The sequence below is a fragment of the Schistocerca gregaria genome, chromosome X, assembly GCF_023897955.1.
Source record: "Schistocerca gregaria isolate iqSchGreg1 chromosome X, iqSchGreg1.2, whole genome shotgun sequence".
Lineage (NCBI taxonomy): Eukaryota > Metazoa > Arthropoda > Insecta > Orthoptera > Acrididae > Schistocerca > Schistocerca gregaria.
Window position 1 is genome coordinate 261,222,155 of NC_064931.1, and position 72,089 is coordinate 261,294,243.

The following is a 72,089-nucleotide window of genomic DNA, read 5'->3' on the forward strand; positions in this document are numbered from 1 at the left end:
GAAAGAGTTTGCAGTGGCAGGTTAACCAGCAAGGAAGGTCGACCGAACATCTCAAGTAAGTCATGTCATTAAAGAAATGGAAGTTTGCATACATACTTCAACACTTTAAGTCGTCCAAAGCGTTAGAAATATTTTGCAATACAGGAGATGTGTTTGGCAGCAGTGAAGATTAACGAGTGCTTATAGCTTGTAAAGCATGTATTTTAGATCCCATGTATATTGGACATTTTTTCTTTTTTGGTCCATACTACCATCTCTGCAAATTTGTCAGTGGAGTTCTGGTTCACCCTGTTCATCTTATGGGACATGGATTTTAAATTATCATATATAGTAGGTCTCTGTACAGAAATGGAAATGAGCATGTGGCATTGTGGGCCGGAAGTCCCCACTTCGGAGAAGTTAGGCTGCCAAGTGCAAGTACTTATTGCATTCAACACCACACTGGGCGATTTATGCGTCGGAGATGGGGATGAAATGATGATGAGGACAACACAACACCTAGTCCCTGAGCGGAGAAAATCTTCTGCCCCAGCTGGGAATTAAACCTGGGCCTCCTGGCAGGCCATACGTAGTGGCCGAGTGGTTCTAGGCGCTACAGTCTGGAACCGCCTGATCGCTAAGGTCGCAGGTTTGAATCGTGCCTCAGGCACAGATGTTTGTGACATCCTTAGGTTAGTTAGGTTTAAATATTTCTAAGTTCTAGGGGACTGATGACCTCAGAATTTAAGTCCCATAGTGCTCAGAGCCATTTGAATCATTTGAACCCCTTGGCAGGGCATTCTGCTACAGTGACCACTCAGCTAACAGTGGCAAACTCTGTACAGAATATAATATGTGCTCTACCTTATTACAACAAAATCACATTTGCAAAAGCTATTATTTAATGACTATCTGCAAAAGGTATATAAATGAAAAATGTCATTTTTATCTGTGACATCTTTTTTACAGTGTGTGGTAAACGTAAACTGCCTTGCTTTTTTTTATGTCCAACCTTAACTTGACCGTCGATTTTATACCAAAAGTGATAAATAGTTTTAATTTACCTGCTCTGCATCTAAAATGATACCAACACATACGTACCTTCTTGAAGTTCACTTTCAAACTGCAGATATGTTCGTAAATGTGGGCCGAAAATCAGCTGTGTCAGAATGGAAGTTATTCTACTTTATTCTTTGTTTTGGTGAATTAATTTGACCCAAAGAGGCCTGAACTTTTCTAATTCAGACTGAAATACAGCTACACAGTAGAGTGAAATATATACGTAGGGAAAATGTTTCATTTGGAGCCCCTAACCTTCTCCCAATACCACAGCTTCTGCTTCAATTTCGTACCAAATTGATTTTACCCCAATTTGTAAGTACTGGCAAAACTGAGTATGTAAACATGAGTTTGAAACTCAAGTCTCATATGTCCACTTTCAGATGAATGAAGAGGTTCCCACATATTTTATACCAAACACAGTAAGAAATATTCACTTGAATTTGTCTTGGGAACTGGTTGTAACATAGCTTTTATTGTAGTACTTCAGTTAATGTTCATGTTACCACACATAGATATTATTTATAGAAATCGTGGTATTTGCTGTTGTAATCTTACAAGTGTGGCATGTTTTTCACTGATGTAAATTGATATACAAGTGAACAAATATATTCCTCACTTCTTGAAAAGTTTTTGCTTAATTTCTAGCAAATTATGTTAATTTTCTTGAATTGCATAGAAACCAGCACAAGCTTTTGCTTAATTTTTATTGTCTGTGTTAGAAATAAGTAGTAGGTAGCCTGTGTGGACCAGAATTATTAGTAAAAATAACTCACTGAAAATGAAGAAATACTTTGTTGGCAATAAACTTGGCTTGCTCAGAATTTTCTGCCAAAACAATATACAGTTGTATGGAAGAATAATAATTCCTAAGATTATATGAAATTTCATAATGAAATGCATACTTTATGCTGCAGTCACCTCAGATGCCTACACCTGTGGCAACATCACAGACAGAGCAATGATGTGGGTTGCCAATTCCGCTGCAAACTCTGGCTGATGCAAAGGTGTTTACCAGCAGCTACCACAGTTGACAACAAACACGTATGTGTGGCTACCGTTCATCAGAGAGCATCAACCAACAGCAGAGGAAAGTGATCAATGGACTATTTTCTGGTGATCACATATGTGCAACTAGTCCCGGAAATATCCATCCGCCTGGGCTAGATTGCTGGTGCCCAGCCAGTTCTTGACTTGCAGAGTGCGGAGAAGAATGCCTGGTTCTGCAGTGTGCCACCTCAACCATCCTCTCTTACGCAATAACTATGATACATCGCTTCTGTTGTGTTATGCTATCTATCAGCTGCTAACAGCCAACTTCGACATGGAACAGTTGTACAGGTACAGAGTCGAAGGGAACTGTGTAGGAATTAGTTGTTATTTGCTTCATCTGCAGAAGGGATCCTTATTGTTTTGTTGGTTTTGAAGAGTGTGTTACTGTTGGTGATTCATTGTGGTTTCCTTAATAAATAAGTTGGCAAAACGAGTTGGTTCTTGCTCTGTAGATTTAGCACTTTACAACACAAATTGATTGTATCCCTGAAATGATGATATGTTCCAGAAAATCTAGATTTATATATTTCCATTCTATGTCTATAAGCTTGGTAGTCATATAATTTAGAGTTCTTGCTTGTTCAGCATTAAATGATAATACTGTTAATTGATATAGGTTCCTTTCATTTTAGGTAACAAAGGTCACAGAACATACTCAACCACAGTATCAAATATTTAATATTATAATAAAAATGGAAAGTGAGAGCAAATTATTTTGTTAGGTCACTAGTTTGTATGTTTTACAGCATACTTATTCATGGCATTTGAACTGCTCTTGCATTGTGCATTTTGTCTACACTTCTGTTGATGCTGACAAGGTTTCCACTTTTATTTTCACACCAGGTAAATTCTTTCATCCTGAGGGCCATAATCCTGTGAAATAATATTTTTGAAAATGAATGTAACACATGAAATTATTGGCACTTGTGCAGTGCATCTTATTATTCACTTCGTGAATGATATCATGCTAAAGAATTTTCAAAATGATAGTATAGTAGGTGAGATTTTTCTACCCTTATTAGTGTGTTAAATGGCACAGTATTTCCTCTGTGCCGTGAGTGTCCTTTCTTAATGTTTTTCAGGTGTGACAAAGTAGAATATATTTTTACTCATCTGTGTATCACTGAGTGATTTCTTTTCAATATATGACATAGGAATGGAGCACCATTTTGGAAACTCTGAGATGAACACACTGATTGGGTGAAACACTGGGATCACAACTCCACAGCCAATCCTCAACTTAAAAAAGAAAACAGCAGAAAGAATCATTTCCAGAAAACTAAACAAAAAACCCTCACCAAGGCACACAAAGAAAATACTGGTACCCTAGTACTTGTGAGTGAAAGAGAGTGCTTCAACGAAACAGAAGAATTCATAGAAGAGAAGAAAGATATTTAATTAATCAGGTATCAGAGCTCGCTAATTTCTCTTTGAAGTTCCTTTCCACATTATCTAGTCTTGTATTGACACCTGTAATTTGCGATTGGATAATTGGCATTAAGTTATCTTGCTTGTCAATACTCTCTTTCAAAGAACTCAACCCTCTATTTACAGCATTGAATTTATCATTGCACACATTTTCAAAGGATCCTAACTTTTCATTAATCTCTGAGTCTACACTATTACATTTGTCTTCAACATTCAATTCTAGCCTTTTTGTTAAATCCTGAAATTGAACATTCTGTTTCTGACTAATGTCCATGAATAGATGATTTACATGAATGTTTAAGGAATTAGTTAATTCATTCTTTAAGTCTAATTTCAAATCCTTTACCTTACTATTTAAGGTGTCAAATTCAGTCTTTAAAGCCTCCATGCCTTTGCATATATTACTAAATTCTTTGCTCTGTGAGTCAACTTTGGGACTTAACAAACCTGTATTGGTTGCTTGATTGTTTAAGGTTTCACTCTGGTTATTTAGAACTTCACTCTAAGCTTTTAAACTAGAATGAACTAAACTTAGCACTTTACTTAGAGTTGCATTTTGAGCATTTGAAGCTTCACTTTGTGCATATAACTTAGAATTTAAAGTTCTGGTCAGATTTACTAACACAGACCAGTCAGGTCCTTCTTTGCTAACTGCATAGCCATGGGTGGTTCTGAAGTTTCCTCAATTTGCTGTATGTTATCCATACTCCTATAGGCTTTAGACCTTGTAAGCATTGAATACTAATTGTAACTATACTAAATACACAGTAAAGGTTCACTCCACAGTATTCTGTTGCACTTTTTACTACAGTAATTAAGTATTGTTTCATGCTCACCTAGCATAGAGTTCTCGCTGTGTAGGTGAGCGGATGTGGAAGCAGGTCAGCACCAGTCAACAGCAACTGGTGCCGGCAATGCAAGTGAGAGCTGTATACTCCTCGAACTGAATCTTCTTAGTCAGACTGTTATAGGCATATTTCTTCTTGGTATCATAAATTGAGATTTTGTCCTTGTTATGCTCAGTTGCTATGGCAACACATGATAGCTTTTCCTCTCGTTTTCATCTCAAAATTCCTGTTTTCTTCTGTCCTTTCACACAGGTCACCATGTTCTAACAGTTTGGATGCCTTAAAGTGTTGAAGTATGTATACAAACTTCCAATTTTTTAACAAGATGACTTACTTGAGATGTTCAACTGACCTTCCTAGCTGGTTAGCCTGCTGCTGCAAACTCTCATTCTCTTCTTCTCTGAAACATATTGCTACTTACAGGAATTTCTCAAGACTTTTGCTACTTATAAAAATAAGTAGATGAACAAAGTTTCATTTGGTTCAACCACTGACATATATTTGAACTTAAGACTATTACAAAATCCCACTCTTCACATAAATAAATACAGGTTAGTATGTCTCTCATGTGTCCAAATGTCATACACGAAGTTAATTTACATACACTCCTGGAAATGGAAAAAAGAACACATTGACACCGGTGTGTCAGACCCACCATACTTGCTCCGGACACTGCGAGAGGGCTGTACAAGCAATGATCACACGCACGGCACAGCGGACACACCAGGAACCGCGGTGTTGGCAGTCGAATGGCGCTAACTGCGCAGCATTGTGCACCGCCGCCGTCAGTGTCAGCCAGTTTGCCGTGGCATACGGAGCTCCATCGCAGTCTTTAACACTGGTAGCATGCCGCGACAGCGTGGACGTGAACCGTATGTGCAGTTGACGGACTTTGAGCGAGGGCTTATAGTGGGCATGCGGGAGGCCGGGTGGACGTACCGCTGAATTGCTCAACACGTGGTGTGTGAGGTCTCCACAGTACATCGATGTAGTCGCCAGTGGTTGGCGGAAGGTGCACGTGCCCGTCGACCTGGGACCGGACCGCAGCGACGCACGGATGCACGCCAAGACCGTAGGATCCTACGCAGTTGTTGTAGGGGACCGCACCGCCACTTCCCAGCAAATTAGGGACACTGTTGCTCCTGGGGTATCGGCAAGGACCATTCGCAACCGTCTCCATGAAGCTGGGCTATGGTCCCGCACACTGTTAGGCCGTCTTCCACTCACGCCCAAACATCGTGCAGCCCCCCTTCAGTGGTGTCGCGACAGGTGTGAATGGAGGGAAGAATGGAGACGTGTCGTCTTCAGCGATGAGAGTCGCTTCTGCCTTGGTGCCAATGATGGTCGTATGCGTGTTTGGCGCCATGCAGGTGAGCGCCACAATCAGGACTGCATACGACCGAGGCACACAGGGCCAACACCCGGCATCATGGTGTGGGGAGCGATCTCCTACACTGGCCGTGCACCACTGGTGATCGTCGAGGGGACACTGAATAGTGCACGGTACATCCAAACCGTCATCGAACCCATCGTTCTACCATTCCTAGACCGGCAAGGGAACTTGCTGTTCCAACAGGACAATGCACGTCCGCATGTATCCCGTGCCACCCAACGTGCTCTAGTAGGTGTAAGTGAACTACCCTGGCCAGCAAGATCTCCGGATCTGTCCCCCATTGAGCATGTTTGGGACTGGATGAAGCGTCGTCTCACGCGGTCTGCACGTCCAGCACGAACGCTGGTCCAACTGAGGCGCCAGGTGGAAATGGCATGGCAAGCCGTTCCACAGGACTACATCCAGCATCTCTACGATCGTCTCCATGGGAGAATAGCAGCCTGGATTGCTGCGAAAGGTGGATATACACTGTACTGGTGCCAACATTGTGCATGCTCTGTTGCCTGTGTCTATGTGCCTGTGGTTCTGTCAGTGTGATCATGTGATGTATCTGACCCCAGGAATGTGTCAATAAAGTTTCCCCTTCCTGGGACAATGAATTCACGGTGTTCTTATTTCAATTTCCAGGAGTGTAGATAGATAGAATGGGTAAGACACACAAATAATAACAAACTCAACAAAAAATAAAAATGTTAAATAAGAACAAATCATGAATAGATTACCAGTGACAACAATAAACCATGAATGCCAATACATGACAAACACAGGGAAGCAGGAACAACTTACAAAGAATATGGCATGATACATAGTCACACACAGCAACAAAAATGTTCACAAGTTGGGGTATATTCTAAGGAACAAAGACTACAAATATCATTACTCACCAACAACACAGTACAGAAAACTATGAACTCTAAGAACACGTCCACAGACAAATTTTCCAAAGCTGGAATCTACAGTTAATGTGTAGTTCATGCTAATCTGTCTCAATAGGATAAACATGAAGAAATTTTAAAATTAGATACTCTGAACACTTCTGAACTTTAAAAAGTGACAGTACATGCTCCACTTTTGGAGACCACCTCATACAAGAAACCCATGAATCAACCTGCATTCCAACTGATCTCAAGATCCTCAAAGTGAGAAACAGTCTGTCAAAAAATCACAAGAGAGGAGAACTCCACAAAAAGCAGTTACATGAGGAAAGAAAGTCCGGAATTAATATAGAACACTGTGAAACAAACCACTGTTTGCAGCACTCAGTCAACTATACAAAGACACTTCCCCATATAAAATGCAGTATTCAAATATCCAAAAACATTTGCTTCTAAATCCCCTCTCCCCTTCTCTCCATTTCTCCATCTTACCCCTCCCCCCCCCCAACCCCCATTCCCCAATATATATTTTTTTCTCCCCCAGCAGGCACACGACAATAGTTTTCACCAAACATTCAAAATTAGCACCATGCTGAACAGAAACAAGACCAAGAACAAGTGAGTGGCAACAATAATATAGCAGCTCTTTATGAGTATGGTGATACAAATGTTTGCTCAGATCCCATTTTGCATAAAACACATGTGGATGCCTCTCCATGAACCATGGACCTTGCTGTTGGTGGGGAGGCTTGCGTGCCTCAGCGATACAGATAGCCGTACCGTAGGTGCAACCACAACGGAGGGCTATCTGTTGAGAGGCCAGACAAACGTGTGGTTCCTGAAGAGGGGCAGCAGCCTTTTCAGTAGTTGCAGGGGCAACAGTCTGGATGATTGACTGATCTGGCCTTGTAACAATAACCAAAACAGCTTTGCTGTGCTGGTACTGCGAACGGCTGAAAGCAAGAGGAAACTACAGCCGTAATTTTTCCCGAGGGCATGCAGCTTTACTGTATGATTAAATGATGATGGCATCCTCTTGGGTAAAATATTCCAGAGGTAAAATAGTCCCCCATTTGGATCTCCGGGCGGGGACTACTCAAGAGGATGTCATTATCAGGAGAAAGAAAACTGGCGTTCTACGGATCGGAGCGTGGAATGTCAGATCCCTTAATCGGGCAGGTAGGTTAGAAAATTTGAAAAGGGAAATGGATAGGTTAAAGTTAGATATAGTGGGAATTAGTGAAGTTCGGTGGCAGGAGGAACAAGACTTCTGGTCAGGTGACTACAGGGTTATTAACACAAAATCAAATAGGGGTAATGCAGGAGTAGGTTTAATAATGAATAGGAAAATAGGAATGCGGGTAAGCTACTACAAACAACATAGTGAACGCACTATTGTGGCCAAGATAGATACGAAGCCCACACCTACTACAGTAGTACAAGTTTATATGGAAACTAGCTCTGCAGATGACGAAGAAATTGAAGAAATGTATGATCAAATAAAAGAAATTATTCAGATAGTGAAGGGTGACGAAAATTTAATAGTCATGGGTGACTGGAATTCGGTAGGAGGAAAAGGGAGAGAAGGAAACGTAGTAGGTGAATATGGACTGGGGCAAAGAAATGAAAGAGGAAGCCGCCTGGTAGAATTTTGCACAGAGCACAACTTAATCATAGGTAACACTTGGTTCAAGAATCATAAAAGAAGGCTGTATACATGGAAGAAGCCTGGAGATACTGACAGGTTTCAGATAGATTATATAATGGTACGACAGAGATTTAGGAACCAGGTTTTAAATTGTAAGACATTTCCAGGGGCAGATGTGGACTCTGACCACAATCTGTTGGTTATGACCTGTAGATTAAAACTGAAGAAACTGCAAAAAGGTGGGAATTTAAGGAGATGGGACCTGGATAAACTAAAAGAACCAGAGGTTGTACGGAGTTTCAAGGAGAGCATAAGGGAGCAATTAACAGGAATGGGGGAAAGAAATACAATAGAAGAAGAATGGGTAGCTTTGAGGGATGAAGAAGCGAAGGCAGCAGAGGATCAAGTGGGTAAAAAGACGAGGGCTAGTAGAAATCCTTGGGTAACAGAAGAAATACTGAATTTAATTGATGAAAGGAGAAAATATAAAAATTCAGTAAATGAAGCAGGCAATAAGGAATACAAACGTCTCAAAAATGAGATCGTCAGGAAGTGCAAAATGGCTAAGCAGGGATGGATAGAGGACAAATGTAAGGATGTAGAGACTTCTCTCACTAGGGGTAAGATAGATACTGCCTACAGGAAAATTAAAGGGACGTTTGGAGATAAGAGAACCACTTGTATGAACAAGAGCTCAGATGGAAACCCAGTTCTAAGCAAAGAAGGGAAAGCAGAAAGGTGGAAGGAATATATAGAGGGTTTATACAAGGGTGATGTATTTGAGGAAAATATTATGGAAATGGAAGAGGATGTAGATGAAGATGAAATGGGAGATACGATATTGCGTGAAGAGTTTGACAGAGCACTGAAAGACCTAAGTCGGAACAAGGCCCCGGGAGTAGACAACATTCCATTAGAACTACTGACAGCCTTGGGAGAGCCAGTCCTGACAAAACTCTACCATCTGGTGAGCAAGATGTATGAGACAGGCGAAATACCCTCAGACTTCAAGAGGAATATAATAATTCCAATCCCAAAGAAAGCAGGTGTTGACAGATGTGAAAATTACAGAACTATCAGTTTAATAAGTCACAGCTGCAAAATACTAACACGAGTTCTTTACAGACGAATGGAAAAACTAGTAGAAGCCAGCCTCGGGGAAGATCAGTTTGGATTTCGTAGAAATGTTGGAACACGTGAGGCAATACTGACCCTACAACTTATCTTAGAAGCTAGATTAAGGAAAGGCAAACCTACGTTTCTAGTATTTGTAGACTTAGAGAAAGCTTTTGACAATGTTGACTGGAATACTCTCTTTCAAATTCTGAAGGTGGAAGGGGTAAAATACAGGGAGCGAAACGCTATTTACAATTTGTACAGAAACCAGATGGCAGTTATAAGAGTCGAGGGACATGAAAGGGAAGCAGTGGTTGGGAAGGGAGTGATACAGGGCTGTAGTCTATCCCCGATGTTATTCAATTTGTATATTGAGCAAGCAGTGAAGGAAACAAAAGAAAAATTTGGAGTAGGTATTAAAATCCATGGAGAAGAAATAAAAACTTTGAGGTTCGCCGATCACATCGTAATTCTGTGAGAGACAGCAAAGGACTTGGAAGAGCAGTTGAATGGAATGGATAGTGTTTTGAAAGGAGGATATAAGATGACCATCAACAAAAGCAAAACGAAGATAATTGAATGTAGTCGAATTAAGTCGGGTGATGCTGAGGGAATTAGATTAGGAAGTGAGACACTTAAAGTAGTATAGGAGTTTTGCTATTTGGGGAGCAAAATAACTGATGATGGTCGAAGTAGAGAGGATATAAAATGTAGACTGGCAATGGCAAGGAAAGCGTTTCTGAAGAAGAGAAGTTTGTTAACATCGAGTATAGATTTAAGTGTCAGGAAGTCATTTCTGAAAGTATTTGTATGGAGTGTAGCCATGTATGGTAGTGAATCATGGACGATAAATATTTTGGACAAGAAGAGAATAGAAGCTTTCGAAATGTGGTGCTACAGAAGAATGCTGAAGATTAGATGGGTAGATCACATAACTAATGAGGAAGTATTGAATCGGATTGGGGAGAAGAGAAGTTTGTGGCACAACTTGACCAGAAGAAGGGATCGGTTGGTAGGACATGTTCTGAGGCATCAAGGGATCACCAATTTAGTATTGGATGGCACCGTGGAGGGTAAAAATCGTAGAGGGAGACCAAGAGATGATTACACTAAGCAGATTCAGAAGGATGTAGGTTGCAGTAGGTACTGGGAGATGAAGAAGCTTGCACAGGATAGAGTTGCATGGAGAGCTGCATCAAACCAGTTTCATGACTGAAGACCACAACAACAACAACAACATGTGAATGAATAAAAGGTGTATGTGAAATATAAAAAAAAGGTGAGGAAAATAGTATATACAACAGCAACAGAAAAACAATGTCCACCAACGATGTACAACTGGATGGAAAGTGTAACTACACTGACATATACACTGAAGTGCCAAAGAAACTGGTATAGGCATGTGTATTTAAATACAGAGAAATGGAAACAGGCAGAATATGGTGTTGCGGTCAGCAACACCCATATAAGACAAGTGTCTGTGCAGTCATTACATCAGTCACTGCTGCTACAAATGCAGATTATCAAGATATAAGAGAGTTTGAACATGTGTTGCAGTCAGCATACAAGCAATGGGGCAAAGCATTTCTGTAGTGGGGATTTTCCCATATAACCATTTTATGAGTGTACCGTGAATATCAGGAACCTGGTTAAACATCAAATCTCCAACATCCCAGCAGCCAGAAAAAGATCGTGTAGGTATGGAACCAACAACGACTGAAGGGAATTGTTCAATGTGACAGAAGTGCAACCCTTCCGCAAATCACTGCAGATTTCAATTCTGGGTCATCAACAAGTGCGCAAACCAGTCAACAAAACATCATCTATATGGGTTTTTGGAGCCAGAGGCCCACTCTTGTACCCTTGAGGACTGCACTACACAAAGCTTGATGCCTTGCCTGGGCCCTTCAACACTGACAATGGCTGTTGATGTCTGGAAACATTGTTTCAAATTGTATCAAGCAGATGGACGCATAGGGATATCGAGACAACTTCATGAATGAATGGAAATTCCAGATGACATGCTGTCAAAACATTAAAAAGGCATAAAAGCAAGCTGACCTGTAAAACATCCATTTCCACATGGAATGTGATTCCAGATGAGCAATCGAAATAAATTCAACAGAATGTACATGTTATAGTTTTTAGGCCTAAAATGTAAAAAAAAAAAAAAACAACCATGAGTTTTGTATGATATTGTAGCATTGCAAGTTGTTTCAAGTGAATGTTTGTTTTAGGATAGCTTGCTGTATGTAACTTTGGGGGCTGACATCTAGTGGCCTACCCAGGAGACACACGTGCATCTGCCACTGCCTGCTGTAGGAAAACTATTCAATGTCTCTTACTGAACACGTACGTTCACCACCTATAACAATCTAAATAAAGGATAGTAGTTTTTGTGCAACTGCTTTCAAAATATATTAATATGAAGGTGGCGAGAAAATCCCAGCTTTCTAGCAGGCATATTTTTGGAGATACAAAAATTTACTTTAAAGTTAGAAAAGCTACCCTTAAGAAAGGAAATTCACCTGGGAACAGTTATGACGTGTTATTGGTTGTCAATTGAAATACCCACCAGAAGTATTAGGGTATAGAATTATTTAATTGAAATTTAATTAGAAAATTTCAAGTACCTTACAAGTTTTGTAGTACAAAATCTAGAATAACTTCAGAAAGAACTATTAAAATCAATATTTATTTTATTATGTGTAATGTGAGCCTCTGAGTAAATGAGAGTGTGTATGTGGGACATTTGCCAAATTTCAGTGTTACATTATATACTGTCTTAAGTAATGTGCAAGAATTACACAAGCCTGCCGTGAGAAAATGATCCTTGGGGATTTACCCACTTTGCTGATGACGTATGTCTAGGTGTGACTGCTATTGTAACAGAGCCAGAAAGTCATCTGGAGTAAAATCTGTATCTAAAGAATGTTTCCAGAATTATTGTCTTTTAGTTTTTGTTTATTAAACATTACTAAAATATTTGTATGTCAGATTGGCGGAAATGCATCTGTGTATAAGGATTGGTGCAGACCAGTTTTAGCACAAGTATAATCATGAGCGAGTATTCTGATTGGCAGTCAGTATGGCCAGCCAATCAGAATAATGACGGTTCCTGCTCATTACCTGATAGATGTACTGGGAGTGAGGCTGGAAGGAGGAGGTCACTCGCTAACTTTGAATGCGGATGGTCATTTTACTAGTGCCAGTAAAACTAATGTGTAAGATAAAGAATTACTTAGTGTTTGAGTTATTGGTGGGCTAAGATGATAGCAGCTGTTGTTGAGGACTGCTTCGCAAAATTTCAGAGGTTTTTACTAAATATGTTGGACAGATATTTGTGTGTGAAACATTGGCCTTCATAGAATCCATGTGGCATGTTTCAGTATTCAACTACTGAGAATTTTTGGTAAGCAGTTTCTTTTTAGAAATCCACAAGGAGGACATATTAGTGGTGAAATTAATAACTGGAAACTGGAAGGAAATAGCCAATAGTTTAAATGTGGACTGAAAGTACCTTTTCTTTGGTTATAAAGGACAAAATAAACATTACTGTGTGAAAATTTCAGACATTATTTTTCAGAAGCCAATCCATTTTATTATTGCCTGATAAAATTGGAAGACCATATTTCTACAGAAAGTTCTTTCATAACTAGAGTTGTGCAGCCTCAGTAATTGCAGATGTTAGGAGGTGATTTTTATCAATGCTGCTTTTACATCATCTTGTAAGTATCTACGTTGCTGAGTGAAGGGACATTGAGCAGACACTGTTCTGAAGTAGGTGAATTTTAATTTGCAGCTTGCACAGTGACGATGATAGATAGACACAAGAAATTGAACCATGACCCACTGCAACTGGTGCTTTATCCGCTGTGAAAGACATTAATAAAGTTTGAATGTGTAGGGACTTTGAAAAAGCAACAGTGTTTAGGTGGACTCATAAAGTGTTCACATGTGATTGATCCACTGTAAGACCATAGACATGTGTGCTAATGAATTGAAGATTAAGAGTAGCAGCAAAGAACTCGAGTGCAAAGTTACTAGGGAAGTGTACCTTGCAGTGAGAACAACAGATGGTGCACTGTAGCAGATAACGTGCCAACAACTGCTCATCGACAGGCACCACACTTCTGCAGTAAAGAAACCAAATGAATGGAAGCAGTAGGTAGCCATGGCAGAAGCAGTAACCTGTATTCTGGGCCAATGTGGGCAGAGCATGGTGTACGGACACGCGGTACCATCATGCCATGTCAACAACACGAAGAAAAAGATAAGTAGCGTTCTACTTAGAGTTTTGTGCGTGTGTGCCAAGAAACTTTTGTAAAATGGCTGAAAATAATCAGCTGATAGTAAAGAAGAGACTGGGTGTAGATTTGGGGAATGTAAAAGATGAAAATGATTCCATGATTGGTAATTTCAGTTTTGATATGTCACAACCAAATGTTAGTAATAGTTTGCCAGATTCACTGTATGTTAATTGTGGAACCAACAGTGAACAAAACATGATGGGAGATGAAGTTGAAAATAAAGCTGCAACTGTAAAAGAAATAAAGCAGAAACCAATGTCAGTGGCTTGTGAATCAAAAGATAGTGTTTCAGATATGTTTGCAGACATTCTCAAACACATGAAAGAGATGGGTTTACATATAAAATCTTCAATAAGTTCTGATATTGACACCAAAATTAATACAATTTCGACATTGAAATGAATAAAATGGGTAGTGACATGAAAACTTCCTTAAGTTCTGAAATAAATGAGTTACATACTGGAGTTGATCAGGGGTTTACTAACTTCTCAATGGAAATGAAAGCTAGGGTGGAAGACAAAATTAGAGGGATACTTGGAAAAATGATTTGACCTGGTTTAGTAATACCAGGTGTACCGGTACGAAATGAACATTAAGATACAAATGTGTCGATAGGGAACATTTGTTGTGAACAAGCAATATTTTATCTTTTTTCTTTCATTAGTATGACATCTGTCAAAGATATTTAGTATACATCAAGTCATGGAACAAACATCATAAGTTTTCATCATGTAAATAATGTTGAATTTTGTACCAAAAGTGATGATTTGGGGAAAGCATTAATTTTTTGTTTTCATTTGAAAAAAAAAGGGCTGCAGAGTCAGATCGAATGCTTGTTGAGGCATATGGTGATCATGCTCTATCAGAAGCAACATGCAAAAGATGGTTTCAATGGTTCAGAAATAATGATTTTGATGTAAGAAATGAAGAACGTGGAAGACCACCAAAAAAGTTCGAAGACACCGAATTGCAAGCAATATTGGATGAAGATGACACTTTGAGTCAGAAGCAAATGACAGCAATGCTAAATGTTCCACAACAAACAATTTCTGACCGTTTGAAAGATATGGGAAAGATCCAAAAGTGTGGAAAATGAGTGCCACATGGATTGAATGAAAGGCAGATTGAAAACCAAAATGCCATTTGTCAAATTTTGGTTCAAAGACATGAAAGAAACTCAATTTTGCATCGAATTGTTACTGGAAATGAAAAATGGATTTATTTTAAGAATCCTACACGAGAAAAATCATGGGTTAATCTGGGACAACCATCAATATCGACTGCAAAACCAGATTGATTCGGCAATTGTTTGGTGGGATCAGAAAGGTGTGGCGTATCATGAGCCTCTAAAACCAGGTGAAACTGTGAATACTAATCACTATAGACAACAAATGATCAATTTGAACTATGCATGATTTAAAAAATACCAGAATGGGCAAAGCAATTTTTTTTACATGACAATGCACCTGCACAAAAAGCAAAACTGGTTCAGAATACAATCAAAACACTTGGCTGGGTGCTGCTACCCCACCTGCCATATTCACGAGACTTGGTCCCTTCCGACTACCATTTGTTTTCATCAATGGGACACACATTGGCTGAGGAACACTTTGATTCCTACGAAGAAGTCGAAAATTGGGTGTCTGATTGGTTTGCTTCAAAAGACGAACATTTCTATTGGCGTGGTGTCCACAAATTGCCAGAAAGGTGGTCAAAATGTATAGAAAGCAATGGTCAGTACTTTGAATAAAATGTTTTTACTTTTCAATTCAAAATTAGTGTTTCACAAAAAAACTCTCATTTAATACCAGTACATCCGGTAATGTGAAATGTGAACTTAATCAGATGAAACTAGAACATAACCAGGCTCTTGTAACAGTAAAAGATAAATTGACTGTTCAGATTAAGCAAGTTGCTGAGGGAAGCAAACAATTGGAAGAGCAAGTAAATTCAGAACTACATAAGGTTCATGTACAGGTTCAGAATATAGAGAAACACCATAAGGATAGCCATGTTGCATTAGAAAGTCAAGTTAAACATGGAAAAGACGTGTGTGCAAGTTGGGTATGCAGGTGGCTGGTAAAATTACTAACATAAAAAACTAATATCCAGTAATTCAGTACCAGTGTGAATGAGCAATTATGTGAGCAAGAGGGTAGACTAACCCAAGTAGAGCAGAATGTTAACAACCATAGTGGCTGTGTAGTAACTAATGGTGTAGTAGACTCATCTGAAATTGCCTATGTAACACATCGCCAATTTTTAAGATTTGATCCTAGTAAAAATGTTCATCCAAATGAATTTTTGAGCGATTTTGAGGATGTTTTGCCTAAATCTTGGAATGATAAACAAAAAGATAGGATTCATTACTTCAAAATTTATGGGAGAGTCAAGAATTTGTGGCAACTTGGCCTCATATAAATATGACCAATTATTGGAGTTCAAACATGCTTTTTTAGATGAGTATTGGGGAAAAAGAAAACAAATGGAGGTTTTAAATAAAGTTTGGTCAAGGGAAAAGTAGGGTCCAAAGAGAGAGGGCATTAAAAGATTTGTACAGAAATGTGTAACTACTTTGTCATATTTAAATGCAAAAGTAGAAACTGAGCAAATAATTATGGGGTTAGAAAATAAAATGTCATTGTACTGGAGAAACAAAATAACTTCAGCTCCTAGAGATAATCTTAATAGATTTATGCACTATCTGGAAAGGGTAGAAAGTATTTTCAAGGAAGAAGAAAATACCAGGAGAGAATTAGAGCATATATGCCTCCTGTCAGACAGAATGATAATAGAGCTGAAGTTAATGTAAATAGATGGGGATAGAAAATAAAATGTCATTGTACTGGAGAAACAAAATAACTTGAGCTCCTAGAGATAATCTTGATAGATTTATGCACTATCTGGAAAGGGTAGAAAGTATTTTCAAGGAAGAAGAAAACGCCAGGAGAGAATTAGAGAATATAGGCCTCCTGTCAGACAGAATGATAATAAAGCTGAAGTTAATGTAAACAGAATCAGCGTCCAAAGAGGTAATGGATACAGAGATAGATTTAGAGGAAGAGGAGGTACCAGTGGGAATAGGTTCAACGAACATGCTCAGTATTACGACTGCCATCAGCTGTTGGCTGATGACGTAACAGAGAGGCGATGCCTGCCCAATGATAGGCATCTTAGACCCAGCAGAAAAACTGTTAGTGGTCTGTGATGAAGCTGGCACCCGCAGACGAAATCATTACAGGTTAAACTAGTGACACCCTTTGTAAGGAAGGAGCCTACGAAACAACATTCTGGTAATAATAATTTAGCCACTAAGAGAGCAGAGGAGAGTGACATGGGGAAACTAAAGGTATGTCCAGTAAATAACGAACCGTTATATGACAGAGACAGTGCAAATAAAGATCATAAGGACCATAATGTTAAGAAACAAGTAAATTTAAGTGAAGATTCAGATCAGGAAATGGGGGTGAATCAGCACTGCAAAACAGATGAGAGGCTACCAATGAATTTTGGTACTAATGTGGGAGTAAGGGTCGAGGAAGAATTGAGTAAATTAACTGAAGTAATTTCAGAAAGTGAGAATGGAGAATCAGAAGAAGGGGAAGAAGAAAATGGTGTAGAAATTTCTGACAATACCTTGGAAGGGGTTGCAGAACCAGAGGAAAATTATGGTGAGAAGTTACAGGAGTATTTTAAGTTGTCAATAGAGGACATACTTGTAGAAGCTACCACTACTAATAATAAGCAAAAGGAGGACCTAGTAAATGTACGCATGATTTTCACAAGGAAGGTAGGATCCGACAGACGAGAAGTGGTGCAAGATTTGTTATAGTAGCCTGAGACTGTAATAAGGAGAGAGTATGCAGAACAACCGATTATTGAAGTAATTATGTTTGAAGAGAAAGTTCCTTGTCTAATTGATACTGGTTCGGAAGTGTGTGCTGTATCACAGAATTTTGTAAATGCTCACCCAAAAAATAAACAAATAGTTGTAACGCCAGTGAGTGGTCTAAATATTACTGTAGCTACTGGAAAAACTAAGAAATTGGTTAAACAAGATGTCCTAGTACCCATACCTGTAAGTGGGGTAGCCATAAAACAGAATTTTCTAGTTATAACTAGACTCAGGGTGGAAATGTTGGTATGTGCTGGCTTCTTGAATAAATATGAAGAATGGGAAAATTTTGGGTCCAATGATGTAATTATAAGAATAAGTGGAAAACCTCTAGTTGTTCCATTCATTGGAAGAAGACAGAGTGTAAACGAAAAACAAAGTGACACTTCGATACGTTATTGCTGGGCGGCTACATTGATCGAAGGCTATAATGAATGTGGTTTAAGAAAAGAAGTGGATCCTTCTGAGCTAGAGAGTGTCAGAACTAGGATAGAGGAAAAATTGGAGGAACTTACAGAATTAACTGTCATACAGAAGGATGACAGAGACAGCAGTAACTAGGAAGCTTCAGAGGGCATTGCACTTTATGCAATGCTAAGTGTTTGACAAACACCAGGTGCTCGAGTTATTGACTATACTATTTCCCTTTCTTTTCATATTGTCAATCTTTCTCTTCTTCATTCAAAACTTTGACTATCATCTTTTCTTCTTCCCTATCAGTAAATAGTGTACTAGAATAATAAGAAGTATACAGAGAGCTAGTGTCCCAGTATAAACTAAGAAGTGATTAATCAGATGAGAGAGAATTGCCTATTAATGACAGAAAAGATTACTTTAAGGTGACAATGCGGTAATATGAAGTGTAACACAAAAGTTTTTGTAACCTGTAAAGATGTTGTAGTGCAAGAAATGTGTTTAAGACAAGAGAGGGCCTATTCAAGGACGTAAAGTCTAAAATGTGATGTGTTTTGAAAGTCACAGAAGTGAGCTTAAGATGTCTAATTTTCCCAAAGTTTTATGTAACTGGTAGAAAAGTTATCGTAAATGTAATGTGTTCAGAGCCAAAGAGGATTGTATGCCTAAAGGGTAAAAAGAAGTGTTGTATTTGAGATGGCTTGAAAGTCACAGAGAGGTTGACTTAAGTGTATTTAATATTGTTAGTAATGTACGTTTTCTTGAATATAGGGTAACATATGGGTTTGAGAGCCACACAAGTTGGCATGAGACATGCTTAATGTTTAGCTATAATAACCTTTTTTGTATGTACTGTATATATATTGTAATTTGATCATGAGAAAAATGAACCACAGTAACTGACTGTTGTTAGAGGTGTTTTGAGAGACACAGAAGTTGACAGGAATTTTTTTCAGTAATGTGTAATGAAGAGCCACAGTAATTGGCTAGTGGTTTCAGTACTTTACTATATTGTTCTGGAATACTGTATACGAGAGGTACAGAGCCACAGAGGTGGTATGAGTTATGTTCAAGTTTTCTACATGGACTTTTAGTATTATTTGCCAATAATAATGTCCTCCTTATGTAATATGTGTCTAATGTGAGGATTTTGCTAAAGTCACAGGAGCTGGTGAGAATAATTTTCAGTAATTTATAAGGACTATTCATTTGTTTGGTATTGCCTATGTATAATATGTGGATTAGATGTTGTTTCAGAACTACTGAAGCAAGCATGAGTAATTTTCAGTAATTTTCTAAAATTGTTCTCTCTTTTATTATCATGTATGTAGGAGGTGTTGCAGAACTGCAGAAGGTGGCCATATTCAATAATTTTTATTCTTTATGTAATGTATAATTATGTTTTTCAGAGCCACAGATGGTGGCAGAAATAATTCTCAGTATATTTAATGATGTTGTATTTTTCTTGAGGTATAATAGTTCATTTTATACAATGTTATGGAGCTTAATTAATAAAAAAATCTGCTAAAGGAAAAATTCCTAGAGAAATATATTTGCAGAATTTTGAATCAGCAGTATTTGTAACAGCAACTTGCTTAACGATTAAAACACATTTTCATAAAAGAGTTCAGTGGTGGTGCCAAATTTGGGTACTGTAGTTTTTTTTTAGGGATCAGTTAATTTATTCTTACTAAGAGGATTAGTATTAAATTTAACTACTGTATATAAGATGATGGATTTTATTGGAAAATGAATTTGTGTGAGAAAAAAGCTTTTAGTAAATGAGGAAGGAAAATGAAAAAAAAAGAACAGTAAAGTTTTGGAAAAATCTTTCATGGAGTTCTTTTCTTTTGAATTGAGAGCAGCAATTCCTGACTAAAGTATACATGTGTGTTAGGGTAGGATGTAGATACTAAGTATGGCCACTTAGATGTACTGTGTTTTGCAGGTAAGAAAAAACAGGACATAACCCGATACAAGACTGAGAGAGAACCCCAATGTGTGACTGAGAGCTGGACTATGTACCCCAGTGATGAGAGCATAATGCTACCTGTATGTTGAACTGAAGTTATCTGAACTTCAAAGTTTGGTGAAAAAAGTGTTAAGAGTTTATAAACGCCATTTATAGTGAGTATTATATATTTGAACACCCCCCACAGTGTAGAAACCACAGTGTAGAAACCACAGCGTATTGAACTTTTGTGCACCCTCCCCACAGTCCATAAATTGATGTCTCCTAAAAAAGTGTTTTTAACTAATTTGTAAAGTCATTAATTTGTTGTTTCTATTTTTGTGAGAAATATTCAATTGAAAAAAATTTGTGTGATTTTGGAAAAAGATGGAAATTTTTTATATAATAATGCTGTATTCTATTCAGTCCTAGCCTTTGATATTCGATGTAATTGTATATAATGCTGCCATGTAGCTTAGATATTTGGTTAATTGGGAAAAAACAAAGTTTGATTAACATTATTTTTCAGAATCCAATCCATTTTCTTACTGCCCAATAAAATTGGATGACAATATTTCTACAGAACTTTTTTTCATAACTAGAAATGCATAGCCTCAGTAATTGTGGATATTAGGTGGTGTTTTTTTTATCAATACTGCTTTTACATCATCTTGTATGTATCTATGTTGTCGAGTGAAAGTACATTGAGCAGAGGGTCATTGTTCAGTCTGCACAGTGGTAACGATTGGATAGCCATGAGAAATTAAACCCCAACCCACCGCAGTATTTTACAGAAATAAATTAAGACCCACAGAAGATGAAACATAGCTGTTGAAACATGTCTGGGTAAATAAAGATAGAAATATATTGGGTTATGGATGTTGTTGTTGTTGTTGTTGTTATTGTTGTTGTGGTCTTCACTCCAAAGATTGGTTTGATGCAGCTCTCCGTGTTACTCTATCCTGTGCAACACTCTTCATCTCTGAATTATGATTTCAACCTACATCCTTCTGAATCTGCTTACTGTATTCATCTCTTGGTCTCCCTCTACAGTTTTGATCTCTTACTCTTTCCTTCAATATTAAATTGGTGATCCTTTGATGTCTCAGAACATGTGATATTAACTGATCACTCCTGACATGTCCAAAACTTTTGAAAAGATGATGTATTCTGGTATAGTATCACACCTTAGCAACAATAATATCTTTAGCAAGTCACTGTTTGTGTTTCAGTAGGGTTGCTCTATTGAGAATACCATTCAAATGTTCACACACCAGATTTTATGAGTATTAAATAATAAAATAGTGCCAGCTGGTATTTTCTCTGACCTCTCTAATGCATTTGACTATGTGAATCACAGTATTCTCCCACATAAACTGATATGTTATGGGTTCGTACAGTCAATAAATACATAATGTCACTCTAACCAAAAGAATTCAGATAGTTGTACTTAGTAATTAAAGCAATATAGTCCACGGACATATTCTGAGTGGGAAGAAATTATGTTTGGGGCTCCCAAGGTTAAGTTTTAGGTCCACTGTTGCTCTGCACATATGGACACCATCCATTTAATGTACAACAAGCAGAATAAGTTCTTTTTGCAGATGACACTAGCATTGTAGTCTATCCATGCATACTCACAGAAACGGAAGAAATGGTAAACAAAATTCATTGACTGGTTTTCTATGAATGGTCTCACCCTCAATTTTAAGAAAACAACATATTCAATTTGCACATTTAGGCATACTATGCTAATGATAAGTTTAACAAATGGTGATAAAATAATAATTCGGTGGGATACTCCAAATTCTATGTTGATGAGAATTTAAACTAAAAAAAAAAGGAAAACAAAACACGTTTTGGGTCTCCTAAAACAACGTGGTTGAGCAACATTTGTGTTTAGAATCATTGCAAATCTTCGAGAGAGACAAGTCAGAAAGCTGTCATATTTTGCATGTTTTCATTCAGTGATGGAATAATGTTGTGGGGTTACTCATCTTGAATGAAGAAAGTCTTCATTGTGCAAAAATATGCTGTACGAATAATACGTGGTGCTCACCCATGATCATCTTGTAGACCTCTATTTAAGGAGTTGGGCATTCTGACTATTGTTCCACACTATATTAATTCCCTCATGAAGTTTATTGTAAATAATCCACTACATTTCAAAAGAGACAATGATGTACATAATTACAATACCAGAAGAAAAAAATGACATTCATTTAATCACATTAAGGTTGTCTTTGGCGCAATAATGGATGCACAGTGGTGCAAATGGGTCAAATGGCTCTGAGCACTATGGGAATTAATATCTGAGGTCATCAGTCCCCCATAACTTAGAACTACTTAAACCTAAGGACATCACACACATCCATGCCCAAGGCAGGATTCAAACCTGCGACCGTAGCAGTCGCGCGGTTCCAGACTGAAGCGCCTAGAACCACTTGGCCACACTGGCAGGCTGCACAGCGCTGAAACAAAAATTATTCATCACTTATCTAGTGACAGAAAATGTCTGACTGACAGCAAAGTGAAATTTGACAACAAACTGCGGATATTTCTGGTCAATAACTATTACTATTCTGTAGAAGAAATTCTATTACTGCACTCTGTAAACTGTGATGTGGAGAAACTACTAACTCATATCTGTATAGCTACTTTCTTTTTGTAAATAAATAAGTACATACATAAATAAGTAAAAATCACCTTCATTTCTGGGATAAAAAAGATGACCTGGAGATGTTCAGAATGTAACCACATCTACACAGCAATTTTTGATGTGAATGTAACATGACTTGCTCCAATCATTACAATCAATCATGCAAAATGATCCATGGAACATCGAACCAACCAATTAACTGACTGTCTTTAGTTAAGTTGTGCCACAAATTTCTTTCTCAATACCTCCTTATAAGTTACTTGATCTATCTATCTAATCTTCAGCATTCTTCTGTAGCACCACATTTTAAATCTTCTATTCTCTTCTTGTCTAAACTGTTAATCATCCATGTTCACATCCATACATGGCTACAGCTCATACAAATACGTTTAGGAAAGACTTTCTAGAACTTAAATCTATATTCGTTGTTTGTAAATTTCTCTTCTCCAAAAACACTTTTCCTTCCATTGGCAGTTTACATTTTATATCCTTTCTACTTTGGCCAGCAACAGTTATTTCACAGCCTGAATAACGAAACACAGATACTACATTAAGTGGCTCATTTCCTGATGTATTTCCCTCAGTATCACTTCATTTAATTCTGCTACATTCCATTAGCCTAGTTTTGTTTTGGTTGATATTCATCTTTCATCCTCTTTTCAATACTCTGTCCACTCTGTTCAACTTCTCTTCCAAGGCCTTTGCTGTCTCTGATACAATTACAATGTCACTGGCAAACCTCAAGTTTTTATTTCTTCCTTCTGACTTTAATTCCTACTCCAAATTTTTGTTTGGTTTCCTTTACTGCTAGCTGAATGTACCAGTTGAATAACATCTGGGATAGGCTACAACACTGTCTCACTCCTTTCTCAGCCACTGCTTTCCTTTCATTCCAGTTGATGCTTATACTGCCATCAGGTTTATGTACAATTTGTGAATAGCTTTTCGCTCCCTGTATTTTATCCCTGCTATCTTCAACATTTCATACAGAGTGTTCCAGTCAACACTGCCAAAAGATCTCTCTAAGTCTTAAAATGCTAAAAAATGTAGGTTTGCCTTTCCTTACCCTATCTTCCAAGGTAAGTCATAGGGTCAGTATTGCTTCACATGTTGCTACATTTCTTCAGAAGACAAACTGATTGTCTGGGAGGTCAGCTTCCACCATTTTTTCCAATCTTCTGTAAGGGATCAAAACTAGTTACTTAGTATTTTGCAGCCATGACTTATTAAACAGATAGTTCAGTAATAGTCACACCTGTCAGCACCTGCTTTCTTTGAAATTGTGATTATTACACTCTTCTTGAAGTCTGAGATTATTTTCCTGTCTCATACCTCTTGAATACCAAATGGAATAGTTTCATCATGGCTCACTCTACCAAAGTTATCAGTAATTCTGACAGAATATTGTCTGCTCCAGGAGCCTTGTTTTGCATAAGGTCTTTCAGTGCTCTCACAAATTCTTCTCGCATTATTATATCTTCCATCTTGTCTTCATCTATGTCCTCTTCCCATTCTACGAGGTTGCCTTCAACTTGATCTCCCTTGTACAGACCCTCCATGTATACCTTCCACCCTTCAGTTTTCCTTTTTCTGCTTAGCGCTGGTTTTCCATCTGTTCTCTCTTTGTTCATTCAGCTGCTTTTATTTCTCGAAAGGTTGATTTAGTATATGGTTCTAAATCCTTACGTCTGTCCTCTAGCCATTCCTACTTAGCCATTTTGCACTTTCTGTCACTAATTTTTTAAACGTTTGTATTTCTTTTTGACAGATTCATTTCCTGCATTTTTATGTTTTCTCCTTTCAGCAGTTAAAAGCATTCTGTCCTGTGACAATGATTTGCACCAGACGATATCTTTTATCTATATGATTCTCTGCTGCCTTCACTACTTGGTCTCTGAAAGCTATCCATTCATCTTCTACTATATTCCTTTCTCCTGTTCTAGTCAGTCATTGCCTAATGCTCTGTGCTGCAGTTTTAATCTACATTTTGTAATCAATAGATTGCGGTCAGAACTCACATCTGCACCTGGGAATGTCTCACAAATTAAAATCTGTCAGATCTAAAGCCTGCCTGATATTTTCATATTGCTTTTTCTGCAAAAGGTGTTACATGGGGACAAAGCAGGGAGGTGAATATTTTATACGCGGTGTTCAATAATGTAATTCCCCTATAGTTTGTACATTCCAGGATGTCCTCTTTCTAATGCATAGCATATATTACTCCAGTATTCCAATCATCTGTGATGACTTTTTGCATCTATATATCTGAGATCAGGGTGTGCATACATCTAACTAAATGTTCTCCAGCACACTTAATAAACTCATCTGGCAGATTGTGATTACCAGGTGACTTATTATTGGCAAGTTTCTTCATTGCTAGCTGAATCTCTTGCACTGAGGGCATCCCACTTTCCTCTTCTTCCACTTGTTGCTTTTCAGTTAGTTCCCACACTTCAGCATTCTCCAAGAATAATAATTTCTTAAAGTAATCTGCCCAGTGATGGAACTCTTCTTCCTATGATGCTATCAGTTTTTTCTCTTCTATGTTGTGTTCCTTTTGGTTAAAATTCTTTTCTAAGGTTATTGACCTTTATGTAGAATTTCTTGCCTTCATTAACAATATTCAGTGTCTTGCAACTACCTTTTGAAAGAGCTTCTCTTCTTTGATTTCAGAATCCACTTTCCTGCACACCTTTTTTCCCCATAGTTATCCACTAGCATTCTTGTTCTTCTGTCCTGCTCGTTATGTATCCTTCATTCTTCGTTCTTGTTACTGTCTCTCATTCTTCATCATGCCATTAATTCCTTCTTGTCTATTGTTCCATACCAGTCAATTCCTTTGCAGCAGCCTGTATTTCATTTATGATTTAATTCCATTGCTCATTTTTGTTACAGTATAGTTCTGCATGATTGCTGCAATCTATTTTCCAAATTAAGAATCAGCCTTCAGTGGGTCCTTAAATTCTGAAGTATTATACCTCGTTTTGTCTTTCTCCTTTAACTTCATGTACGTTTGAAATTCTACCTCTATTTTTTGCTGTTAGGAGGTAATAATCAGAGTCCATATTAGCACCTTTGAAACTACAACAGTCTAGTACATCATAGCTATACCTGGAACCTATTAATATATGTTAAATTTGGTTCCTAGTATTGTTGTCTGGTGACATCCGGGGCATTTTATGTATATTCTTATGCTGGAACCATGTGCTAGGTCCTGTCATATTAAATGATGCTGCAAAATTTATCAGGCAGTGTCCACTGTTATTACTCTCTTTATAGAGGCTGTTTTTACTAATGGTAAAAGACCTGCTTCTGCTCCTGCTCTGCCATAGCATTCATGTCTTCAGTCACCAGCTTCACTAACTTTATATGTTTTTTTTTATGCTGTTGATAAGCTTGTTACAGTTCCTCATAGAAGGTCTCCCTCTCTTCTGCTGTCTTCTCCTCAGTAGGGCAATGTGCATTTAAGAGACTGTAGTTAAAGAATTTCCCCTTTATTCACGTGTAACATGTCCTTGGCCTTACTGCTTTAAGTTCTATCACTAGTTGTTCAGTGCTTTGATTGACTATAAATCACACACCAGATTCATGTTCACTGTTGTGGCTACTGTACTACATAGTATACAGCTGTTTCTGGAAAGTACCCTGTCCAGTCTATCTTATTTCTTGCAAGGTTATGATAACCACCTTGTACATTTTCACTATTGCAGTCAGGCTACCAATGGCTCCAATTCTGTTTCATGTCTGTACACTCCATGATCCAATTCTCATATCCCTTGTTACTTTGCTGTCTCTTTGCCTTAGGGTACATCCAGCTGTACTTCCTTGAGGTTTTGTAATAAGACTTTTTTCTGGGTATGGGTTATCAACCCATAGCCCAACTGCCTATTCTTCAGTAGATCATTACTTCTTCTCTCATCTGCCTTAACCCTCTTTCCCACTGGAGCTGGGTACCCAATCTTTCACACGGTTGCTCAGGTTCCTGAGGTTCACCATCTTGGAGGTGAGAGACGGAATTTTGTATGAACGGCTAAATGACCTTCTTGTGTTTAAAGTCATATGTTATGAATCACTGCCTAATTTGAAATTCATAATCCTGTATTAACCTGACCAAAATCCCTTTGCCACTAAACTTCACAAATTCCCACTATATCTAACTTCAGCCTATCCATTTTCGTTTTTAAATTCTCTAATCTCCCTGCCCAATTAAGGAACCTAACATTCTACACTCCAAGCCATAAAATACCAGTTTTGTTTCTCCTGATGACGACATCCTCCTCAGTAGTCCCCACCGGGAGAGCCAAATAGGGGATAATTTTACCTCCAAAATGTTTCATCCAAGAGGATGCCATAATTATTTAACTGTACAGTAGGCTTGTATGCTATCAGGAAAAATTACAGCTGTAGTTTCACCCTTGCTTTTAGCACCAGCACAGCAAGGTAATTTTGGTTGGTGTTACAAGACCAGATCAGTCAATCATGCAGACTGCTGCCCCTGCAACTACTGAAAAGGCAGCTGCGCTTCTTTAGGAAACATTCATTTGGCCTGTCAATAGATACCCCTCTGTTGTGGTTTCACCGATGGTATGGCATAAGGTAGAGCTGAAAGAAAAAAAATGAAATATTATATCCATGGTCTATGCAACAACCCTGTTGCTTATCACTAACAGATAGCAACACAGCATTCAGGCCCACATGCAACCATCTTTAGCAGTAGCTGATTTCATCTCATAGTTCGAAGTTTTGAAGAACAGCAGTTGAAGTAAAACTTTTCTTCTAAAACTATGAATTTCTAATTTGTTTACTGTAATGACAATGCATAAGCAAATGTTGGTTTCTAACTATTTATGATGAGTGTGTTTAATACTCATTCTCATAGTCCACAGTTAATGCCATTGATGATGATGATGATGATGATATTTATTCAACATCGAATAATCAAATACAATTCCTAGAAATAATACAGTTTCAGGACATCATACAGAATATTCTTCTGAATATGTCAGTTTATAAATTACAAACTAAAGATTTGTTTGTATTAATAAATTTTACATTTGGTAGTATACAATTGCAATATTACAAATATTGTTTTCATCAACATTATATTAGTTGTAGGTTACTTAAAACTATAAGCTTGACTTACTTATGAAGCACTTTTCATACAGACATAATACTCATCTAGGGAATAAAAAGGGTTTTCAATTAGAATTCTTTTTAGCTGATCTTTCAATTTGTTAGTAGGAAGGGTTGTGAGACTTTTTGGTAGGGCATTGGCTAGCTTCAGCCCATCATGAAGTGCATTTTTTTGCATATAACACTGTTCTATGGCTATTTACATGGTATCAGAACATTTTCCTTGTATCGCACTGGTGCAGGTCACAGTTGAAATTTGGATCTATTCTTTTCACAAGCAATATAACTTTCAATATGTATACACCTATAATGGTAAGCTCACCTAATTTTGGGAACAGATTCCAACATGATTCTCGAGGTTTGGCACAACAAGTAATTCTGATAACATTTTTCTGTAGTATTAATAATGTACTTAGGTTGGCTTGAGTAGTTGCACCACATATTTCTACAGCATAGTTTAAGTTTGATGAGAATAGTGCATGATAAGCAGTTTTTAGTACACACATGTCCTTACAATATTTGCTAATCATATTTATAGCAAACACATTCTTCGGCAGCTTACATGCTAAGGAATCAATATGCATGTCCCATTTGAGGCTGTTCTGGATTGTAATTCCCAAGAACTTTGTCCATTTTTACAATGTCATTTCCTATGGATAATTGCATGTCAAATTCTTTTTGTTTCCTTGTGTTAAATTCCATCAGTGCAGTCTTTGAAGCACTTACATTTAGATGGCTTTCATTAAAATACTTGACTATATCATTAGTTACACTGTTGCACAGTACCTCCAGACTCATATAGTCTTTGTGTTTACACACTATTGATGTGTCATCTGCATACAATATTTTTGTATAGTTAGGAGAACAATACTGTATATCATTAACATAAATCAAGAAAAGAAGGGGTCCCAAGAGAGAACCTTGAGGCCCTCCATATTTGATATCAATAATTTTAGATTTATAAGACCCACTGTTTGTTTTAAGCAAGACAAATGGTTTTCTACCGCTCATATACAATTTTATTAGCTCATAGCCAGTTCCTCTGATACCCAGGTTCCACAGCTTGTCAAGTGATATGGTGATGTTGACACAATCAAAAGCTTTTTCTAGATCAAGGAACACTCCAGTTACATACTCCTTGTTCTCTATGGCTGCTATTATTTTGTCTATTAATTGTGCTGCTGCTACTGATGTTGAATTGTTTTTCATAAAGCCATTCTGATTCTCAAATATTATATTGTTTTGACTCTGGAATGGCATTAGTCTAGTATAAATGAGTTTCTCAACTACCTTAGAAAATGCTGGTAATATTGAAATGGGGCAGTAGTTTTCAATTTTAGATTTATCACCTTTCTTGTAAATTGAGGTTACTTGTGCTGTCTTTAGACTATCTGGGAACCAACCTGATGTAATTACATCATTTACTGCTGTGGCCATGGCATCATATATGTTGTCTATGAATATTTTCAGTGTACTGATAGACAATCCATCATAGCATCCTGATTTTGTATTTTTTAATGACATTACTATGTTTTTGACTTCCTTGTTATTGGTTGGGGCCAAGTACATGCTTTGTTTGATTGGAATGCCCCTATATCTGTGCTGAAGATTCTTAAAATGGTCATTGACAGATTTTCCAGCAGAAGAAAAGTACTAATTAAAAACATTTGCAATCTGACATTGACATTTCATGATATGCCCTTTATGGTTTATAGTAAAATCACTTGTTGATCTGTCCTTACAATCTCTAAAGTTATTTATTACTTTCCAATCAGCTAAACCAGTGTTAGTAGAGTTTCTTAACATTGTGGCTACATATTTACTTTTAGTTTCTAGCAGAAGATCTTTATAGTAATCCTGATAGATCTTAAATTCTACCTTTAGTCTGTTATCATTGTTATTATTTATCATTGCATAAGTTTCTCTCTTGCTGTTTTTACTTCATGATTTATTCAATTATTTTTCTGTATCTTTTTGCAGTCATTTACTGTAAAGGTCATTTCTGGACATGAGACATTGAAGCAATGCCAGTGAGTGTTGCCCCATTATTGGCAGTGCAAGGTGCTTCCACACCGACTGAAAGAGGTGACATCAGCATGTGTGAATAACCATGCTCATCCTACTGCCCCCCCCCCCTCCCCCCGCCCAATTAGCAATTGTAGTGCACAAGAAATGGTTGCACAAGCAGTATAAACATGAAAGCATCACTTATCCATCTGTGGATGAGTCAGAGGACTCACATACATCAGAAGTAGTACAAGTGCGTCCTTTGGACGGCAGTTGCCAAAACATTGGACATTGGTGCTCGGCAGCATCCACATGCATTAAACTCTAATGTTCAACAAGAATAGAGGTTTGGAAATGCTGCAGGAGTATCTGCATGTGCCAGTACTCCACAGGTGGAGGAATATGCTTCACTATATTGAGACACATGAATGTGTGACTGTTTATGTAAACATCAAGTGCATGAACAAATCTGTTGTTGGTGTGTAAGTGAAAGTGGGTTGGGTGACAAGTAGTACCGAGGTAGTTCTTCCAGGGTGTGGACCACAGAGAAAATGCCCTTGGCCTACCATAGCTCCTTGTAGGAGGAGACCGCATATGGATCACCCTGTGGTTGCCACTGTTGACACTTAGTGCACAAATAGTTTACAAAACCCTTTCCACCACTGCTACAAATGTATCAGCCTTCTGAGCCTCCACAACACTAAAAACGAGCCAAAAATACCAGTGGAACATCTTCCAGAAGAACTGTCAGTGAAAACACAAGCACAAGCAATACCGATGAGCTGAAAACACTGATCTTTTCAGTAAAACAGCTCACTCTGAAGCTTCCGCAGGCCATAATGTCTTCTGTTAAAGTGGCCATCCTGATTGCCTCTCACATCAGAAATGAATAAAATGCCAATAAGAGTGCTAAATGCGTCTAGAATGCCAATGGCATCAGAATGTTAGGCAGCCATTTTCATCAAATTCTCAGAAATGTGCCAATAGACATTTGCCCAGTGAGATGCACCTTAAGCTGCTGCTATCACACTAATTGTCAACATGGTAGATGGCACTGCCATCTATGTAAAAACGTCTCTGCAAACTCCTCTTGAGACAACTTCCTGCACTTGAAAATATGGAAGCAAATGGTGTAGCAATCAGCACTTTCAAGTAACATTCATTGAGGCCTGTTGTCTACTTCAAGGTAATCTGATACAAGGTGACACCAAAAAACTGCTCTGCATTTGAGGTAGAGTTTTAATTGGTAGTGACTTTAATGATAAGCATTCAAAACAGAATTTGTGAGTAACAAATCCTAGTGGTCACCACCTAATGAGAGCAGCACTAAAACATCATGCAATATTCATTGGGCCTTATGACCCAACGACCTTTGCATCAACCAGATGCTCACTTTCTTCTCATCATTTATCTGTAGTGTTGGATTTAGATGGAATAGGACCTGTAAACAACTTCAGACAACTGAGAGATGTTGATTGGGAACAGTTTCGATTGGACTAGTCACTAACAATATTTGTGCACCTTACACTGCAAGCTGTTGCTGCAGACAATCTTAGGTGACAACAAAAAGACAGATTTCCACTGGCAATTCCTTCCAAACATAACAAAGACCAAGACACAAAGGAATTAAAGGCATTAGCTGTCAGTGGGCACTGATTTCTGTCAACTGGGCAAGTTGAAAATTTGTGCCATACCAGGATTTGAACTCAGGTCTCCTGCTTACCAGGCAAATGTGCTGGCCATTATGCCATCCATACACAACGGTCCTCGGAACTGCATTGACTACCTTAGCATGCCTCCTGTAAGACAAAAATTCTCAACTTGTACCATACGCTGCAGATGTAGTTCCCTGTCCATTAGCCTAATTACTTGCAGCATCTCACTGACTCCTATGAGAATTCAAGCTTGGTGTAGATCCACACTGGAGGGATAATTGGCCATCCCGCTATAATTAAGTACATATGTCGTGTCTGTTCCTTTGGGCATGTGCCACGCACTTTTAAGTCACCTTCTACTTCATTCCAATAAGGTAAGTAATAGAGTATACCTCTGTTTTGCGGGACAAGCTAAAACTAAACTAAATTCTACCTGAACAGGACATGAAGGCCCAACAGTACTGACTCACTGCTGTGCCATCCTCAGCCCACAGGTGTCACTAGATACTGATATGGAGGGGCATATGTACAGCACACTGCTCTCTCAACCATATGTCACTTTATGAGGCTGGAGCCGCCACCACCCAAATCGAAAAACTACAGAAAATATTGGACAGAGCATCTCAACTTGCACTGTATTTATCCAGCTGCTACTCTACATGAGAACTCCACAAGGTATCAGGCATCCCAATGCTCAGGGATCACTTTCAATAGACTGCCCATCAATTTTATGCATCAGCACAGCAGCCTGAGACTGGATTAATTGCCAATCTGGACAATCGGATTCATGGGTGATGGATGACTCAATGGCCAGATCTGTTACACTTTTAAATGCATGCAGGAAGAGAAATTGTGTAAAAATAGCTTGATGAAGAGATGAAAAATCCATCCAAGAGTGATAAATAACCAGCAAACAGAGCAGTAAGCAGGCAAGACTCTGGGTTCCCATTCTACAAACAAACAAGACTAAACTACTCTTGAGAAGTTAAGTGAATGAGTCTATGATATTGAACTGTTCCAAAAGAAGATCCTGGATGTATCTAATTTTTGGAGAATGCAGAACCCAAAACTAGTGATCTGGGCCTTTACACATAACAAAACATATCTGTGAGAGTGAAGACTGTTAAGCAGTTGTCCAGTATCAACACAAAGTATTTACCACTTTCTGACTATGTAGACAAGAGATGAGAACAGGAAATTTGCTCTGCTCTGAAAGGAAAAAAAAATGTAGCAAGAAAAAGAGTAATTTATTCTTTGTGGATGCATTCTTTTTTAATTAAGCCAACTGCTTATGAAACATTTGCTTGTGAACTGATACTGGATACATGTATTTTCCAGAATGTTGAAACACTATTTTGAATATGTTGTTTAAAAACAGTTTTTTCCAGGATTAGTAACGAATATCCAAGACTGTATACCAGTTACAACCAGACTGGTGATCTTGCTTCTATTTTTGGCTCCTAGTGATTCATACAGAAGATTGATGTACATGTGCAAAGTTCATTTCTCATCGATATGACTCTTGCTATGAGGAGTTTGTAACACCTTTTTAGAAAGACAAAAGAAATTCCTTAAGGTACTCACCTCCATAGTCAAGGCAGCTAATGCAAGCATGTGCAGTAGTACTCAACTCTGAGGCAAGCCAGTTCAAATCCTGTTGATGAATGAAATTGTCACTGCCCATATTTGGCTGGGAAAGGAAAGAGATGTTTCTGATCACTAGTCTTTGCACCAATATCATTGAATCAGTTCCAAATCTCTCTGCAGTGTCTCATGTAGTGTCTACCTCTCCCTTTCCCTCTCCCTCCAGTGCCCTCATTATTAAAGATGCCTGTGGACATGGAGTATCAGAAAAACTTTTCCCATTGGGTGGATGAACATGTCCTTCAAGGTCCCCCAGCCATTCATGACTTGTGTTACAATTAGAACAGTGAGAGAACTACAAATTTTATGAACATGCTATAAATAAAACAACAATTATGGGATGTGAAAAGTAATGTTTATATAGTCCATAATCAAAAAATCACTGTGTCATGTTGATGTTTATGAACATAGAAAAAAGTGATGAAGCTTAAACAAGGTTTAGGTGCCATCACAGTCAATGTAGCATACAATTACAGTTCACTGCTGCAAATCTTTTTGTACTGCAATGTTCCATTTTCAGAGTGTGGTCCTCGTATATAGAATATTGTGTTCCATAGCTATAGCTGTCGATGTACGAATCACATTTATGAAATTCATGGTCATTTCTTTTGCCCACTTCTACATACCCATAGATGAGAAAAAAATTGAGTGCCTCTAAATACATGTACCATTTTCCCTACAGAAGCAAAATCACATACTTCCAGATTACATGACTTGGCATTGAAGTGTTTTCGGCATGAGAAAGAGGAAGACGGATTGAGACAGAGTGAGTGGAAGTGAAACATACATATTATACACTCAAGGATAGAGGTGGATTTGGCTAGGCCTTATGAAATATTCTCCACCCCTGATGGGCAACACCAGCTACAGGAATCAGCAACTATTTGAAACACGCTATTCCATCAGCAATATTTCCCTGCAGTATTGCAGTACTGTGGTGTATTGCAGCCATATTGTAGCATTGTTGATGACAACAGTAGTGGCCATGCAGTACCACAAAATATGGCTTGTGTACATGCACTTTTAGAGTGGTTGTAGGTGATGCCATCATTTGCCACCAAATTCAGAATGTTTCATTTGCCTAAAAGCAACTGCGGGAGACATTGTCATATGTATTTTTTGTTTCCTTCTTTTTCTTTTTATGTTTTCCTTTTAATTCTGCCCCTTAGAACATTTTTATTTTTAAGGCCATGTAGCCTCTCATTTAAGGGTTGGGACAAATAGTATTTTAAAAAAATTACATTGCAGATGATAGGAGCCTGGGTACAAAATTCTCGATGCAGGTTAATGATGTACAGCATGCACTAGATTACATTTTAATGATTACTTTTTGCTTGTAGTACAGGGTGTTAAAAAAATTATTCCATATTTTTAAAGGGGATAGTATGGATCAAAACAAGGAAAAAAATCCAGTGGACTCTACAATGCATACAATATGAGCTATAAGGTATCAGAAGCATGATTGTGTTGGGTATCAAGTGAAAGTTGTGAATGGACTGAAGATTTATTGCTAGGGAGGGCGCAGCATGTTATCTTGTACAGAGAGTCATCAACAGATGCAGAAATAACTTCAGGCAGCCCCAGGAAATACAAATGCTAATCTCTGATTTTTTGCAGATAATACAGTAATCTACAATGAAGTACCATCCAAAAAATGCTGCACAAATATTCAATCAGACCATGATAAGTTTTCAAAGTGGCATAAGGATTGGCAAATTGCATTACATGTTCAGAAATATAAAATTGTTTGTTTCACAAAATTATTATGTATATATAAATACACACAGGGTGAGGGAGCTAAGTCATAATACCCCTTGTATCTCCCCAAGAAAGATACAAAGATGCCATTTGGGCACATGATGGGCTTAAAAGGATGGTTTCACATGAGTGCATATCATAATATTTAGGCAAATAGTGATTGAGACACAGATGTGTTGGCGTATCATATTTGTCCTTCAAAGTGACGTTGTCCAGTGCAACCTATCCTGTTGACCACTGAGGACTTAACAGGGAAGGTGTCATTTTCCTGCTTCACAATAATGCCCCAAGGTGACACATGAGGTAGCTGGAGAGAAGAGTATAAATGTGCTGCTGGGGTAATGAGACATCACATTTCCATCACAGTTTCTGGGAGCAGACATGTACACCAATCAATAAAATTAGATGTGCTTCTAGTGTATGATGAAAGCAGAAGAAGGAAACCAAAAATACATATGACAATGTCTCCCACAGCAGAATAAAGCGATATGGAGAGCTTTATCCTTATCGTGAGTGTCCTATGTGCCAGCTTCTTGCATGTATTTGCTAGAAACTACTTGCATTGGGATCATGGAATGCCATACAGATGACAAGGCAGAAAACTGCAACTGGTGAGGTACATGAAGAGGGCAATCTAGAATTGGCGCATAATGAGCCTACTGTTTCGTCGCGACGTATCGCCTCGGAATGTGGTATAAGTCAGAGAAGTGTTCTATGCATATTGCACTGGCATAGATTTCACCCATTTCAATTCTCATTACATCAAGCATTCTCCGGTGTGGATTTTGAATGGCAAGAGGAATTTTGTCAGTTTGCTCTGCAGCACCTACAAAATGATCAAACATTTTTTCAATGGGTGCGTTTTACTGATGAAGTGACTTTCACCAACCACGAAATGTGAATTTGCATAATATGCATTACTGGCCAATAGAGAACCGTCATTGGTATAGGTGTAGAATCAGCAACCGTGGAGTGTTAACGTGTGGTGCAGCATTGTTGGAAATGTCTTTGTGGGGCCGTATGTCATTGCGGGTATACTAAATAGCAATGACTATGCACAGTTCCTGCAAAATGTTCTGCCCATTTTGCTGGAAGAGGTACCACTAACTATGCATGAGTGCATGTGGTTCCAACATGATGTCTGTCCTGCTCACTCTACCTGTGTGGCTACAGAGCCATTAAATGAAAAGTTCCCAGATTGTTGGATAGGACGACATGCTGAAGTGAAGTGGCCAGCCCGGTCTTCTGATTTGACCACTCTTGATTTTTTTTTTTCTGTGGGAAGCAATCAAACATAAACTATGCCAGACGATGTGAGGCAACATATCATTGAAGCATGCCCTGATATCTCATGTGACACCCTCGAAGCCGTTCACAAATCATTCGAACGGTGACTCCAAATTTGCATTGCAGCAGAGGGAAAGCATTTTGAGCACATGCTTCAGTAAAGTTTTGTATCATGTACAGTGTGTATTTTGCATCTTTATGTGTATTTGTTTTGTATTGTGATCAATAGTAAATATTTTCAAATAAAAAAAGAAATACATACAAAATAATTGTGACCAATAAGGGACTCTTCATTTACATTTGTATTTCTATTACTTAAAATCTATTAACATCTTGTAGTATTTTAATAATGTATGTTGTCTACTATCACAGTTGTCAAATAACTGAATAATATTTGCATGACATCATCAGTTAATTTTTGCACAAAATATCGCAGTATTTATTACTATTGTAGGATAAATGGGCGTGTTTGTGTAAGGACAGACTGATGACTTTACCATGTACTCTACACAACAGGAAAGATCACATTGAACAATGCCGCTTCGAAGGATGAACATGATACAAGAACATATCTGTATCTCAAAAACTATTTGCCTAAATATTATGATATGCAAATATTTGAAACCATCTTTTTAATCCCATCATATTACAGTAAAATTTAACATAGAGTTCCATTTAAAAAAAAAAAAAACCCAAAGATGGTCTCATATCTCTGTAATAAAAATAGCACAAACATGAAATGTGATGTGTTCAAGTAGCCCCTGTTCCTGCAATTCGCTGTCCAAACAGCATCTTTGAATTTATTAATGGTTGGGGAGATACAAGTGGTGTTATGACTTAGCTGTCTCACCCTGTACATGAGAACAATATCATTGAGTCACAAATTGGTTCGGTCAACTTATACAAATACCTAGGGGTAATTCTGTACAGGGATATGAAATGGAACAATCACATAGGCTCAGTTACAAGTAAAGCAGGTGGCAGACTTCACTTTATTGGTGGAATACTAGGGAGATACAATCAATCTGCAAAGGAGATAGCTTACAAATCACTCATGTGACGCAGCCTTGAATACTGCTCAAGTATGCAGAACCCATACCAAATACAACTAACATAAGATAGAAATGTTTACAGAAAAGGGCAGCATGAATGATCACAAGTTTGTGATATGGATATTCTGAAGAAACTGACTGAAAAACACTTGAAGGTAGACTCAAGCTATTATGAGAAAGCTTGTTTATCACATTCCAAGAACTAGCTTTAAATGATGGATCTTGAAATATACTGCAACTCCCTACGTATCACTGCTATAGGGATCATGGAAATCACATTAGTTAAGTTAGAGCCTGCACAAAAGCATTTAAGCTGTCATTCATCTCAATTTTGATTTGTGAAAGGAATGTGAAGTACCCTCTGCTGTTCACTCCACAGTGGTTGCAGAGTATGGTGCTGATGTATATGTAGATTCTGTTTCACTGCACTCACATTCAGGTCTGTCTCTCAGCTCCCATTTGTTCTTCAGTTGTTTTCATGTACCAACAATCATTCTGACAATTCAGAGTTGTCAATAATTTCCTCGGGGGGGATCGAATCCTTTGTGCTTGTTATTAGGTCATCCACCAAAATTCTGTTCTAACTTCCACTTACAACCTGCAGTTCTTTCCAAGCTGTATTTGAGCTGAAACCCTGCAATGCTTTGCCGGTTTTCCACAAAGGTGACCTAGTTTTAAGTTTACTTGCACACCCCAGGTCTTGGCATGTATAGAGTTTTGTATTGTCTATGATTTTTCAGTATGATTTTGTAAATAACTCTGATAACCTGATCTCAGGGGACCCTGTGCTTGCTAGGATGGGGTTCAGGCACATGGGATGGCTCTGAGTGTTCCACAGATTATCTGTATTGTCTCCTTCTTTTGGACATCACATTCAGTTAGCTATGTGTGATCTTCTCATTGACACTGGTGAGTAATAGTGACGCACACTATAGACAAAAGCTACTGCTGAAGTCCTCAATGCACTTGCTCCATAACCTGACATTGTTCCAGCCACTGACAACATGACAGCATTGCAGAACTTTAGTTTCTGACTTTGTCTTCATGGAGTGAGCTATCCATTAGAGTGCAATCTAAATTCAATATGAAATATTTATACTTATCCTCTTGCCTGATGTATAGGCCATCTGGGAGTAAAAATCTCTAGATTTTTATTTGTATTTCTGTTGTTAATGTGTGTTGTGGTGGTTTTGTTAGGGTTTGGATGTAGCTAGCACTTGTAGTAGTAATTTTTCAGTACTTCCAGATCTGCATTCAGTATTTTGATGAGGTCATTAAAACGTTCAGTCTGATGTGTGATTGCCAGGTTGTCTGCATATGCAAATTTTTGAGAATGCTGGCAGAAATGGATCTGGATGGAAGTTTTATGGTATTTCTTATCTACTTTCTTAAACAAGGACTTAATGTGAGCATATCTCAACCATTCAGGAAATGTTCCACTGACAAATGTCTGGGCACAAAGGTGACTTAATATGTTACTAAACTCAGAAGCACACTCTTTAGTTAACTTTGTAGATATTTTAACATAACCACTAATAGTTTTTGGTTTTAAAGATTTCAAGGTGGATTAATGGTGTGCTTCTAAGCCATATTCACATTACTGAAGTTATTTGTAGTAACTGCCATGAGATATTCCATGGCGGCACCTACTGAACCTTACAACCCCATATTTTGACTAACAGTTATGAAATGCTTGCCAATAGCTACTGCAACACTGTAATCATCTATTACCAATGTATCATTTGCTCTTAATGCTATTTGCTCCTCCCCATGTCTTGTTCCACCAGTCTCTTCCTTCACTTTATTCCATATTGACTTTATCTGGTTATTTGATGTGATGATTATTTGCTTGTAAGGCACTTGCTTTGATGTCCATATTACTATCCATAATATCTGATTTGATCATAACTTTGATGTTTTGCAGTATTCTTGTAATGAGTTGTAGCATCAATATCAGACATGTTTCTGACTGACAGATAAGCTCCAAATATTTTTATTTATTTATTTTTATTTTTTTATTTTTTTGTGGATGAGAACAGTATTCAAATAAGATAAGGATGTCATTAATGAAAATTTTGCATTTTCAGTTCATGCCATGAGCACTGTATACATCACTCCAGCTCATGTCTTTGAGAAGTGTTCTAAAATAATTTTTTGTCAACTGCCTATCTTCTTGAATTCATATTTAGTAGATTTTATATCCTGTTCAGTATTAAAATTTAACAAAAGGAACTGAATGTCATGGTCTTGAAAGGCTATTGACTATTGGTTTTATAATATAATTCTGTTCATTATTCCTTTCTATGAAGATGTTAACAATGTCTAGGGGAGGGGGGAGGAGAGGAGGGAGGAGGAGGCAGAATGGGAATTTAGGGGAGGGGCAGGACTGGGGAGGGAAGGACATGAGAGAACAGCAGAAAGGAGAGGACCTACCCTATTTAGGAAGTTTACAATAGGAGCTGTAATAAATTCTTATAGGAAGAGTTTTTAAGAAAATCTATGTTAAAATCATCAAAAACCGCTAGTTTTTTTCTGTTAAATAGGGTAATTTATGAACAGATTAAAGTAATCTGCAGGTGCTCGATATATCAATAGATGCCTACTATTATGAAGGATTTATTATGAAATTATACTTCTGTCACACTTGCTTCCATGTGCAGGCAAAATTTTTAAATTTCTGTGTTCTGAAGTTTATATCAGTTCCTGATGAATGTGGCAACTCCTCCTTCCTCCATTTCTGCTCCACAAAAGTGAGATGCTAACGCAAATACAGTATCTCTTAACACATATATACCAGTGGTCAAATGATGTTCAGAGAGGCAGACAGATTAGCTGGGTATGATGACTAATACAATCAACTTAGATAAACTGTCAGTTGTTAAAGCAGTGGATGCATAGTCAAGTTTATGACTGTGTCACTGCTTTTTAAAATCAGATCACGGGTGTAAAACTGGTTAAATATTTAAAAGAATAAAAGTGGGAGCAAAACTAAAGTTTATTTAAAAAGCTAAGTCTCCTTCACAGATGAGTGACTACATTTCTTGAATGTGATTAAGTGTTATGAGGTTCATATGACATATAAACATATTTTAGTACTGTAGTTAGAAACATTGCTCGCAACCAGAATGTGCTTTACCCCTACTGGCTCTTTGTGATGAAGTCAGATAGTGAAACTTACTGGTAGATTAAAACTATGTGCCGGACCGAGACTCAAACTCGTGACCTTTGTCTTTTGCGGGCAAGTGCTGTACCAACTGAGCTATCCTAGCACGAGTGACGCCCCGTCCTGACAGCTTTACTTCCGCCACTACCTCTTCTCCTACATTCCAAACTTCCTGGAAGAAAGGAGTGCTAGTTCTGAAAGGTTCGCAGGAGAGCTTCTATGAAGTTTGGAAAGTAGGAGAAGAGGTACTGCTGGAAGTAAAGCTGTGAGGACAGTGTGTGAGTCGTGCTTAGGTAGCTCAGTTGGTAGAGCACTTGCCCGCAAAAGTCAAAGGTGCCGAGTTTGAGTCTCGGTCCGACACAAAGTTTTAATCTGCAACGAAGTTTCATATCAGTGCACACTCCGCTGCAGATTGAAAATCTCATTCTGGAAGTCAGATAATGACTGTCAACTCTTCAGATGAACCTGAATAGGTAGCGTTCAGTTTTAGCACAGCCTTTGTACAGTATTTGGTCTGTAACCTGCCTGCTTGTTTGGGCACCGATCACACCAGAAGTATGTGATATTTCTGTTTCCAGACCAAGCTACTGCAGAGGGGAGCAATCCTGCCTCCCTCTCATATAGTACACAGCATCTATGTTTTATGCTGCAAAAAAAGCAAAAGTAATGAAGAGGCAGTAATGTTTTAAATGTTTTCAGTAACTCCACAGGGTAAACAGTATTTACCAGTGGAAACTAAAGTGCATCCACACATTGTACTGTTTACTATCTAAGGTAGGTAAAAACAGAAATAAATCACTGTTGGCCTTGAGTTCTCCAGCTCTTCCTGTTTCCTCAGCTCTTTCAGATTCCTCTGTCCCAGCACCACCAGAATCAGAATCAGAATTTTATAGTCTCATAACATTCATGTTAAATGATTCATTTAATGTACAGGAGTCTCGTCAAGCTTATAACTATGACAGATTGTACATGGAATACGACATTTACTAGAACTAGAAAGTATTTGAATATATAGACTATTAATTTTTATCCTGCTTAAATGGTCAGATCAACACTAAAAAAATTCATCAATAGATTAATAGCATTTTGGTACCAGAGTGCTACATAACTTCCTTTTTATTTAGTCAGTTTCAGTGTTTTGAAAAGTTCTCTTTTTTAAAATTATTGTATATTTTCATCCCCATATATTGTGTGGTCTGTGTGAAAAGACTGAGTCTATGTATAGGAAGCATGAAACTTCCTTTGTTACTAGTTTCATATCCATGCCAAAAGTTATTTGGAACAAGCAATTCTGGATTGTTATTTGTGAAAATGATTATTTCATATAGAGTGAGGGAAGACTTTGGTCTCTTAACAGTGGCCGAAAAGATTCTCTTGGCTTTGCACTACACATGTTCTTTACAATTTCTTTTTTCATAAAGTTAATATTATTGTTAAATTACTAGCATTTACTCAAAAGATAATGCCGTATCTCACTACTGCCTTGAAGTAACTATGGTACACTACATTTTTTATGTCTAAGGCAGGGACATAGGCTAAAATTGACATAGCAAATGTCAGGCTGTTGAGTTTATTTTTTAAATAGTCTATACGTGAGGACCATGACAGATTCCTGTAGAAACTGCTTGCCTAAGAGTTTAACACATTCTGCTTCATTTAGGTCCAGACTTCCATAAATAATTTGAACATAATTTATTTTAGACTGTTTTGCCTTAAACTGCAAAAGCTGTGTTTTTGATATATTTAGTTTTATGCCATTGAAATGGAACCATAAATTTAGAATTTCGATAGTTTTAGGACATTTTCCTGAATTTATTCTGGATTTTTATTTTCTATCAGTACTTAAGTGCCATCAGTGAATACAACTGAATGAAGATTTTTTTTATGTGTCACTCACTTAATCAGTGAATCAGAGAGCAGTGTGTACTGAACACACAAAATGTATACCAGATCCACATAAACGCATAACATTCAGTTTACAGGAATGATAAATGCACATTTGCAGCCTACTGTAACTTGTTAACACAAATTCAGAATGGTTTATGTGCATGCAAGACAATGTCTGCATTAGTATAAAAGGAGATTCCCTTTGGTAAAAGAACTGCACATCTATTGCTAACTTTGTTGCTCAATCTATTGTTATTTAATCTTACATTGAAATATTTAATGTTACACTGTGACAACAAAATTGAGTACTAAAATGTCATTGATTTCAGATGTTACGTTAACTCTGCTGACAATTTTGGAAAAATTGTGTCTGAGATCAGTTTTAACCAAAGAATTTTGTTTTGTTTTGATGTTATACATAAAATGTATAAAATAAGATTCACTTTCATGTTGTGATACAGTGCAATAGAATTTCACTATTTTTTAATTTGTGCTGTTATTTACTGTAGTTTGTTGGACAATTTGTGAAATTTGAACTTTTGTTTAGTATTAGGAACTGAGGTAAAAATTTACATTTAAATTGGATTGTACCACTACTATGCAGCACTTTTAAATGGGGGTTGGAGGTACTTTTCAACACCTAAACTACTGTTCTTTATTGTGAAAGTGATTAAACGTGTATCATACTGTTTTAACAGGTCTGTAATGTGTTTATAGATACATTTACAGCGAAATTTGTGACACAGTTCTCATATTTAGTTTATGCTTACCACAAAAAAATGGGCCCTTAAATAATGTCTGATGTTCTAGTATAAATTTTACATTAACTTTTCCACAATACAAGATAGTATTCATTGAATATCAATCTTTTCAGTGATAATAATGGAGAGGAATTCATTGTTAGCTATTTTCCCGTTGTGGAATATGATTACAAATTTGCTAACACGTGATTCTCTCTCTCTCTCTCTCTCTCTCTCTCTCTCTCTCTCTCTCTATCTGAATACCATATTAGAACAATTCTCTTTACAACATATCCTGAAATATCATTTTCCCCTGATCAATCAAGGGCATCAAAATACATGTCCTCATCACTCAGGATCACATGGCCTCATAGGGAAAACTGAGTCACTATCACTAAAAGAATCAAATTTTTGAAATCACACTAATATTAGCAATTATGTGTATGAGCTATGATGTAAAAGCTGAGTTTATTGTTGGATTGTTGCCAGGGTTGGTGGCCCACACAGAACCCCCACCCCCTCCCCATTGGAGTATCATATTACACTGGCTAAAACGACTTCAGAAATAAGCGAAGACATTACCCCAACAGAGGCAATAACTTTTTTATAATTATCTAGCAATATAGGTTGCAACGTATTTCAAACACATTTTAACAGAAAAATAAGAGTGGCAAATAGCTTACTATCTAAACAAATAAATATTATTTAACTCAAAAAGGGCATCTTATTATTTATTAATACACATTTTTTACCCTGAACTCCAAAACAGTTACCAAAAACTGCTTTAAGCAACACCAAATTTTACCAATTTGTTGCGGAGGACCCCAACTTTCCTTTTGTTAAGTCATATTCCCCCAAACACCTCCCTCCCCCCCTCCTCACCCCTTGACCAACTTCTAGAATCGCCCCCAGTTGTTGCTCCAACTATATCTACATCTATATCTATGATTTAAAAATTATCATGATATGCCTGGCATAGGGTATGTCCCAATGTACCAGTAATTAGGGTTTCTTCCATTCACACATGGAGTGTGGGAAGAATGAACATTTGAGTGCCTCTGTGCATGCTGTAATTATTCTGATCACATCCTCATGATCCATGTGTGTGCAATACATAGGGGATTGTGGTATATTTCTAAAGTCATAATTTAAATCCGGTTATTGAAACTTTATTAATAGACTTACTCATGATAGTTTACATCTGTCTTCAACAGTCTGCCAGTACCGTAGTTCCTTCAGTACCTCTGTGACAGTCTTCCATGGATTAAACAAACCTGTGGCCTTTAGTGCAGCCTTTCTCCGTATACATTCAATATCCCCTGTTAGTCCTATTTGGTACAGGTCTCACACATTTGAGCAATAATGTAGGATGAGTCACACAAGTAACTTGTAAGCTATCTCCTTTGCAGACTGATTGCATTTTCCCAGTAGACTGTCACCTGATGTAGCCTTGTCTGAGCCCATGTGAACTTTACATTTCATATTCCTACAATGTGTTACACCCAGGTATTTGTACAAATTGACTGATTCAAACAGTGGCTCATTCAGATTATAGTCATAGGATACTACATGTTTTCATTTTGTGAAGTGCACAATTATACATTTCTGAACATTGAGAGCAAGTTGCTGATCTTTGCACCACTTTGAAATCTTATCAAAATTTGACTGAATATTTATGCAGCTTCTTTCAGATAGTACTTCATTATAGATAACTGCATCAGCTGCAAAACAACTGATGTTACTATTAATATACAAAATGAACAGAAAGGGTCCCAACACTCTTTCCTAGGGCACACTCAAAGTTACTTCTACTTCTGACAATGACTGTCCATCAAAGATAACATGCTGTGTCTTCCCTACCAAAAAGTCCTCAATCCAATGTCAAGTTTCACTTGAAGTCCCATATGATCAAAGTTTGTCAATAAGCATAGATGTGGTACCAAGCTAAATGCTTTTAGGACATCAAGAAATACTGCATCAACCTGATTGCCTTGATACAAAGTTTTCCGTTTGACATGTGAGAACTGTATGTTTTTAGTGGATTAACAAGTTTCTGTCCTTTTTTACAGTTGTCCTTGAAATTAACATTGAAATCCCCAAGCACCATCATGTATTTTGAGTGACTAATTTAGATAGTTCAGACGTTTTCCAAATTTTCAGAGAACAATTGAAAATTGCCAGATGAGGACATATATAAACATGCAACTATAATTTTAATATCTTTTAGTTCATATAAACAATATTGAAAATCTTTTTCAATAAAGCAGACTTTTTAAACATAATTTCTGTTGATTTAATATCTGTTCTTAAATATATACGTTTCACCCCCTCTGTATGTTTCCCTGTAAAAGTTGCTGACCAAATGGAAGTCTGAAATCTCAACTGCACATTTTTGTTTTTCTTGCAGTCACTGTTCAGTTACACACAAGATAGAAATCTCCTCCAATGAACCATTCAAAAGGACCTCTAAGTCATATAGCTTACTGGTTAAGTCCGGTACATTATGATATAGGAGAGTTAAAGAATTATTCACTTCTATGAGAGATATATTTCTTGCCTGGTTAGTTCGGGTCAATGGAGGCGTCTGATTCTATCCGTCAGCTTTGACCCGAGATGTAAGGGTGTTGTGTTGTATGACGTCATGACGGTGCAGAATTTAGTTTGAGTGTGTTGTGTTTTTAGATGTCATCTTGTTGTGGTTAATGGTGTCCTCTGGTGGTGTACTAGGTTCATTTGGGTGTTGGTGCTTGAAGTGTGCATTTATCGGCCATGACTGTTATAGAAGAATGGAAATTACTTTCAGTGAGTTAGGAATTAAGTTTCTGTTGTGTTTATGTTATTGCGGTGTCATTTGATGTTATTGGTTTGCTGTTTGTCATGCGGCAGGTCATTTAATTCAATTTGTGGCTTCTTTTGTTAGGTATGGATATGACTTCTAAGTTTAATAGTGCTCATCTGTGGGCTGAAATGGGGGATGACATGCTGTCCATCATTAAGTTTCTGCAACTTTTTGGGCTTGTGACAGAGATAGTGAAATTCACCGTATGCAAGCAGAATATGCGAGTTGGGTGTAAGTATCTAGCAGTGGAACTTTTTTACGGAAAGTAGTTTTTTTGGGTCTATTGTTCGTGTATTATGATGTTTGGTGTGGTTTCTATATGTTGCTGGGCCGGTATTAATTTACTGCATATGTTGGTGGTTGATGTTTTGGGATCGGCACTTATGGCTGATTTATGTATCTTAGGAGGAAGAACAAGATTTCAATTTTTTTGGTATCGTCAGTTGTTGATGTTCTGAGTCACATCTGTAATGCATCAGTAACTGAAGGTATTTTCCCAGACAGGTTGAAATATACTGTTGTCAGGCCTCTCTACAAAAAAAAAGGACACCACAAATGTCAATAATTACCAGCCAGCAGCCTTGCTTACAGTATTTTCAAAAATCGTCGACAAAGCAATGAACTTAAGAGTGGTTAGCCATCTCACCAGTAATGGAATACCTAGTAAATCACAGTTTGGATTTCAAAAATGCTCTTCTACTGAAACAGCAATATACAATTGCACTGCCAACACAAGAGAGTCTTCAAATAGTAAAATGTCACCGATAGGAATTTTCTGTGACTTATCCAAAGCATTTTATTCTGTGAACCATGACATTATGTTACAGAAATTATAATTCCGCAGTATAAATGGAACAGCATATGAGTGTTTTTAGTCATCTCTACAGAATAGGAAGCAAAACATTTCTTTATATGGTGTAAGTGATTTTAGGAAGTTTACCACTTCATCTAACAGATGAAATTACATCAGGTGTTACACAGGGACTGATCATGGTTCCCCTTTTGTTCTTGATGTATGTGAATGACCTCCCATCTTATCTGAAACAAGAAGCTAAACTGACACTGTTTGCTGATGATACAAGCATCATTATCATTCCAGTAAGACACTCTAACAGAAAATGATACAAATGATGTCTTTGGAAATGTTATTGGTTGGTTTTCTGCGAATGGGTTTGCTCTGAACTTAGTGTCTGTAGTCCTAGACTACTTCTTGGTTGTTTTCTTCTGTGTTCATATGTTGTCTGGATGCTAACTTCTGCCTGGTGCTACATCGTGAGCTGTTGCTTTTAAATTCTGTCCTCTCTGGTACAGCTTCCTCCTCGGTCTTTTTACATGGTGATATTATCTTATGTGCTGGTTCCCCACCATTTATTTGTTCCACTGAAGACATATTTACTGTTAACTTTTTGATTTCTTCTTCTGTTATTTTCGTATACTGTCTCCTGCGTTCCTTCCTTGTCACTTGTTTGTTCCCTAGTAAGTATATTTACAGTTAAATTTTTGGTTTTTGTCTTGTGTTATTTTCCCATATTGTGAGCATACAGTTTCGGTGAGTGACTGATCTGCATGTTGCAAGCAGTTAACAGAGGTTAGCGACGGTGTGGTGGGCTGAATCATGGCTCAATAATGCAAGTGTCTTTCCCTTTCAGCACCGAATGTAGCCCATGCTTTGTATAACCATCAACCTTAAAAACAGATTAACATACAGTACCTTAGCTTGGCTGTACTGGGCAACCTATTCCATCAATAACGTGTTCATTTTTTATATTTTGTCGTTCCAGTCCTCCCTGCCAAATCTGTATGGTACTGTACACACAATCACTTTATTGTTTGTAGTTTATGTGTTTAGTGTTGTTGTGCGGTAGTGTTCTCCCTTCCAACACCCGGGTTCCCAGGTTCGATTCCTGGCGGGGTCGGAGATTTTCTCTGCCTCGTGATGACTGGGTGTTGTGTGCTGTCCTTAGGTTAGTTACGTTTAGGTAGTTCTAAGTTCTAGGGGACTGATGACCATGGATGTTAAGCCCCATAGTGCTCAGAGCCATTTGAACCTTCTTCTTCTTCTCTCTCTCTCTCTCTCTCTCTCTCTCTCTCTCTCTCTCTCTCTTTTTTTTTTTTTTTTTTTTTTTTTTTTTTTTTTTTTTTTTTTTGTGAGCAGCGTGTTTACAGTGCATTGGTAATCCTTGATACCTGATTCTACATCATTTGTTCCAGTCAGAACAATAACACAGTCAAATTTTTTCAAGTCCTTTACCTTTTCGTCAATGTTATTAACAACATATTTCAGTTTTGCATTTGGTTTGTCAACGGACGTCGCAAAATATCTTGGTGGAAGTGATTTAATAATCTAGCACATTGTTGTTTATGACTATCAGACAGAAATAAAATATTGTATCTTGTATCTGCATGCTTTCCAGTACTTAAAACTTTGTTGTAGTTGTCACTATTTATTTTACAGGAATTACTAAACACACTACGTCTTGATGGTGCAAGAGCACTTTGCTTATTTTTGGATTTTTCATAATTTATCATAGATAACACATCACAGCCATTGTTGTGCACAAAAATTACGCTGCTTTCACACTTTTTTTGGTTTCCGACATTGTGTGAACTGTTTTGCAAACTTATCCAAATAAGTAGAGTTTTCTTACTATTAAAGTGTCTTTAGAAAGAAAAAGAAAATTGTATGAGACAGCAAGAATTAGTAAAGACCCATGAGTAATTTTACACTACAAGAATTATTGTAACATGCAGAGAAAATTGTCAGAAAATAAAATATGGAATGTTGTTGGAAGAGAGACAAGAAAAATAACCTCTGGGGTAGGTAGTATTACTATTAAATGGAATGAGACCGTCTTACCCAACAGTACACAAGTATGTAATGTATTTAACAACCATTTCTTAAGTGTAGGTGAAAAGATTGGTGAGAAGAGTTCAAAAGAAAAAGCCACACAGTACATGGAAGAGCCAGTTTTGAGAAATATGTAATAAATTTCACAATGTGTGCCTGGTTAATGTCAGCAGTCTAGAAAGAGACCCACATGCAACTCACTGTATGCACATGAATAAAAGATGCAAAAAGACCGTCAGAAAATTAATTGTCTAGGAAATTAGACAAAGTTTTCCACAAAGTGGTGTAAATAAGTGCATTGCCATGAAATGGTCCAACCCACCAAATCAGAATTTACCACACACACAGCCACTGCAGACAAGCCTGGGAAACATGTGAAGCCTGATGGACAGTTTGGTAGTCCTAAATCATCCTGTATAGTCCAGCAGGAGAAACCCAGACTTAATGTCATACACCAGAATTTCGGTAGTCTTAAAAACAAGCAGAATGGTGTGGATATGATTATATATCTTGATAAACCTGATATTTTAGTCATAACTGAACAGTAGTACACTGAAGACCCAATTAGCATTAGTCAACCACTCTCCATGAAATTTTGTTCTGCCTTTAGGAGGAAAAACAAGTCTGGGAGTGGTGTAGCTACCTTCATTGTTAAAGCAAGTAATTTCAGTGTTATTGATGTAAGTACGTTTTGCGTAGGAGGAATCACAGAATTTGCCACAATAAATCTAGAATGGGGTAGAGAAAATATAACAATTATCGGTGTGTATAGGCCACCTGGGGAATGTATGGATACATTTTTCAAAAATCTATCAGACTTGCTGATATATATAGACAGTCCAATTTCTGGGTTAAATGGTCATGTAAACACTATAATAACAGGGGATATAAATATAGACTTATTAACCAATGATTCCAACACCAAGGAGCTACACCTCGATGAATTCAATCTGCCGCCAATAATCCGTGAGATAAATAGAAAGACTAGCAAAAGCAAACCATGTCTGGATAATATAATAACAAACATTAACCATCTTTCCTACAGTACAGATGTTCTAAAACTAGCTGTCTCGGATCGCCATGCAGCACAGCTTCAATTGGAGGCAAATGAGATGCCCTTTGTCACTAAAACGAAACTGTATGTAAGCAAAAGAATGCTGTATAATGATAACATAAATAGACTGAATTCACATATTGTGGTTTGAGAATGATAGGTTTTCCTATGATAGCTTTTCTGCTGAGTTCTACTATTGTTTCGGTGGCACTTGCCCAGTTGTGGCCACAAAAGTTACACTAATGTTTTATTGTGCTATGTATCAATAATTGTAATACACATGCAATGAATCATTCAATGTTGAATGAATAATAATAATAATAATAACAATATTACTCATTTGCATCTAATAACCTGTTGCAAAATAAGGAAAATCAATAAATCTTCAAAAAATGAATGTTCTGTTTGAGTAGATGACATCACAAATAATATATTAAAACAATGTGGGGCACTTACAGCGGATGTGCTGAGTGACATCTATAATGCATCTGTAACTGAAGGTCTTTTCCCAGACAGGTTGAAATATACTGTTGTCAGGTCTCTCTACAAAAAAGAGGACACCACAAACGACAATAATTACCAGCCAGCAGCCTTCCTTACAGTATTTTCAAAAATCATCGACAAAGTAATGAACTCGAGCGGTTAGGCATCTCACCAGTAATGGAATACTTAGTAAATCACAGTTTGGATTTCAAAAATGCTCTTCTACTGAAACAGCAATATACAATTGCACTGCCAACACAAGAGAGTCTTCAAATAGTAAAATGTCACCGATAGGAATTTTCTGTGACTTATCCAAAGCATTTTATTCTGTGAACCATGACATTATGTTACAGAAATTATAATTCCGCAGTATAAATGGAACAGCATATGAGTGTTTTTAGTCATCTCTACAGAATAGGAAGCAAAACATTTCTTTATATGGTGTAAGTGATTTTAGGAAGTTTACCACTTCATCTAACAGATGAAATTACATCGGGTGTTCCACAGGGACTGATCATGGTTCCCCTTCTGTTCTTGATGTATGTGAATGACCTCCCATCTTATCTGAAACAAGAAGCTAAACTGACACTGTTTGCTGATGATACAAGCATCATTATTATTCCAGTAAAAAACACTCTAACAGAAAATGATACAAATGATGTCTTTGGAAAAGTTATTGGTTTGTTTTCTGCGAGGGGGATCGGTCTGAACTTTGAAAAAACACAGTACACCAATACTAATTTAAAGAAGTACAGTTCCTTCAATAAATATAACATATCAACAGAAGTCAGTAGCCAGGGTAAGGCATCCTAAGTTTTTGAATATATATATATAGATGAGAATTTTAATTGGAAAATTCACATTTTGGATCTCCAAAAGTAACTAAGTTCAGCGACTTTTGCAATTAGAATAATTGCTAATTTTGAGGATATAGAAATTACCAAGCAAACATACTTGGCATACTTTCACTATCTGATGTCATACGGAATAATATTTTTTGGTAACTCAACACTTAGGCAAAAAGTATTCACTGCTGAAAAGAAAGTGGTTAGCATAATATGTGGAGCTCATAGTTGCACATGTTGTAGGTATCTGTTTACAAGGTTAGGAATTCATACAACAACATCACAGTTCATTTATTCAGTACGAGATTTTTTCTCTACAGCATGGACCAGTTTAAAAACAACAGTGACATTCATGGATCTAACACCAGAAGAAAGAAAGAGTTATACTATCATCTACTTAATCTATCTTTGGAGCAGAAAGGGGTAAAATATGCTGCTGTAAAAGTTTTCAGTAAATTACCAGATGAAATAAAATGTCTGAGAGGCAGCAGAAATAGTTTCAAAAATAAATTTAAATCATATCTTCGTGACAACTCCTCCTATAACATAGATGAATTCTTGAATAGCAAGAAATAAATCTATAGGCATAATATATGCATTTTGTGAAATTTAAAGGAATGGGGTAGGTAATAAAATATTTAAGCTTAAAAAAAACCTTGATTCATGTGTGCATTTTTTATGCATTTTACACATTCCACATCATAACAGTTGTTGTGAGACTGATCAATGGAACACGTGTGTGTGTGTGTGTGTGTGTGTGTGTGTGTGTGTGTGTGTGTGTGTGTGTGTGTGTGTGTGTGTGTGTGTGTGTGTGACTGTACATCTGCGTCGGAAGTTGTTTTGGCACTGGGTTGAAAGTTGGTTCACATGGCATGGAAGAGTTATCATTTAACATGAGACATCGTGAATATGATTGGTCTGACTCTAGTAGGTCAGAAAAGGTCACTTGCAAGACAGGGGTGGGTGTGAAGCCACACCGTATGTCAGTCATAGGCTGCCATTGTCAGGCATTATCAGTGGCTGCTGAGGCACAGCACAGGCAACTGTCACTGTCACTATTGCAAAATACATTTTGTTGGAGGATCAGTTGTGATGCACTGTATGTAATTTGCAAATTGCAATGCACACTGGTAATGCATTAGCTGTGCTGTTGATGTGTTGTATCCAGTTCATTGCATATTAGCCGTATTTCACAGTACTTGTAGATCACAAATGTAGATTTCTGTGGTGAAGGTACAGTGTGAAATATACACAACACAATATGGTATGAAAATATATTCGCAGTTATCAGTACGCAAAGAGAGAAGCACATTTGTTCTACACGAAACACAGAGTGCGCAGTCACCACCAGAAATAGTCCTTTGGAAGCAGGGTCACTTGTCAATGGGGTTAAGCAATGTGGTGTCCACAAAAAACTCTTTTCAATCAATAGGCCCCTGTGTACAGATTTTATAGCTATATGATTCTTTATTTCCTGTTTATCTATGGACAATGGGAAAATGTTTTATTTTATTTTATGTATTCACCTACAAACACTTTATATGTTATCAGTGTAAATATTTGCAGTACATACAAAGGTAAGAGACAGGGTACATGAAATATCATGGTAATTACATTAGCGATACAATGTTACAAAAATCTCAGAATTATATGTGTGGGAACCTGTTAGTAGACCATTTTATGTGAATATTTGCATTTACTGGCATGCTCTGTTATTACAACTTGGTGTGACAGTGATTAGTCAGAACTTTATTTCACTTAAACTCAATTCCTCAAGCTATTTCATTGATTAGTATGCTTTGTTGTTAAACCACACTGCTAAAACAATCTTAAAAGTACTGTAGAGAACAAACACAATGGGCTGTTTTTGAAAGTCTATTGAAAAATCTGAGGCAAAGATATTTGTGGCTGTTATGAACCTTAGGTAAGTTCCTGTTGGGTAAATCAACTGATTTCTTATGTAGTGTACATGTATTAAAATTGTAAGATTAAAACTATTTAAATTCTCTGTAACACTGTAACTATTAATGCACAGATTGGGGCCATCATAATATTAAGCCCTCTGAAACGAACTTTACACTATTCTCTTGGAGTAAGTGCACAAAACATCTGATAGCCTTTTTTTGCCAGTTAAAAGCAATTTTTGAGCTAGGGCAGTTACCCATAGTTAAGGTGGGAGTGGAAAAATGCAAAATATGCATAAGAGAATGAGGTTTTGCTGACATTATGTAAATGGAAGGCAGCTAGGGGGTGGCGGAAGGAAAGCAAAGGGAAGGACTTGATGATATCAGCTGCATCAGGACTTTATGTGGAATCTGCAGCAATGAGTGAAAGTGTGTACCTGACCACAGCTTGAACCTAGGATCTCCTACTTAGTAGACAGTTGTGTTAACCACTGTGCCACCTGGACACAGTGTTAATCACAAATGTGCAGACTATTTCAGCATGCTGCTCTGTCAATTCCTACTCCCACCTAGTGCCTCCACTTATCTGCAGTCCATGCCCATATCCTTTGTGCTCACTGATTTTAGATTCCCTTTTGTTGTACCAGACTGAGCCTCTGATATATGGGCTGTGGTAAGTTACTTTTAAGTTTGTTCTCTGCTTATAAAAGCTGGCACATTTTATGTTGTGATTATGTTCATCCTGACATTTGGATGTGTCATCCCAATGGCTTAAAATTTTTTTATCACCCATACCATGTATTAGCTTAATATCTCTCTTTTGTTGCACCAGTATTCTGTTCCAACACACCTCACAGCTCCATCCTCTAATTTACAAATGGAGAAACTGTCCCCCAGAACATTTTTTTTAGCATTTTAATAAAATACAGCTTTGGGCAGATGGTTAAGCAAGTACAGTGAACTCTTAATTTTCGTGCATATAAGGTTAAGATAGTTTTCCCATTGAAGATTGCCATCCAAGTGCAGAAAATGAATTTACTGACTTCACTATCCATATACTAATTTCAAAAAATATTTCATACATATCTTTGGCACGAATTGCGTGCTTTGCACTTCAGTAACTGTGAGTTTGTTGTATTTCCTAAAATATGCAGTAACATCAGATATGACATGTGCTGAAAAATGCTATATTCTACTTGTTGTCACCAGAAAACAGCTGTAACTATAAGTAACTATATGGGAATTAGGAGGTTGTATAATATTGTTTACATACACAAGAAAAAGCAATTGGCCCAATATTGGTCCCTGAAGCACACCCTGCATTGCTGTCTCAGTCATAGACTGAATGTTGATTATTCTCACACCCTTCTGATAATCTATAATCGTGTATTGTTTACAGTTTTTCAGGTAAGAAGATAGGAGTCCAAGAGATGTGTGCATGGTATTGCATGCCCTCAATTTCTGGAAGAGAAGTGTATTGTTAATGAGTTTGAAAGCCTTTGTGAAATCTAAAAATAAGCCACTGTATACTTTCCTTCATCTAGAAAACTATGGTATGGACTTGGTTCAAAAATTCTGCTACAGCTGTTGTAGTGTTGTGATCTTTGCAATATTTATGTTGTTTTTCTGTGAGCAGAATGTTCCTAATGAAGACACTAAGCTGTGCCAGCATCACTGATTCAAAAATCTTCGTACGTATATGAATCAGTGATACTGGTCTATAGGATGATGATTCTTCCTTTGGTCAATTTTTTTGTGTTGGACTGATAATGCTCCTTTTCAGTCCATTAGGAAATATACCTTCTCTGATGCTACAATAGTGATGAGATATGTAATTAGTTGAACCACAATTGTGCTACCTTTTTTTTAATTACTGTGCTGAAAAGACTGCTCCAATTGCTTGAGTGTTTGTCTTTTAGCTGTAGAATTATTCTGCTTCTTTTAATTTCTAAAATTCAAAGCCTTTACCTGTTGTGTAACAGTGCATTGGCATATTGAGTTGATCTGTCTCTGGTATTATGGTGCGATTTGGGGAGATAAAATGTTTGTTAAAAACACTGCAAACAGCTTTTTGATCTTTTATCAGTTGGGCTTCAGGTCTGATAGTAATTGCTTTCCCTACCATTTTCATACAAGTTTTTCAGTATTTGTTGATGAGGTTCCAGGAGGCATGGCTTACTTTTACCAACTCTGATAGTGATTAACATGTTTCTTGAAAGTTAGGAGTTATGATTTGAAACTTTGCTTAGTACTGGTATATTTTTATTTGAAAATGTTCAGCACAGATGATTTCTACACTACATAGACAGAATATCCATGACATCCATAACCTCTGAGTTGAATAATCTAGTTTGTAGTTTTAATTTAACTCTTCTTTCCCACTGACTGAGAATTGTGTTTACTTTAATTCCATGAAAATAGTTAGGATGCCTCAAAGGAATTGAATATAATTTATCCCATTTATTATTTGATCCTTCTAACTGGTAGACGCTGTCCCAATTAGGTTATTTTTAATCTGATTAAACCTATAGTTGCTCAGTTTCATTTCTGCTGCATTCCTGTGCACTGACTTCTGTAACAGGTAAGCAGTCTGATCTGTGACTGTTTATAGCTATTGTTGCTTAGTTATGATTCAGTAAGGTGAAGAGCATTCTCTCCAACCCTGTAGTACTGGAACTTAATGATAAGTGTACTACGGGAGACAGCACTAATTTTTTCTCATATCGAGAAATGATGCATGAGTTGTTTTCTTACTCTCAAAAGAATTCAGAGGTAACATTACAGTATTATGGTTTTTCACTGCTACCCACTATAATGTTACTTTTCCTTCTATAAATATGTTCATGGATATACAGAAACAAAATTTATTGCACAGAATTCGCTATTGAAGTGTTGTCAATGATTAAATAATTATTGAAATAAATAAACATTATATTAGTGTATAAATGTTACCTATCTTGCAATTGCTGTCTCATTGTTTAGGGGGTCTTTTTTGTACCTGTATAAGCTTTCCAAAATTATTAGTGCAAGGTGTTTCAGTGACAAGTTGCTGGAATATTGTTTCTTTTTATCATCATCTGCATTTATTTGTAAGTTCTTGAAACACTTTTTACAACCATACTTTATCATGAGCAACATTGTGAAAAGTTATTACACAAGATGAAGAATGTAATTCCTCATATTGTAACATGGACCAACCTTGATAGCTACTGAAGCCACATTGGTTCAGCTTAACATATCTTAAGAAACTCGATGCAAACTACATTATATATTTTTCAAATATCTTTCAGTAGCTTCTGGAACAGAATGTAGTGCACATTGTTATTAATATGACTGTCTGAACTGAAATTGCTTTTCTGATATAACTTTCATAATGTTTTCTGGAAATAATTATTTATTTATGTAAAAGTTAATAACAAAAGTTGCACAGCGTGACAATCTGAAAAATAGCAGCTTCCTGTAATTGTACACAGTTGATTGTATTATTAATAATAAAATTTAAAAAAACTTACACATGAAAACAGAAATTTTGTTAGTTTAAAAACTGAGACATAATGATATTATCTTTACTGTGACCATTATAGGAAATGGGTGTGAAGGCAAACAGATGATGGAGAAAAGTTATGTGGTTTTCTGAAAAAGGAATTTGAACTAGACAGAAAATTATGGGAAACAGTTGGGGGGGTCTCCAAATGAAACATGTTTCAGTACATACAGTTTCCAGTCTCTTGTGTAACTGTACTCCAATCTAAACTATAAAAGTTTGATTCTTTTGGTCAAATTAATTCACTAAAACAAGAGAAAATTTTTATTACAATGACTTCTACTTTGGAACATGCAATTTTCAACCATAATTGATCAATGTATTTGCAGTCTGCAGCTACTGCAAGTGAAATTAACACAATGAGTACCACAAGGTTGCCAACAGACACATCAGAATTTCAAATTAGATTAGATTTACTTTAATTCCAATTGATCTGTAGTGAGGAGGGCCTCCTGGATGTAGAACATGTCAGAAAGACAATAATACATGACAAATATTTACAACTAAAACAAATAAGCTAATGTATCTTCCACAGGTCCCAAGTACAATAATGATTTTTTTAAATGAATACTATACGAAGGGATCATTTTACAACACTCATTTACTAAGATCGCATTAATGCACTGAATTTAAAACTTAAAAAAACGTTTTCTTATTTATAAGGTAACAAACATATAATAGAACTACTACAATACTTATTTACAATGAACACATTACTGCACTGAAAGGGAGCAGAAGTTGTATGTGTGGGTGTCTATATGTATATTTTCTCAGTAGAAACAACTGATAGTATATATATATATATATATACACTATCAGTTGGTTCTACTGAGAAATTCATCAATGGAGTAGAAGGAGTTGGCCACTAATAAATCCTTTATGCTTCTCTTAAACTGAATTTCATTGGTTGTTATACTTTTTATGGTTGGTGGCAAGTTATTGAAAATGTGTGTTCCTGAACAATGCACACCTTTTTTGCACAAGAGTAAGTGACTTTAAATCCTTAAGGAGATTGTTCTTATTTCTAGTATTGATTCCATGAAATGAGCTGTTGGTTTGAAAACTTGATATATTTTTAATGACCAATTTCATTAAGGAATAAATATATTGGGAAGTAGTATTTAGTGTCCCTAGTTCCCTAAATAGGCCTCTGCAGGATGTTCTCGAGTTCACACTATATGTAACTCTTATTGCATGTTTTTGTGCTCAGGAAACTTAAGCTTGGCTTGGAATTACCCCAAAAAATAATCCCATATGACATTATGGAGTGAAAGTGAGCACAGCATGCAAGCTTTTTCATTTTTATATCCACTATCTGACAGAATTCGCACTGCAAATAGAGATTTGCTTAGATGTTTCAGCAGTTCTGTGGAGTGCTCCTCCCAGTTGAATGTATTATCAAGCTGTAATCCCAATAATTTAACACTGTCCACATCTTCTATCTGCTTGTCATCATACGTCAGGCACTTTCTCATGGGACACCACTTACAAGTTCTGAACTGCATGTAGAGTGTTTTCTCGAAGTTTAGTGACAAAGAATTAGCTAGGAACCAGTGATTAGTGTCCACAAATATTTTATTAGCTGATCTTTCTAAGACTACACTTTCTTTGCTATTTATTACAATGCTTGTATCATAGGCAAACAAAACGAACTTGGTATCTGGTAATGTTACTGACGAAAGGTCATTGATATACACACAAGAAAAATTAAGGGCCCTACAATGGAATTTTGTGAATCAAGAATCTTTATTTATCATAAATCATTTCACAATGATATGAGTTTCATCAATTCGATACAAGATGAACTATTTACAATGCACAGTAGTGCAATGTGTAACATTAAATATTAGTTCTACAAGGTTTATGCAGTACATAATAATATGATTAAAAGTAACAATTTTTAAAAGTTAATACAATAATCTGGTAAATCGAAGCATTCTGTAATATTATAAAAAGCACCTGTGAAACAGTTGTACCACTTATGTTTAAAACTAATATTATCCATGGTCTGACAAAAGACGGGTTACTTATTGAAAATTCTGAGTGGGTTTAGTATTTTGAGCCTGGTGAAGACTGGACAACAATGTTTCACATGACCTGTCTTACAAATTAAGCCCGTAACTTTCTTTTGTATTTTTAAAATGTTATCGACTTGGAGAGAATGTCCCCATATAATAAGGCCATATGATATGCGCGACTGGAGAAGTCCAAAGTAAGCCATCTGAAGGTAATCCATGGTTACCATGTCCCTTAGTTTCAAAAAGAGGTATGATACCTGAGATATCTTTTTGCAGACATGATTAATATGTTCTTGCCAATTAATTGCAGTCAATGTGAATACCTAGAAGTTTTACAGATTTTGTGTCTACATCCTTTGTCATGCTTAGTATGAGCTGTTGTGTTTCATCAGTATTACATAAGAGTTTATTAGCAGTAAACCAGTTCACAGCTATGTCAAAAGATTCTTTTGTTACGTGACTGAGTTCCGAGAGGTTCTGATGGGAGGTAAACAGTGTAGTATCATCTGCGTAACATATGACAGGATGTGGTATGTTGTAAGGCTGGTCATTGATTGCAACAATGAAAAAGAACAATCGGAGGATAGTTCCTTGGGGAACACCTTTGTCTATCTCGGGCAAGGAAGAATGTATATTCCTGACTGAAACAAATTGTTTCCTGTTGTTCAAGTAAGAAGTGATGATGGCTAAAGTGTTCCCTTGCAATCCATAGTATTCCAATTTCTTTAGTAGGATGTCAACAGGAATGCAATCAAATGTATTGCTTAAGTCACACAATACAAGTGATACTTCGTTTTTGTTTTCAAAAGCAGATAATGTTCAATCAATGATTTCTAAAACACCAACAGTTGTGTTTTTTTCCTTGCGAAACCCAAGATGAAAGTTACATAGTAAGGCATGATCTTTAAAGTAGGTATTTAGCTGGTTGTGCATTAGTGCCTCATATAATTTTGACAATACGGGCTCAATTGAAATTGGTCAATAGCTTTCAGGGAGTTTTTTATTCCCCTTTTTATAAACTGGGATGGCTTTAGATATCTTGAGTGTTTAGGAACAATTCCAAATTTTAAGCATTTATTGAAAATACTCGCTAATGTTGAACATATTAAGTGTAGTGTATTTCCTAATAATGTAATTGGACAACCAGTAGCAATACTTATTTTAGAATTTGAAAGTTTGGCAACAGATTTTAAAATGTCAGTGGGTGTGATAGGATTCCAGTGAAATACATGTTCACTGGGCAGAGGGGTAGTCAGCAGGTCCATTGTGGAGCAACTTGTTTCTTTAATACTGTTTGATACTTCCTTAACTGAATTAACAAAAAAGTTATTTAGTACCTCAGGATCCACCAAAGGCACTTGAGTGTGTTTAGGACTGAAACCTTGATTTATAATTTGCCATGCTGCCTTGCATTTATTTGGGGTACTTTCAGGTGCTAGTTTTATTGTGGGGAGGAGCTTAGTTCTGTAGAATTTTTTTGATTTAGTATACGAGTTATAAATTCTCTCCGTCTCTGCTCAGTCCTATGAATACAGGCATGCTTGTAAATCCAGTGTAATGTGTACACGTTTTCCCTAATTTCAGAAAGTTCTTCAGTAAACCAGCTAAGCATTTTATTTTTAGGTTTCCTTGTAGTTCTAGTTTTTGTTAATTGAGAACAGGAATTTCATAGTTCTATAAATTTCTCAAAAATGTTATCAAAGGCTATTTCTGTCCCCAATTTCCTTGGTTGTCATTTGTATACCCAGTCCCACTTTTCCTTCCTTAACTTATCAATAAACAGTGTAATGTACTCCCTTTTTTGTCCTCTCGCCAGTTCAGAGTTAGGTTCCGTACTTTTAATTGGCTGCCTCTTATTAAGTGTCAGGAGCAAAGGATCATGATATACAAAGTGTCCTGCAAATGTGACTAAAATCTTCCTCAATGAAATTAACTATAATGTTGACCAAGCATGCATCCAAACGAGTAGGACACTTATTTGTACAGTACAGTTTAATGATCTTAATACATTCAAAAATATTTTTATGACTTGTTTGTCTGTGTTAGCCATTTCAATGTTGAAATCTCCACAAACAGAAAGTCTTGTCTTAAATTTCAAAATTTTTTAAATTAGTAATTCAAATTTCTCAATAAATAGGTTAACATCACCATCTGTGGGTCTATATAGGCTAATTACTACTGAATTTTCATTCAGCAACTTAACACAACTGAACTCTGCATGTACTTCTGAGCTATTAGTTGCTACATCAATTTTAGAAAATTTCACTCCTTCTCTTACAAAAATATCTGCACCGCCATTCTTTCTCTGTTTTCTATACATGATATCAGCCACAACATACCCCTGAGGGACATCTACTTCCTCAATTGTTAGTCAGTGTTCAGATATACATATAATGTCCACAAACAAATCATTACAAAGATGTTTTAATTCCAAAATCTTATTTCTAATGCAACAGATGTTGATTGTAGAAAAGTTAATATTTTGTCTTTATCTGTCACACAGATGCTTGGAGTATTAGGCCTGGACACTTTCTTTAGTCCACTAATACTGTCTCTTGTGTTGCTTGTTAACATGTAAGAAGATGATGCAGTACTTGCCTGAGCATTGATCTTCACTGTCATTCTTACATGGTGTTGCAGCAACTCTGATCCCATCAAAAATCCTGGCTTCTTTCTGCGTGTTGATCTACATGCACAGCATGTTGGAATTTTCTTTGCTCGTGCTCGATTGCTATTTACTCTTCTTTCTGACATCTGGATTGACTGCTTGTAGGAAGTCTTCTTTTCATCTATACATACTGCAGGAACTGTGCGAGTGCTATGGTCGCAGGTTCGAATCCTGCCTCAGGCATGGGTGTGTGGGATGTCCTTAAGTTAGTTAGGTTTAAGTAGTTCTAAGTTGTAGGGGACTGATGACCTCAGAAGCTAAGTCCCATAGTGCTCATAGCAATTTGAACCATACTGCAGGTTTATTTAGTGTCCATATTTGTGTTTCGATTTCCAAAGGGCTCTTTGGGAATTTTTTTTCTTTAGTTTATATCTTGTCTTTTTCCAGCTGCACATGGTGCTGGTTTATTTGCTAAAGCTACAGTCATTACCTCATTATTTGTACTTGTGTCTTTCCACTTGAGTTCAATCACTGGTTTGTTATCCTTAGTCTTCATGTTCACTAACACTAGAATCCGTTTTGCCACAAGTTCCTTTCCTATAGAATTCTGATGCAGCCCATGTGAGGTAAATAGCTCTTTGCTATTTGCCGTGTTAATGACTTTTGCATTTTTAGAGCCTAGTATTATTTTTTAAATTTTCTATTTGTGCTGTTGATTTACAGAAGACCAATCAGGTAGGTCATGTCTGTGAGAAAATCCCACTACAACCACATTTGTATTTCGTACGTCTGACAGTGCTTTATGCAGTGAATGAAGTTCCATGTTGGCTTCATTTTTTGCTACATCATTAGCATCAGCCCAGATAACATCATAATCCTATATACACTCCTGGAAATGGAAAAAAGAACACATTGACACCGGTGTGTCAGACCCACCATACTTGCTCTGGACACTGCGAGAGGGCTGTACAAGCAATGATCACACGCACGGCACAGCGGACACACCAGGAACCGCGGTGTTGGCTGTCGAATGGCGCTAGCTGCGCAGCATTTGTGCACCGCCGCCGTCAGTGTCAGCCAGTTTGCCGTGGCATACGGAGCTCCATCGCAGTCTTTAACACTGGTAGCATGCCGCGACAGCGTGGACGTGAACCGTATGTGCAGTTGACGGACTTTGAGCGAGGGCGTATAGTGGGCATGCGGGAGGCCGGGTGGACGTACCGCCGAATTGCTCAACACGTGGGGCGTGAGGTCTCCACAGTACATCGATGTTGTCGCCGGTGGTCGGCGAAAGGTGCACGTGCCCGTCGACCTGGGACCGGACCGCAGCGACGCACGGATGCACGCCAAGACCGTAGGATCGTACGCAGTGCCGTAGGGGACCGCACCGCCTCTTCCCAGCAAATTAGGGACACTGTTGCTCCTGGGGTATCGGCGAGGACCATTCGCAACCGTCTCCATGAAGCTGGGCTACGGTCCCGCACACTGTTAGGCCGTCTTCCGCTCACGCCCCAACATCGTGCAGCCCGCCTCCAGTGGTGTCGCGACAGGCGTGAATGGAGGGACGAATGGAGACGTGTCGTCTTCAGCGATGAGAGTCGCTTCTGCCGTGGTGCCAATGATGGTCGTATGCGTGTTTGGCGCCGTGCAGGTGAGCTCCACAATCACTACTGCATACGACCGAGGCACACAGGGCCAACACCCGGCATCATGGTGTGGGGAGCCATCTCCTACACTGGCCGTACACCTCTGGTGATCGTCGAGGGGACACTGAATAGTGCACGGTACATCCAAACCGTCATCGAACCCATCGTTCTACCGTTCCTAGACCGGCAAGGGAACTTGCTGTTCCAACAGGACAATGCACGTCCGCATGTATCCCGTGCCACCCAACGTGCTCTAGAAGGTGTAAGTCAACTACCCTGGCCAGCAAGATCTCCGGATCTGTCCCCCATTGAGAATGTTTGGGACTGGATGAAGTGTCGTCTCACGCGGTCTGCATGTCCAGCACGAACTCTGGTCCAACTGAGGCGCCAGGTAGAAATGGCATGGCAAGCCGTTCCACAGGACTACATCCAGCATCTCTACGATCGTCTCCATGGGAAAATAGCAACCTGCATTGCTGCGAAAGGTGGATATACACTGTACTAGTGCCGACATTGTGCATGCTCTGTTGTCTGTGTCTATGTGCCTGTGGTTCTGTCAGTGTGATCATGACATGTATCTGACCCCAGGAATGTGTCAATAAAGTTTCTCCTTCCTGGGACAATGAATTCACGGTGTTCTTATTTCAATTTCCAGGAGTGTATTCAGCTTATGAAAGTCACTGTATTTTTTAAGTATCACACTCATTGGGGCTCCAGGCACTACCTTCCCTTCCATTTCGTAGTTATTTCAAGCTAGATTTACCTTTCCAGCACATCTTCTGCCATGGCTGTCAGAGGCAATGTATATTTTCGGTTTTCGTCTTAGCGTCCATGTATTGCTTTTCCACGAAGGCAATTGTAGTCTTGCTTTCATTTGTTGTTGTGGTTACCGGTATCCGTTGTACAGAGTTATGCACTGTGTGTGGAAGATCGTGTTTTAGTACAGACACTTCTAGTTAGTTTTGATCACTTGTCCCTTTTTCTATACTATTGTAAAAATATTTACTACACGATTCTTGTCTCTGTAAGCCATTAGTTAGTGTACATATCACTGAATTCACCTTAGTAAGTTCCTCTTGTACAGTTTTGAGGACCTTCTTTAATTTTTTGCATTCACAGCCACAGGTTTTCACATGGTCAAGGTCGTGTTATGCATTACGAAAACACTGAATGCATTTCCAATTTTTCACTCTATTTGAAGCATTAGTACACGAGTAATGGATTACACTTTATACAGCTTACGCCAATTCTTGCTGTTTTGTTGCAGTAATAGGGTTTATTCCATATATGTTCACATACTTCGAAAAAGTACTCGATTTTTCATTGCAATGCAGGCGGCCATTGTGCATGAGTTGTTAATAAAATGATATATTTCCATATTCCGATGTACTGTTGTATATCACATTTAGTGTTCACAGATTTAACTTCTGAAACTGTCACGTTATCAATATTATCTATACTATGAAATGAATCAATAGTATATTGAAACTGGTCGGCTTCACTGTCCACAGGCGATACATACAGCCTGTTAAGTTGCTAGGTTACGGTTCATTATGTTGAACTGTTTCTACTTCCTCTTTTCCTCTATTTATTGATAATATGACGCATTATACATTTAGGATTGCTATAAAAACCACGACATCTGTATACTACACATATTTTTCAGTCTTTACATTTAGATTTGTAGCACAAACACACTCGCGATTTGTAGTGTCCGCCCACATGTAATTAGTTCCCAGTTAGATGATGTCTGATAACTTAATACATGTCTTTCGTAATAACACCCTTTCTTTCCTGCCAGAGATATAAGATTTGAACCACTTCGCAGAATTTCCTGTTACACCATAATATTCTAATTTACTTAAAAGGATATTGCGATTTACACAGTCAAATGACTTTGACAGATCATAAAATATACCAGTTGCCAGCAATTTTTTGCCTAATGAATTAAGTACATTTTCACTGTAAGTGTAGATAGCCTTTTCAATATCAGAACACTTTAGAAATCCGAACTGCTGCTTCGAGAATATGTTATTTGTGATAAGATGGTTATAAAGCCGATTGTAACTTACATTTCCTAAAATTTTTGAGAATGCTGGCAAAAGTGAAATTGTATGGAAATTTGATGCTATTTCTTTATCTCCCTTCTTAAGCAATGGCTTAACTTCAGCATATTTCAACCATTCAGGAAATATTCTACTGATAAATGACTGGTTACTTAACTCAGAATCACATTCTTTAATTAACTTTGTTGATATACCATCATACCAACTAGATGTTTTTGATTTTAAAGATTTTATGATGGGCATTGCTTCTGCTGGGGTAGTGAGGGTCAAATTCATAGTATTGAAGTTACTTGAAATGTCTGGTCTGAAGTATCCCATGGCAGCATCTACAGAACCTGACAACCCCATCTTTTCAGTAACAGTTATGAAATGTTTGTTAGAGAGTTATGCAACACTATACACATCTGTCACCAATGTATCATTCACTCTTAATGATATTTGTCCTGTTCATGTCTGGTTCTACTGGTCTCCTCCTTCACTATATCCCATATTGTCTTTATTTTGTTATCTGATATGACTATCTTTTCCTTGTAATACTGTATATTTGCTTTGATGTTCATTTTACAGTCTTCAATATTTTGCAGTATTTCTTGTAATGTGGTATAGCATCAACATAAGAACTGTTTTGGATTGACAGATACAGTTTTCTTTTTTGTTTTACAACATACTGCTATTCCTTGAGTAGTCCATTGCTTGTTTGTTGACTTTGCTCTAACCTTGGTTAGTTTTGGGGGAAAACAGTGTTCAAATAAGGCAAGCACTTTATTAGTAAAAGTGTTATATTTTTCATTCATGCCATGAGCACTGTAAACATCACTCCAGTTAATGTCTCTGAGGACTGTCCTAAAATAATCAACTTTTGGGTTATTGATTACCCTCTTGGGTTCAGATTTAACAGATTTTATATCCTGTTCAGTACTAATATTTAACACAAGGAACTGCATGTCATGGTCTGAGAGGCCATTGACTATTGGTTCCACAATATCATTTTGTTCATTGGACTTTCCTATAAAGATATTATCATTGACTGTTTGTGAGCAATGGACCACCCTATTTGGGATCTTTACAGTGGGAATTAAGTTGAATGATGGTGTTACTAACTCAAATAAGTTTTTAGTGGGACAGTCTTTAAGGAAATCTACGTTGAAGTCACCAACAACCACTATTTCTTTGTTTTTGGTTGTTAAATGGGCCAGTACAGCTTCAAGGTAGCCGGCCGTTGTGGCCAAACGGTTATAGGCACTTTAGTCTGGAGCCACACTGCTGCTACGGTCACAGGTTCGAATCGTGCCTTGGACATGGATGTGTGTGATGCTCTTAGGTTAATTAGGTTTAAATAGTTCTAAGTCTAGGGGCCTGCTGACATCAGATGTTAAGTCCCATAGTGCTTAGAGCCATTTGAACCATTTTTTGTGCTTCGAGGTAGTTTATGAACAGATTAAAGTTACCTGCAGGTGTTCGATGTACACTTCATATTATGAAGGATTTTTTTATGAAGTCCTACTTCTGTTGCACATGCTTCTGTATGCTGTTCTAGGCAACATTTATGAATGTCTGTGTTCTTAAATTTATAACAGTTCGTGATGAATGTGGCAGCTCCTCCTTTCTCCATTTCTGCACTACAAAAGTGGGATGCTAATCTAAATCCTGTGACACTTAAAATTTCTATACCAGTGGTCACATCATGTTCAAAGTGGTAGATTGTGTCAGTTGGGTTTGAGGACCCTAATTCATCTATACAGATAATTAATTCATTAATTTTAAATTTAATCATCAAACATGATGCCATTTGCCCGCTGGTGGCCACATATTCTGCCGAGTTTAGTACAGTAAATTGTGCAGTGCTGAGAATGTCGTTTAATTTCTTCATTTAGTTGATGCGAGCATACAGGAAATTGGGTATAAATCTTGTTCAACATGTTGAACTTTGTCTTTTGCCACTTTGCACACCATCAGTAGATGTACTAAGCTAAACAGAGTGAAGTAAGTGACTGCTAGTGAGTACATTGTGTCATGAGTGAACCTCTGCATTGTTGATTGGTGACCTCACAGTAGTCATTGGGTTAAATGAGGCACACGTAAGATGGTATAATTTATGACAAAACATGTAACATAAATCCATTTGCCATTATGGTGTATATGTGTTTGTCAAAACAATGTTGAAAATAGAAAAACTGAGGTAATGTGCTTTTAGTTTAAAGCAGGCGATCAACAAGGTAACACTTCTTTCTTTAATTTAGAAAAAAATAGTGGACTTCTTTTTGAACTGACAATGAAATTGTTGCTCACTGGAAACAACATGTAGTTTTGTGGTGCTGTGAGCAACACAATTGTCAACTGCAACTAAGTGGTGGCATAACTTCATTTTCATTGTTGCTGCCCTGGAATTCACTTTACTGAAGCACTGACGAATCTTGGACACACAGTCAATTAAGATAGATTAGTTCCATATGTCAAGCATATGTTTATGCACCTGTGGTGTCATGTACTGAAAGTAGGATATAAGATCTTGGCCCACAAGAAAGCAATTTGCTGTGAAATATTAGCCGCTGCACATGGTGTCGTTTACTATGTAATCACACAAAAGCCTGGGAAGCTCACATACACCAATGTCTGCCTTTCATACTTTGCTAATGTTACAGTGCAATTAATCTTGCCTCCTCAGAATTTTCATATATCAATTGAAATGTTTAGTTCCATATTAATTCTGGCCAGACTTGAGTTAATACTCTCACTTAAATTATATGCTCCATACCTGAAGGTATTTTTGCATATATCTGATTGTCTAAACACTCTTTTTCTGCTAACATAGTTTTATTTTCCAGATTGGTCCATTTCACATGATCAATCTTGAACCATGAAAATTTAAAATCACAACTGTCGAACGATCCACAAATCCATTCTGCAAATATACTCCCTTTGTCAGAAAAGTTCTAAGAGAGTTTAAAAAAAAAAATAGAAAACTGCACTTACTAAATAATGATCCTAGATTCTATCAAAATAGCTCCTTGGCAATCTATACACAGTTCCCAACATTTCTGTATGTCTTGGAAGAAGCAAGGAAATTGTCAACTGCAATGCTTGTAAGTTTAGTTGTCAGAGCCTGTTTGATGCCTGATATCTTGATGAGGCTTTCAGTTGTCTTTTCATTTGCAAGGTGAGAGGTTGGGAGAATATGGTGGATGTGAGATGGCAGCAACAGAATATCTGGCCAGATACTCAGCAACAGGTGAAGTGTTATGGGGTTTTGCATTGTCCTGCAGTAAGAAACAGTCCTGAGACTGCCACATACCAGGGTGAAGAGGTCAAATTCCTTGTCACAAACGTTTCAATGTAAAGAGTATGGTTCTGTGTTTGACCTGGAGGAACATACTCATGGTGAACTAATCATTTACTATCAAAGAATGCAATCAACATTGTCTTTGTTTTTGAAGGTGGTTGACTATTTTCAAGGCTGATGATCCAGGACTCCACCATTCAGCAGTTTGATGCTTAATGTGAGGGTCATACTGGTAGCACCAACTTTCATCCCCAGCAATAATCTTAGACATAGATGTGGAATCATGTCTGGCTCTCTCCGGCAGTCCAGCAGAAATATTTCACATTTCCTCTTTCAGCTTGTCTGTAAGTGTGCGAGGGATGAGTTTTGCATTGAGTTTCCGTTTCTCTAAATCTTCACATAAAATCATATGACACACATCACGATTCAAATAAAGTTGTTGTGATGTCATAAGTGCTGTCATGTGACAGTCTCCTTCGAATAACTGCCTTACGTGCTCTACTTTTGTATCGGTATGTGCTGTAGATGGGCGACAACCTTTGGGATCACCTTGTACTAAATATCTGCTTTCATGAAACCATTTATGCCACTCAAAAACATGACTTCTTGAAAATGCCTCATGTGCAAATGCTTGCTTTATCATTGTATATGTTTCACTAGGGGTTTTCCTGAGATTAACATATAACTTAATGTTCACTCTTTGCTCACAATCAGCGCCCACTATGTCACCATAACTAATGCACCAAGAACCCAGACAGTTTGTTACTAACCCCAGCCCTCCCACCTAGTGAGTTTCCATTGAAATTTAACCAAAGTCATTTCAAGGTTGCACAACTACCAGAAAGCATATAAACAGCATTTGTCCCTTTTTAGTAAAGCAAACTCAGACATAAATAAACCTGTTCTGGAAGTTTTCTGACAAAGGGAGTAGGTAAAATAGATACTGCAAAAAAGGTGGTTTTCAAGTGACTTCTGCATTAATCTTTTGATTCTCTGAGTACACATATGTGGATGTCAAAGTTCACTCATAACATTACTAACCATTTTTAATCCAGCTCAGGACCAGCAGTACATGTTCGTGTAGCTTCAGTTTTTGCCGCTAGATTTCACCATATGATATGCTAATTTTATTAATTTTACAAAATGGAAACTCAAAGTCCACATATCTGTACACCTAGACTGAAGAGGGTAAAATGTTGTCATATATTTTATAGTGTAGGCATTTTGAAATATTCATTTAAATTTCTTTTGACAAGTTTTGTTAGTGTACTTCATTTTACAACCATGTTCATGTAAATGGTAATTTCTATGAGAATACACAGAACATTGCTGTCTTAATGTTATGGGTAGTAAATGTTTCCCATTCATTTAAACTGGTAGAAAAATGAACAAATATATTTCTCCCATGGCAGTTTGGGTTTGGGGGAAGAGACCAAATTATGAGGTCATCGGTCTCCCTGTGGCAGTCTTATTCTTACTTCTAGCAAACTGCCTATTACAATATTAAAATTGATAAGTGAAAGCAAGGGATGGGGGGATGATACGTCACTTGCGTGGAAAAATGTTAACAATGTATGGTAATACTGCAATGTATACTCCACAACATTAAATTAATATCCCCATATTTTTCTATAAAGTTTAAGTTTGAGCACCAGGCTCACTAGCACATGAAATGATACTACTGTTTAATACAGATTTCATTCATTTTAAATCACATAGTTCACAGAATGTACTCAACCAGAAGGACAGAAATATTCCCTATGTAATAAAAATATAGAGCGAATTGTTTTGTTAGGTTACTATCTTGTGAGTGCCTTTACAGCACATATACATTGAAATTCATTCACTCCAAAATGTGAAGAATAATTATTGAATTGTTCTTGCAATATATTTTCAAAATTGGCAGTTACACTATTTTCTTCAACACTGTTTGTGGTCCGTATCGTATTAGTCGCTTCCTCAAATGAAAATCATATTATCCTTGAAACAGATAGCGCGTAAATACATATTACTACAACATTCATGCAGATGATGGACATTCTCCATATCTATGAGGGTATGCTAAAAAGTAATGCCTCCAAATTCTTTATGTGAAAACTTTTACAGTTTTTTAAATATAACAAATATTATTAACATTCTACTTCTTTATTCTTCATGTATGCATATTTATTTCTCAACATTGTCACCCTGGCAACTAACACATTTCTCCCTGTGAGAAACAAAGTTGTTGATACCCTCTGCGTAGAATGTTTGACAGAGAGACATTCTCACCTCTGCTTGCACCACTTTATCACTATCAAGGTGGAGTTGTCAAAGGTGTTTCTTAAGTTTTGGAAAAAGGTGAAATTTGGATGGAGCAAAGTCAGTCTGTATGGGGAATGATCAATGACAGTGAACCAACGGCACTGATTTTCTGCACATGTCGCAGAACTAACGTGTGGTTGAGCATTGTCATGCTGGAGGAGAGGGTGGTCCCTGTGTGGATGAACAAGTTTAATTCAAAACTTTATTACAGTATGCTGTTCTCTCACAATGACATGGTTATTTTAAGCACAACCTTATTAAATACTACAATTTCAATTCATCTAGTGGCAGAGGGCTGCAAATATGTAGGCATGAAGAATAAATATGTAGAATGTTAATAACATTTTCTTTATTTAAAAAGCTTGAACAGTTTTCACATTAAAAATTTGGAGGCGTTACTTTTCAGGTCACCCTCATATATTCAGTTGTGCAATACTTCCTGTGTATGACAGGTACTCATTTCTCCATGTGTTCTTGTATGATTGCTTGTTTTCCTAAGGTTTCTCTCAATGATATAGTATGCTATAACGAAGCAACATTTCGTGCACTCTTAGAGGTACGTGCTGATCAGGTGGCAACTGGAGAGGAGTATCTTATGTACTGAGTGGATGAAAGATGTAATCTCATAATAAGCACTAAGGCATCAAGTTTTAACTGATGATGTCATGTCTTCCAGTCAGTCAGCTTACATAGCACATTTTAGAGTCTAGTTTTTCCCTAAGAAGTGTACTACTCATGTTTTATATGGAAGCTGAGAATGACAGTAGTGCACCTAGTAGCCTGGAAATAACCTTAGAATATTACCATACCTACGTCATTCGCAGTCAATACTGGATGGACTGTATCAGTGTTATAATTTTAAGATTATATGAGCATTATAATACAAAAACCAGTTAGCTTAAGTATGCATAATAATACAGAACAAATTTTCATAAGTATAGCATAACACTTAAAAACATAGAGTGAAACATTTTTAACACTTACATGTTCACCTCATTCCATATGGAAGTGCATTGTTTAGGGACTCCAATTTTCTGATTGACTATTAAAGAACTCATTTAAATGGTACAGTGGTTTTTGGAATAGGTTTTGTGATGCATTTCCTCAAAATGTCACCAAGTCCAAGGACTGCATTTTAGTATTTAAATGGTTGAACATTTCAATAGCTACTGTTGGGAAACTGTCCCGTGTCATAGAAAGTTGACAACTTGGGATGTCTATGTCTTCCTGACTGCTTGTGTTATAATTGTGGATGTCATTCCTGCAGGTGAATGTTTCACGATTTTCTTTGACATGCATGAGACAGTGAAGACACATTGCCTGAAAATTGTCATAACTCCTACATATGTAAATATGGGTTTGCAGTGGTCCAGTTTCCTGCTTAAAGTTATGATCTTTGTTGCTTTTTTGTAGTGGTAGAATTTTCTTGCAGCCTATAGAGTGACCTCATAGTAACAGACCCTGGCTGATATGGCTATGGAACAGTGAATAATACACTATCAGCAGACACTTCTCTGTTATCACATGCCTAAGTACCCTCTGGAGGTGAATGAGTCATGACAGTTTGCCATATACATGTCCAGTGTGCTGTTGCCAAGTGAGTTTACTCTCCATCATGAACCCCAAAAGCTCCACAGTACCGGCACATTTTAGGTATCCTTTGTCATAGAGGCTAAAAACCAATTCTTGCATTTTT